The sequence below is a fragment of the Phocoena phocoena genome, chromosome 18 (genome assembly GCF_963924675.1).
Source record: "Phocoena phocoena chromosome 18, mPhoPho1.1, whole genome shotgun sequence".
NCBI classification, from domain to species: domain Eukaryota; kingdom Metazoa; phylum Chordata; class Mammalia; order Artiodactyla; family Phocoenidae; genus Phocoena; species Phocoena phocoena.
In genome coordinates, this window is record NC_089236.1 from 327,383 (window position 1) to 399,471 (window position 72,089).

The 72,089-nt window shown below is 41.3% G+C and overlaps 1 protein-coding gene and 1 pseudogene across 1 annotated transcript; both read right to left on the minus strand.

Moving 5' to 3' along the window:
- Positions 1 to 1,907: 1,907 nt before the first annotated feature.
- On the minus strand, positions 1,908 to 48,061 carry CENPJ (centromere protein J). Its single transcript, XM_065896317.1, has 17 exons — positions 47,618 to 48,061; positions 46,782 to 46,905; positions 40,112 to 40,411; positions 30,164 to 30,275; positions 29,301 to 29,403; positions 27,544 to 29,173; positions 25,435 to 25,567; positions 22,148 to 22,313; positions 16,087 to 16,291; positions 13,167 to 13,186; positions 12,688 to 12,772; positions 6,320 to 6,381; positions 5,939 to 6,058; positions 3,959 to 4,099; positions 3,795 to 3,879; positions 3,589 to 3,709; positions 1,908 to 2,103 (listed from the first exon to the last, which is right to left on the minus strand). The coding sequence occupies exons 1-17, from the start codon at positions 48,059 to 48,061 to the stop codon at positions 1,908 to 1,910; spliced, it is 4,047 nt and encodes a 1,348-aa protein (XP_065752389.1).
- Positions 48,062 to 63,853: 15,792 nt separating this feature from the next.
- Positions 63,854 to 65,518, minus strand: LOC136137863 (antizyme inhibitor 1-like; annotated as a pseudogene).
- Positions 65,519 to 72,089: the final 6,571 nt, after the last annotated feature.

Here is a 72,089-nt window from a genome sequence, read left to right on the forward strand (position 1 = left end):
ATATTTCAGGCACATTAGAAAAAACATATTCAGTTCATTTTATAACTAATGTACATTCAGCTGAAGAAATAAGACATCATCAGCATGGTTGTAGGCACCTGTTCTATCCTTCCCCAGTCATTCTGTTTCTTACGGAGGAGGTGAATACTGTGAATCTGGTGTTTATCATTCTTATACAGCGCTTTCTACTTTTATTGTATATGCACGCGTCCATAAACAAGAGCTCTGTATATTTTTAAGTGTGTGCAGTATCACACAATTACCTTTTTCCCCTATTTTATTTCCACTATATAATGCATATTGGTATGCAGAGCTCTATTTTATTCACTTTCACATCCATCTGTGCATATAATTTATCCTGTTGTTAAAGATATTTAGGTCGTTACCAGTTTTTTCTCAATTACAGATACTCTACTGTACAACCCCTTATGCACCTGTGAGGGGTTTTCTAGTAAATACACTTTAGTGGAATTTAGTACTAGGTCATGAGGCAATTGCTTTCCAAAAAAGTGATTTTACCAGCTAATTCTACCATCAGTAGTCCAAGTTCCTTGCCAACATGTGGTGTGGCCAGACCATTGTTCGCCAGTTTATGACACGAACGTAAAAAGGTACCTCATTGCTGAAATACGCATTTACTGGCTTTAGTTTATTGCTTATTAATACCCTTTGTTTGTAATTACCTATTTTAACTAATAGGGATTCTTCATATATTCTGGTTACTAATCCTTTGTCAGATACGTGTTTCTGTTCCTAGGCTGTGACTTTACTCTCTTTTGTGTTATCTTTGGACAAACAAACTTTTGACTCATCAACCTTTTAAGGTTTGTGCTGTGTCTCACTTAAAAATCTTTCTCTAGGGAGCTCCCTGATGGTCTAGGGGTTAGGATTTGGCACTTTCACTGCTGTGGCCTGGGTTCAGTCCCTGGTCTGGGAACTGAGATCCCCCAAGAGGTGCGGCACAGCCAAAAATAATAATAATTAAAAAAATAAAATTTAAAACTCTTTCTCTATTCCTGAGGTAATATATATAATTATTTTCTTTGAAAAGTTTTTTGTTATTCAGTTTTAAATCACCTGGAATTAATACATGTGGCTTTTTTTTAAAAAACTGAGTTACTGCCACCACTACTGTCAGACTGCACTAAGTGACTAGACCAAACTTACTATGTAAATGTACTTGTAGGTGACTTGCCGCCGCCGCGCCCCCCCCCCCCAACCCACTTCAAGGACATCTAGCTTCTGTCAGCCCCGCCTTACAGGTAATAAGGTCAAGGCACCTGTGGTCTATCAATCAGTTAACACTGGCTGGTTAGTTTTCACGCCCCGCCTTTCTCAGCTGTCACCCTCGTTACAACTGCTTTTTCCTCCTATGAGATTTATCTATGAGATTTATCTGCACTCATAGAATGAACTCTTCTGCCTGTTTTACTGTTTATTAGTACTCAGTCACTGTTTTAACTTCCAATTCTGTGACCTCTGTGGTAGATAATGCTTTAATTTTAGTACTAATTGAGCACAGTAATATTCTGACTGGAGAAATCCTCTTACTCCTTCAGTAAACTTTCTAAGCGAGCCCTTAATAGGCCTGGTAGGTGGTGGGAAAATCTGTGATACTGTGCTTCTTGTACTTCTTGGCTCTCATAACCATCTCCAACCAATGAAAGCATCCACTTGTTAAAAGTCTATACTGGTTAGAACCGTAGAAAGACAAGGTAGGTGAACTAAAAATGAAAGCTGTCCCTGTGCATTTCAAACAGTATGAAAAAATTCCAAACAATCTTTTCCATTTATATATACACACAGTATATATAAATTAAACCACAGAATCCACAAGAAAATGTACATTTTTTAAAGAAGAAAATGAAGTTAGTTAATGTTATTTCATGATTAGCCACACACAAGGATCATGACAACTTTGTGTCCATTAGAACATTACCATCCTTGTCTTTAACTCTTACGCGACCAGATGAATATTTGGTTTCTTGAAGACCGTTTGCATATACAGTTTTAACAGTGCCATCTGGATACTCCCGTCTCTTGAACTGGGCCGTGTGTAGTTCTCGTTGGCCATTATTAAACTCTATGATTTTGTTGCCATCTCTGTAAATTTAAAGTAGAATTTAATTTCTTTAAAAACATGGAGTATACAGCAGGAGAACCCCGGCAGTTATTCCTTCTCCTAGAACATCCCTGGTCCTTATATAGGTATAATTGGGACTCCTCAGCACAGAATGGTTTTTTCTGTTTTGGTTATTTCTCAAATTTTATATGAACACAGTGGCTCTGTGCCACATACAAGTGTCGGAGAGCCAGTGCCCTATCAAGTGTGGCCCTAGGGTGTCAGCATCACCCGAGGGCTCATTAGAAACGCAAATTATCTGGCTGGGGCCCAGCAACCTGCTCTTGAACAGTCCCCTCCAGCTGATTCGAGAACCACTGCTGTAAGTGAAAAACGGCAAAGTAATCCTGAATGAATTGCATATTTGAAAGCTGCTAAGAGAATAAAAGTTTTCATCACAAGAAAAATGTGTAATGATGCAAGTTAACTAGACTTCTGTGATCATCTTGCAATATATACAAATACCAAATCTTTGTTGTACACCTGAAACTAATGTTATGTCAGTAACACCTCAATTAAAACATGACAATCCTGAATGAATTGATACATGGGGTGTGCTTTAGTGTAGATGAAAAAAGACTTGCCATGAGTTAATACTTGAAGATGGGTAGACGGATATGGGGACCTTTTCATATTATTTTCTTTCTACTACAGAAAATTTCAATCGAGTCAATTTTTTTGAAAAGTTTCCAAAATCAAAGTATACTGTACACAGAATAAATAAAGTTGGAGGAAAATCTTTAGTTGAGCACCAGATAAAGTTTCAGACCACATTAAGGGAAAAACACAATCATGACCATGAGAAGTTCCTACATTATCGCCACGTTTATATCATAGAATTCAAGTTAATGGGTACTTAAACTGTTACACTCCAGGAGAGGAGGGTGAAACTAAAAACAGGACTCTCGATTTGACAAAACTCCACCAAGGTTTCAATTAAAATGGTGCTTATAAGATGCTCTTCACTGTGGATTGAAGAAGCTGACTCTAACTTCAAGACATTTAACACTCAGAAGGATAAAGAAAGATAATTGTTGATTTTAAGGAACTGGCTTAGGGTGGCCAGAGAGTAAAGTGCTTACGCTGGGACAGGGAGACCCAGATAATCAAAATACAATAGTCTGGTTATTGTTAAAAATTGACAGGGCAGCTTTCCTTCCTTCTGTCTCTCTCACTGTTTTCAAATTTCACCAGATTGATTTCTAAACAAATACTTGCCATTTGCCTTTCGTGAAGTGCTGTTCAGACACCCTTTAGAGGTCTGTAGGCTAAAGACTAACTAGACGTTACAATGCATTTATCTCAAACTCATCCTAAACTCCAGAATGCTGAAAACATGTCTCACCTGCTCTCAAATTCTGAACTCAGTGAAATGTTGACTTACACAAATGTTTTAAGATTTTTAAAATTCAACTGGTAATAAAAGTTGAAAACTAGAAAATCTAGAAACAAAACAGGTAACGTACCGTTGCCCTCTGACAATTGTACCATCTGGGAAAATGCTTTCTTCTTGTCCATCAGCAAACAAGTTTTTGATAGTCTGATCAGGAAACGTGATTTCTTTTCTTCCATCTGGGAAATGTTTTTCTGTAGAAAAAGGGGTTACCATAAATATTTTATTTTTAAAGGAAAGGAAGAATGTAATAACTGAGAGGGCATAGCAGGTTTTCACCTATCTGTCCGCTTGAGAAATGTAAGACTTCCAGTCCTTCTGGGTACGTGGTGTGGGTGGTGTGTGTGGCTGCGTAGTAGTAGATCTGCAAAGACACAGAGTCAGCACTGCCTCCTCTTCAGAGGTGTTTACGCTACGGACAAAACACGCCCGTGGAGACCTACCACTCTCCCATCCGGCATGACCTGCTTGACATCACCGTTGAAGAAAGTGACAGTGACCGTCTTTCCATCTGCACTCGCTTCTTTTCGGGTTCCATTTGGAAACAATATAACATGGCACCCATTCTTATAAACCTTTTCTATCTACAAAAAAAAGAAAAACCAGGACTATCAATATGTAAAACTTCCTGAGACCACGACAAAAATATCCCTAATACTTTTAATAGCCTACTTTGAAATTTTTCATAATAAAAATTAAAACATTTCTCAGAGGGAGGGAAAAGTTAGTAAGTTCATAATAATCAGCTTCACCTATCTACACATCACTGTTCTTAGGTCACCTGTTCCCGCAAAACAAACTTTTTTTTCAAGCAAACTGCAGACATCACTTCTGTAAACATTTCAACAGGTATCTGTAATGGAAGTATTTTTAACATAACCAAACCGTCTTCATCCCTAATAAGCTGTAATTAATTCCTTCATCATATAACCACGTTTTCCATAAATGCACACAAAGAAGGCCTTTTACAGTTTACTTGAATCAGGATCAAAACAAGATCCACACACACTTCATGTGTCTCTCCCTCAACTTCTAATGGTCCCTTCCTTTCCCCCTTTTTTAATGACAACTGTTGAAGGAACTGGGTCACTGAATATGTAACATTTCCCACACTCTGGATTCGGCTGATTGCTTTTCCATTATGGTGTCATTAAACATGTTCCCATATCACTTTTTCCTTAAAAAACCCAGTAGTTAGCTCTCGAGGCTTGATTAAATTCCAGCTGAATTACTCTGCCAAGAGTACTTTTTAGGTGCAGCGGTGGGCCTTGTACGGCAGCACGTCCAGAAATCCAGTAAGTACGCGCTGCCTCCTGACCTCAGCACTGAGTGGGTGGCATCACGAGATCCGTCAACCTTTCGTCTAAGGTTTTAGGAGCCACTGATGGCTACCTAGACCCTCGTGTCATCCGAAATTGTAAACGGGATTCTCTAATTTTCTCATTCCTCTTCCATTCATTAGCTGCGATTCTTCTCCTAAAACAGAAAACCTTCCCTCGTCAACAATTTGTTATCCTGAAGTAGAGTTTGTACAGGAAGAGCCTAACAACTTACTTCTGACTGTTGGTCTTGTCCTTCACTCATTCCTCAAGATTTGCAGTGAACTCTGGCCTTCTGATTTCTATTAAAGTGGATCAGATTAGAGTACTTGGAAAAGTACATGTTCTATAAACCCGAGGAAAAATTCCCTCATCACCACCTCAGTAACCCTGTTTATGTTCCTCCTCTTGTCATTTTCACTTTTTAGCTGGAACACCCAGCCAGGCCGTTTTCCCACTCAAAACCTTTCCTAAGCACAAGAATAAAATTGTCAGGCTGGGGGTGGAGAGCAGCTGATCCAGGAAATATTTAAGGAAGCCTGCAGGAAGAGTAGGACCGAGAACTGAGGTTTTGAAAAGTACCAAGGATTACCAAGGCTTCTTAGCTATGTCTGGAGAAAGAACAAGAAGTTTAAGCAACTGGATTGTATTCCTCCTTTTGTTGCATCATCTCTAAATTAGAAATGGCAACTAAATGCATGCTGTCCATTTAGTACTTTCATAGGGTCCCAAGGTTCAAACCGAGTCATGTGCCAAGGTCCTCAGCCCCATCAAGTCTTGAAGATCAATTATTTCAGAATCTAAGTGTTTCAACTTTTTTTTTTTTTTTTAACTTTTATTTTTTTTTTGCGGTACGCGGGCCTCACTGTTGTGTCCTCTCCCGTTGCAGAGCACAGGCTCTGGACGCGCAGCCTCAGCGGCCATGGCTCACGGGCCCAGCCGCTCCGCGGCATGTGGGATCCTCCCGTACCGGAGCACGAACTCGTGTCCCCTGCATCGGCAGGCGGACTCTCAACCACTGCGCCACCAGGGAAGCCCCTCAACTCTATTTTAACCCATGTTCATTTTTTATAGTATTCATTGGTTTAAAGAAAAAAGTTTAACCTTTCCATCAGGATGGCTGATTTCTCCCTGAATTTCTTCTTTTTCTTCTTTTTCATCGTCATCTTTACATTCAGGATCTGGAGAGTTCAGTGGTTCAGGTGGCTCCCTGGGTAAGGCTATCTGTAAGGACAAGAGGCTCTTGATCTGTCCTACATTACGTGTAATAAAAATCTCAAGCAGCTAAAACTTACACTTAGTCCAAAAGCCAGATTCCACTATTACAGGATTCTAGTATGACTAGTATTTGGTGTTGTATAGAAAACATTTACAATGGTAAGTAAAAAGCTTCCTTTATAAATGGTTTAGAAACTTAAGCCAGTTAACCAGTCAACTTTGAGCCTGAATAATATGTTTAATATATAAAAACATAAAGAGATTTACTTGTCCTTTATCCGAATTGCCTAAATCACGAGACACAGACTTGGATCTTCGAGATGGGTTGCCTGTTAGAATATAATTACCAGAGTTAGTTCTATTATTTAATTGAAAGTTTTAAGTTTACTCAATACTATGGTCAAACATCTCCTTAGTTCACTCTTCTTTTGTGAACTGCCGTCCTTTCCCCATTATTTAAGGAAGTCTTAGTACTTTTCTTTATTAATTCCTAGGAGTTCTTCACTGTATAAATTCAAATACTTACTCAAATACTTAAGTCTGATGACCAAGAAACGCAAGGTATCTGTTTTTTGAAAGTGTACAATCTGGAGAAAGGTGCTCAACTAACCTAATAGATGGACCCAAAGGTATTTTGGAGACAATCACCAGGACTTTAGTTAGAGGGTAGGAATGGGGTACAGATAATAGAAGCATCCAGGAATACACATAGAATTTGGCTTGGAAAAAAAAAAAAAAACTGGGTATTTAATTATAATCTAGACCTAATGGCTGTGGTCTAAACTTTTTCGATCATGACCAACACACAAATCATGTACTGTACACGTTCATACATTATAAAATAAGCATGTATGTGCATACACACAGACACCACCACCAACAAAGTGATATTAAAAATACACTGAAGTTCTAATATTTTCTTCTTATATGCCAATGGGTATTATAAACACTCCCAAATTTGAAGGGTTTCAAGCTCAAGTGCCAGGATCTGACTTAAGTGTTAAACACTAAAATGGATGCCGGATGCTCCAGGGAGAATAGACTAGAAGAAGAACAGAGGCAGAGTCCAGTCAGGAGGCTGGTGGGCGACTGTGGAGATGGCAGTGTTTGTACTGTGTCAAATCACTGACCCGTGGGTCCCAAACAGCCGAGTGCTAGCAATGTCATATGGTTCAACCTACTTAATTCAGAAAGTATCAACATCAGGATTAGTTTAGGGATCGATGGGAGTGGGGGGTTAGGACACAAGAAAAAAGGGATCAAGGAGTGCATACAGATTTGGCTAAATGAACACCTTCCTCCACCTCACAGGCACAAAGAACCACAGTGCAGTCTGAGCTCCGTGTTACATCATCTCTAAATCTTACAACCAGCCTCGCAGAAAAGACTAATAGCCTCATTTTATAGGTGAGGAAATCAAAGCTGAGAGGCTAAATAACTTGCCAAGGTTGTCAATAAAAGTCAAGTGAGAACCAGTATCCAAGCTCATCAAGCTTAATTCTCAGCCGTTTGTGAACGTCATGAACAAGCCTCTGAGCACATTCTCACTGGGAGGAACGGGGGATGGGTGTCCACCACCGTGAGCACCTTGACATGTCGAAATTAATAACTAATGCTGGAACAGCTAGATACTTTAGGAGTATATGTTTATGACCTCAGGATAGGTAAAGACTTAAGGCAAGAAGCACCACCCATAAAGGAAAAAGGTGAAATTCAACTACATTAAAGAAAGAAATCTGGGAACTTTTAAAGGTGAAGTCAGCATCATGGTGGCTAAATCATTCCTCTTTCCTCTCCCTTAGCCAGACTCATCAAGTCAAAAAGGGAGAGGATGCAAATCAATAAAATTAGAAATGAAAAAGGAGAAATCACAACTGACACTGCAGAAGTACAAAGGATTATAAGAGACTACCACAAACAGCTATATGCCAATAAAATGGACAACCACGAAGAAATGGACAAATTCTTGGAAAGATACAATTTTCCAAGACCGAACCAGGAAGAATTAGAAAATATATACAGACCTATCACAAGCAATGAAACTGAAACTGTAATTTAAAATCTTCCAACCAATAAAAGCCCAGGACCAGATGGCTTCACAGGCGAATTCCATCAAACATTTACAGAAGACCTAACACCCATCCTTCTCAAACTCTTCCAAAAAACTGCAGAGGGAAGAACACTCCCAAATTCGATCTGCAAAGCCACCATCACCCTGATACCAAAACCAGAAAAAGATGTCAAAAAAAAAAGGAAATTACAGACCAATATCACTGATGAATATAGACGCAAAACTCCTGAACAAAAACTGGCAAATAGAATGCAACAACACATTAGAAGGATCATACACCACGATCAAGTGGGATTTATCCCAGGGATGCAAGGATTCTTCAGCATATGCAAATCAATCAATGTGATACACCATATACACAAATTAAGGAATAAAAACCATATGATCATCTCAATAGATGCAGAAAAAGCGTCTGACAAAAATTCAACACCCATTTATGATAAAAACGCTCCAGAAAATGAGCATAGAGGGAACCTACCTCAACATAATAAAGGCCATATATGACAAACCCACAGCCAACATCATGCTCAAAGGTGAATCACTGAAAGCATTTCCACTAAGATCAGGAACAAGACAAGGATGTCCACTCTCACCACTATTATTCAACATAGTTCTGGAAGTCCTAGCCATGGCAATCAGAGAAGAAAAAGAAATAAAAGGAATATAAATTGGAAAAGAAGACGTAAAACTGTCACTGTTTGCGGAGGACATGATACTATACATAGAAAATCCTAAAGATGCCACCAAAAAACTACTACAACTAATCAATGAATTTGGTAAGGTTGCAGGATACAAAATTAATGCATAGAAATCTTTTGCATTCCTATACACTAACAACGAAAAATCAGAGAAATTAAGGAAACAATCCCATTTACCATCGCAACAAAAAGAATAAAATACCTAGGAATAAACCTACCTAAGGAGAAAAAGACCTGTACTCAGAAAACTATAAAATACTGATGAAAGAAATCAAAGATGACATAAACAGATGGAGAAATATACCATGTTCTTGGATTGGAAGAATCAATATTGTGAAAATGACCATACTACCCAAAGCAATCTACAGATTCTATGCAATCCTTATCAAACTACCAATGGCATTCTTCACAGAATTAGAACAAAAAATTTTACAATTTGTATGGACACAAAAGACCCCGAATAGCCAAAGTGATCTTGAGAAAGAAAAACAGAGATGGAGGAAATCAGGCTCCCAGACTTCAGACCATACCACAAAGCTACAGTAATCAAGACAGTTAGGGTATTGGCACAAAAACAGAAATACACATCAATGGAACAGGATAGAAAGCCCAGAGATAAACCCACACACATATGGTCACCTTATCGTTGATCAAGGAGGCAAGAATATACAATGGAGAAAAGACAGCCTCTTCAATAAGTGGAATGAAATTAGAACACTCCCTAACACCATACACAAAAATAAACTCAAAATGGATTGAAGACCTAAATGTAAGGCCAGACACTGTAAAACTCTTAGAGGAAAACATAGGCAGAACACTCTATGACATAAATCACAGCAAGATCCTTTTTGACCCACCTCCTAAAGAAACGGAAATAAAAATATACAAATGGGACCTAATGAAACTTAAAAGCTTTTGCACAGCAAAGGAAACCATAAACAAGACGAAAAGACAACCCTCAGAATGGGAGAAAATATTTGCAAATGAAGCAACTGAGAAAGGATTAATCTCCAAAATTTACAAGCAGCTCATGCAGCTCAATATTAAAAAAAACAACCCAATCCAAAAACGGGCAGAAGACCTAAATAGACATTTCTCCAAAGAACATATACAGATTGCCAACAAACACATGAAAGAATGCTCAACATCATTAATCATTAGAGAAATGCAAATCAAAACTACCATGAGGTATCACCTCACACCAGTCAGAATGGCCACCATGAAAAAAATCTACAAACAATAAATGCTGGAGAGGGTGTGGAGAAAAGGGAACCCTCTTGCACTGTTGGTGGGAATGTAAATTGATACAGCCACTATGGAGAACAATATGGAGGTTCCTTAAAAAACTAAAAATAGAACTACCATACAACCCAGCAATCCCACTACTGGGCATATACCCTGAGAAAACCGTAATTCCAAAAGAGTCATGTACCACAATGTTCATTGCAGCTCTATTTACAATAGCCAGGACATGGAAGCAACCTAAGTGTCCATCGACAGATGAATGGATAAAGAAGATGTGGCACATATATACAAAGGAATATTACTCAGCCATAAAAAGAAACATAATTGAGTTATTTGTAGTGAGGTGGATGGACCCAGAGACTGTCATACAGAGTGAATTAAATCAGAAGGAGAAAAACAAATACTGTATGCTAATGCATAGATAGGGAATCTTAAAAAAAAAAAAAAGGTACCGATGAACCTAGTTGTAGGGCAGGAATAAAGAGGTAGACATAGAGAATGGACTTGAGGACATGGGGTGGGAGGGTGAAGCTGGGGCGAAGTGAGAGTAGCATCGACATATATACACTACCAAATGTAAAATAGTTGGCTGTTGGGAAGCAGCAGCATAGCACAGGGAGATCAGCTCGGTGCTTTGCGATGACCTAGAGAGGTGGGATAGGGAGGGTGGGAGGGAGGCTCAAGAGGGAGGGGATATGGGGACATGTGTATACATATGGCTGAATCACTTTGTTGTACAACAGAAACTAACAGCATTGTGAAGCAATTATACTGCAATAAAGATGCATTAAAAAAAAAACTAGGTAGTGAAAGAAGACAATGCAATACATACAGTACAACTCTATTCAGAAAGCTGAAAAACAAGTAAAACATTTTTCTAGGGCTGTACCTATGAAAGGGAAAAGCAATGTAATATAATCATGGAGGGGTCAGTTCTGGGATGCTGCTAATCTATTTCTTTATCTAGGCAGTGGTTACCCAAGTATTTCCTTTATAACTGCCAAACTGCATATGTTATATCCACTTTTATAAATTTAATTCACAGAAATAATTTCTAAAAATGCCAGGTAGATCTTAAAGACCCAGTTGTGAAAACAAAAGTTCATGGGAGAAAATAGCATATTTGTGACCTGACGATTGAGAAGGATATCTCAGTCACAAAAAGCAAAAACCATATTTTAAAAAAATTGATTAACTTCAATATTAAAAGGAAAAACATGTATATAAAAAACACAAACCAGGGACTTCCCTGGTGGCACAGTGATTAAGAATCCACCTGCCAATGCACGGGATACAGGTTTGAGCCCTGGTCTGGGAAGATCCCACATGCCACGGAGCAACTAAGCCCGTGTGCCACAACTACTGAAGCCCATGCACCACAACTACTGAAGCCCGCACGCCTAGAGCCCGTGCTCCGCAACAAGAGAAGCCACCGCAATGAGAAGCCCACGCACCGCAACGAAGAGTAGCCTCCGCTCACCGCAACTAGAGAAAGCCCGCGCACAGCAACGAAGACCCAACAGAGCCAAAAATACATAATTTTATTTTTTTAAAAAACCCACAAACCAGGCTTCCCTGGTAGCGCAGTGGTTGAGAGTCCACCTGCTGATGCAGGGGACACGGGTTCGTGCCCCGGTCCGGGAAGATCCCACATGCTGCGGAGCAGCTGGGCCCATGAGCCATGGCCGCTGAGCCTGCGCGGCTGGAGCCTGTGCTCCGCAACGGGAGAGCCCAAAACAGTGAGAGGCCCGCGTACCACCAAAAAAAAAAAAAAACCCACAAACCAAAAAGCTACATACAGATCGGCAGAAGATACTGGCAGTGCTTACAAATGACAAAGGATTAGTTGCAGAATAACTAACTTCAATACACAAACACAAACACATACACAAACACACACACAGAGTTTTAAATGGACAAAAGAAATGAACAGGCAATTCACAAAAGAGGAGACCCAAATGTCCACTAAATATGAAAAGATGCTCACATCACCTCATCAGTAACCTGGGAAATGCATATTACACTGACCTACCATTTCACACCCACCTGACTAGCCAAAATTGTAAAGTCTGAGCAGATCAAGTGTCGGCAAGCACAAAGAGCATGTTCTGCTGACAGTAAAAACAGAAACTGGTAACCACTTTGCAAAGGGAAAGCCTCCTGAAGTGGCACAAACCTGATATGACCCAATATCCTACTCCTGACACGTGTCAGAGAGAAACTCACATGACCGAGACTTGTTCTGCGGCCCTTTTCATTCTGTGACAAACTGGGGGAAAACCTGAATGCCCAACAACAAGAAAATATACTGTGGCAAATACACATGGAATCTGTACAGCTAGAGTTTATATGTATTAATGAGGCTACGTCTTAAAATACTGAGAAAGCAGCAAACTGCAGAGGGATGAACTATGAAACAACACTATATTGATTTACGGACACAATGCAGTAAAAGAATGAAAAGTAAGAAAGGGAAGGCTGTCAGGGTGCACATTAACTGGGAGTAGGATACACAGGGGCTTCAATTATATTTAAAATGTTTTATTTCTTAAGTTGGGTGTAAATTCTCCACTCTTTAAATTCCTGAAATATTTTCTAAGAAAATCATGCAACTATCTTACCTTGTGTTGGCAAATAGGTTTTTTTGTACTTTTCTACCTGGGTTCCTGAAGAAACTTGACTCTTCTGAAATCGAACTGATGACTTCTATAGTATGAGAAAATTTTGAATATAAAATTAGTATTAGTTTACACATTAGTACAAGGAATGAAACTAACAGAACTCAGCTTGCAATGGGAATGTTGTAAGTGTGTTCATTTACGCTGTTTTCGTTTATTGCTACAGGCCAGAGTGAACAAGCTGCTACAAGGAATGAACTACACACACACGCACACGCCGCCTCTGGAAATACACGCAATCCTCAAGTGAAGGCATAACAGACCATGTAAAACAAAACAGGTTTTTGTGACTGTTACCAGAGCGGCCAGAGGAGAGGACATGAACTCATGGTCAGACAGCAGAAGACTGCTCACCACTGCCCCTTCCGCAGCCCCCAGATTTAGAGGTCAAGGTAGATATCCTCCTTGCTCCCCACCACCACCTCCAACCAGACCTCCTTCTCTCCTCCCTAGCCACCCCTGCCCCAGCAAGTCTCATGTCCGTGGACCCCGCGTGCCAGAAGAAGCCACCCCAATACCTTAGCTGCCATCTCTACACCTGTTCTCTCCCACCGTGGCCATGCGCTCCAATGGACAAAGTCTAGAACTAGTCATTATCAGTATCTGCGATTATTAAGAACTACAGAAGTATCAATTTCAAAGCATTCGAATGCAGAATGTGGGACATAATTAAAAATTATCCAAAAAGCCAGTGCCATTTAATAAAGTGCCGAAGTATTTAGGGGTGAGCTGCCACAATTTCTGCAATTACCTTCAAATGGTTCAGCAAAATACCTATACAGCAATATGGCAAAATGGGAACAATGGTTGGATCTAGGTGAGCATTCAGGTGTTCATCACACTATTCTTTCAACTTGCTCTATTTGGGGCAGCTTTCATAATAAAATGGGGGGCAGAATTCCATCTTCTAACTACCGTGTCCTGTCCTTCCAGCTCATCCCTCTTTGAGACCCTCACTCCAACGATGCTTACAGCCCACAGGGTCCCAAAATTCACTGATCCACGTTTTCTGTGTCCCCCAAAACCTATGCCCTCCTTGAGCAGCCTGAACTCATGGTGCACTGCAGGCACCCCTGTTGTATTTACATACTGTCAACTTCCAGCCCCTCTCACTCTGTAGGATTCACCTGGATGACCATACCTCTGCTAAAATATCAATATTACTCTCCACCACCCTACACCCGAAAAGCTGAATAAGGAAAAATAACACAAACAATTCCCACTTGAAACATATAATCTCTAACCTACGTGGGCCCCTAGCGCAGCCCAGGAGTCAGACCACACTTCGCCCTCTGCTCTCCACTCTTGTGGACCCCGATCCGCCCCTCCAGCCTCCCAGAGTGGCCTCCATCCTCAGTCTCAGCAGATGCCCGAGCCTCCATTCCCCAAGGGAAGCTAGAGGGTTAGAGGGGAACATCCCACCAACGGACCCCACACGTCCAGCCCCAGGTCCACGGCTGAGGCCCCGTCACCAGACATGGACGTCGAGCTCCCGGCCGGGCGGGCGCCTCCACTCCCCCCAAACCCGGTCTCCTCTCCTTTGTGCTCGCAGCTTCGGCAACCCGCCCACTCTCTCCTGCATCCGTATTTTCCTACTGAATCAATCCTACCAATACATAAGCACGTGTTGATTTTCCCATCTTAAAAAAAAAACAAAACAAAAACTACTTCCCCTACAGTTACTGCCCCATTTCCTTACTGTTACTGCAAAACTTCTCCACAACGCTTTATACTCTGCCTGAAACCTCTCGCTCTCTTAGCCGGTCAGGCTTTTACCCGGCATATGCGAGGACCCATCTTCAGTCCCCCGCTTACTCGGCAGCGGCCTCTGGGGCACGGGCCTCTCTGCTGCTTTACTTGGCCCTCAGGACACCACACTGGCCTCCTTTACTTAAGACTCGGGTTCATTCTCCTCCCTGCCATCTTCTCACAACCTGGCCAGGACCCGGGACCCTTCCCCGTCCACGCCTTCAGCCTGAGCGATCTCTCCCACACGTTCCAAGGGCCCCAAACTTCTCGCTCCAACCTGAGCTTCTCTGGACACGCACAGCCCTGCCTGATGTCCACCTGATGTCTAGTAGGCATTTCGAGCTCACCTGATCTAACCTGAGCTCCTAACCAACACCCACACCCGCAGGAAAAGCGTGCTCTCTTCTTGCGGGGACTCACGGTAAAGGGCCAAAAAAACCACACTCAACTTGGAAGCCGTTCCCGCCCCCTCTCCTGCTGTCACACCCCATCCCCAGTTCATCAATAAACCCCATCCACCTGCAGCAACCCCCCAATTGGTGGCCTGATGGCGCCCAAACGCCCACTTCAGGCCACTCGCATGTCTACAGCAGGGAGGGTGGGCTCACCAACACAGAGGGGGAGGCCACCCCTTCCATCCAAGCCCTGCCAGGGCTCCCCGTCTGACTCAGAGGGAAAAGGCGACACTCACAGGTAGTTACTAAGGCCTAACGAAAGCGGCACCACCACCCTCGAGCCCGTCTCTGGTCCCATCAGCTGCTCTGCCCCTCACGGACCCTGGTCCTCCCAGCCTCGGGGCTCCTGGCCCATGTCTCAGCCCAGCTCGCTGCGCCCTCTTCAGGCCACTATTCCAACGTCGCTTTCTCAGGAGGGCCTCCCCAGCCATCCTGTATAAACTGCAACACCCTCCGCCCAGCGGTGATCCCGCCTCCTTGCTTTCCCTCCTGAGTTCTCGCCACTATGTCCCACACCGTATGCTTCACTCATCTTTCTCCCACGGCTGGAATCCGAGCTCCAAGAGGACAAGGAAGTTTGTCTGTTTTATTCATTGCTTGGTCTCTAGTGCCTCAAAGCCATGACCGGCACATCACAGTTGTGAATACAGACGAATAAAAAAACAAATACTTGATTTAAAAGGATCATATGCAAAAAAAAAAAAAAAAAAAACTCTGCAAAAATTTTACTTACCCTGTTTTAACTGAGATTACCCACCTATTGTGTTATAATTCCTTTATAAGAATTATAAAAATGAATTTGAAAACTATCTGTATAGCGATGCACAAAAGAAGTATTTAATTGTGGTAAAATACACATAACACAAAATCACCATCTTAACCATGTCAAGATGTACACGGTACTGGCGTTAAGTACATTCACACCACTGCTCAGCCATCACCACCTCCAGAACTCTTCACCTTGCAAAACTGAAACTGCCCTCACTAAACAACAGCTTCTCATTCTCCCCTCCCCCAGCCCTGGCACCCACCCTGCTACTTCGTTTCTACGAATCTGACTGCTCAAATATTTAGCATCTCCCCAACGTGACAAAACCTACCCTGGACCCGTCTCTTCTCGAGGCCGTCGCGCACTGACCCATCCTGGAGCTGCTCTCGGTGGCTTCGGCTTTCTTCCAGGCATCTAGTCGGAATCTTTCCATCACTTTCATTTCCTCCCGGAGGTCTGTGTTCTCTTTGACCAACATTTCTATCTGGCTTCTAAGACGGCCATGTGTACTGGACCATTTTCCTTCCTTTCTTTTCAAATCTTCCTGTAAATCTGCTATCTGCTGCTTCAAAGCCTCTCGGGGGGGGAGGGAGGGGGGAAAAGCATTACTAGAACTGAAACAATGCAAGAGAAGAGACAAGACACATCAACAAAACAGAATTGCCAGCCTATCACAGACAGCAGAAAAAGGAATGTCAATGACACTGGGTTTCGCAGGAAAAGGAGTGGGGTTCAGGCTAGAGTCTCACCTCATGCCATCCAGAACTGAGGAGACAGAGGAGGCAGACACCACTTGGCAGCCAGCGCGTTACACTGGGCACGGCGATAAAGGTCTAAGCTAAGACAGCAAGTGAAACAGAGAGAGATGGATGGGGTTATCTGGTGAAGAAAACAGAAACAGGAATCCATGACTAACTGAAGGAAGAAGAGCTAACACCCATCCTTCTCAAACTCTTCCAAAAACTTGCAGAGGAAGGAACACTCCCAGACTCATTCTATGAGGCCACCATCACGCTGATACCGAAACCAGACAAAGATACCACAAAAAAAGAAAATTACAGACCTGTATCACTAATGAATATAGATGCAAAAATCCTCAACAAAATACTAGAAAACAGAATCCAACAACACATTAAAAGGATCATACACCATGATCAAGTGGGATTTATCCCAGGGATGCAAGGATTCTTCAATATACGCAAATCAATCAATGTGATACACCACATTAACAAATTGAAGAATAAAAACCATATGATCATCTCAATAGATGCAGAAAAAGCTTTTGACAAAATTCAACACCCATTTATGATAAAAACTCTCCAGAAAGTTGGCACAGAGGGAACCTACCTCAACATAATAAAGGCAATATAGGACAAACCGACACCAAACATCATTCTCAATGGTGAAAAACTGAAAGCATTTCCTCTAAGATCAGGAACAAGACAAGGATGTCCACTCTCACGGCTATTATTCAACATAGTTTTGGAAGTCCTAGCCTCAGCAATCAGAGAAGAAAAAGAAATAAAAGGAACACAAATTGAAAAAGAAGAAGTATAACTGTCACTGTTTGCAGATAACATAGAGAACCCTGAAGATGCCACCAGAAAACTACTAGAGCTAATCAATGAATTTGGCAAAGTTGCAGGATACAAAATTAATGCACAGAAATGTCTTCCATTCCTATACACTAATGATGAAAAATCTGAAAGAGAAATTAAGGAAACACTCCCATTTACCACTGCAACAAAAAGAATAAAATACCTACGAATAAACCTACCTAGGGAGACAAAAGACCTGTATGCAGAAAACTCTAAGACACTGATGAAAGAAATTAAAGATGATACCAACAGATGGAGAGATATACCATGTTCTTGGATTGGAAGAATCAATACTGTGAAAATGACTATACTACCCAAAGCAATCTACAGATTCAACGCAATCCCTATCAAATTACCAATGGCATTTCTTACGGAACTAGAACAAAAAATTTTTAAATTTGTATGGAGACACAAAAGACCCCGAATAGCCAAAGCTGTCTTGAGGGGAAGAAACAGAGCTGGAGGAATCAGACTCCCTGACTTCAGACTATACTACAAAGCTACAGTAATCAAGACAATATGGTACTGGCACAAAAACAGAAACATAGATCAATGCAACAAGATAGAAAGCCCAGAGATAAACCCACGCACCTATGGTCAACTAATCTATGACAAAGAAGGCAAGGATATACAATGGAGAAAAGACAGTCTCTTCAATAAGTGGTGCTGGGAAAACTGGACAGCTACGTGTAAAAGAATGAAATTAGAACACTCCCTAACACCATACACAAAAGTAAACTCAAAATGGATTCATGACCTAAATGTAAGACTGGACACTATAAAACTCTTAGAGGAAAACATAGGAAGAACACTCTTTGACATAAATCACAGCAAGATCTTTTTTGATCCACCTCCTAGAGTAATGGAAATAAAAACAAAAGTAAACAAATGGGACCTAATGAAACTTCAAAGCTTTTACACAGCAAAGGAAACCATAGACAAGACGAAAAGACAACCCTTAGAATGGGAGAAAATATTTGCAGACGAATCAACGGACAAAGGATTAATCTCCAAAATACATAAACAGCTCATGAAGCTCAATATTAAAGAAACAAACAACCCAATCCAAAAATGGGCAGAAGACCTAAATAGACATTTCTCCAAAAAAGACATACAGATGGCCAAGAGGCACATGAAAAGCTGCTCAACATCACTAATTATTAGAGAAATGCAAATCAAAACTTCAATGAGGTATCACCTCTCACCAGTTAGAATGGGCATCATCAGAAAATCTACAAACAAATGCTGGAGAGGGTGTGGAGAAAAGGGAACCCTCTTGCACTGCTGGTGGGAATGTAAACTGATACAGCCACTATGGAGAACAGTATGGAGGTTCCTTAAAAAACTAAAAATAGAATTACCATATGATCCAGCAATCCCACTACCGGGCATATACCCAGAGAAAACCACAATTCAAAAAGACACATGCGGGCTTCCCTGGTGGCGCAGTGGTTGAGAGTCCGCCTGCCGATGCAGGGGACATGGGTTCGTGCCCCGGTCTGGGAGGATCCCGCATGCCGCGGAGCGGCTAGGCCTGTGAGCCATGGCCGCTGAGCCTGCCCGTCTGGAGCCTGTGCTCCGCAATGGGAGAGGCCACAACAGTGAGAAGCCTGCGTACCGCAAAAAAAAAAAAAAAAAAAAAAAAAAAAGACACATGCACCCCAATGTTCACTGCAGCACTATTTACAATAGCCAGGTCATGGAAGCAACCTAAATGCCCATCAACAGACGAATGGATAAAGAATTTGTGGTACATATATACAATGGAATATTACTCAGCCATAAAAAGGAACGAAATTGAGTCATTTGTTGAGACGTGGATGGATCTAGAGACTGTCATACAGAGTAAAATAAGTCAGAAAGAGAAAAACAAATATTGTATGTTAACACATGTATGTGGCACCTGGAAAAATGGTACAGATCAACCGGTTTGCAGGGCAGAAGTTGAGACACAGATGTAGAGAACAAATGTATGGACACCAAGAGGGGAAAGCCATGGGGTGGGGTGGGGATGGTGGTGTGCTGAATTGGGCGATTGGGATTGACATGTATACACTGATGTGTATAACACTGATGACTAATAAGAACCTGTTGTATAAAAAAATAAATAAAATTCAAAAATTAAAATTCAAAAAAAAAAATCTGCCTTCCAGGGCTTCCCTGGTGTTACAGTGGTTAAGAATCTGCCTGCCAATGCAGGGGACACAGGTTCAAGCCTTGGTCCAGGGAGATCCCACATGCCGCGGAGCAACTAAACCTGTGCACCACAACTACTGAGCCCACATGTCATAACTACTGAAACCCGCATGCCTAGAGCCCATGCTCTGCAACAAGAGAAGCCACCGCAATAAGAAGCCTGCACACCGCAATGAAGAGTAGCCCCCGCTCGCCACAACTAGAGAAAGCCCACATGCAGCAAAGAAGACCCAATGCAGCCAAAAATAAATAAATAAAATAAATAATTTTTTTTTAATTTTTAAAATTAAAAAAAAAAAAGAATATGCCTTCCAATGCAGGGGATGTGGGTTCTATCCCTGGTCGGGGAACTAAGATCCCACATGTTGTGGGGCAACTAAGACCACACACTCTAGAGCCCACACGCCACAACTAGAGAGAAGCCAGCGCACCACAATGTAGATGCTGTGAGCCGCAACAAAAGATGCTGCATGTCACAACTAAGACCCAACGGAGAGGGTTAGGGAGTGTGGGAGAGAGGGAAAGAGAAAAGAAATTCAATTAAATTTAACACGAATTTTAATCTTTTACCTTTCAGGCAAAGAGCAAAAAACACTCTTAAAATTGCTAGTAGAATTTTAAATTGGCATGACAGGGACTTCCCAGGTGGCGCAGTGGTTAAGAATCCGTCTACCAATGCAGGGGACACAGGTCGAGCCCCGGTCCGGGAAGATCCCACATGCCATGGAGCAACTAAGCCCGTGAGCCACAACTACTGAGCCCACGTGCTGCAACTACTGAAGCTCACGCGCCTAGAGCCCGTGCTCTGCAGCAAGAGAAGCCACCACAATGAGAAGCCCGCGCACCGCAACGAAGAGTAGCCCCCACTCGCCACAACTAGAGAAAGCCCGCGTGCAGCAACGAAGACCCAATGCAGCCAAAAAGAAAAAAAAAATTTGTCGTGATATTTATGGAGGGATAATCTGGCAATATCTACTATGTACATACCCTTTAGCCTAGAAATTTCATTTGCAGGACTTTATCCCACAGATATGCTTGTGTACATAAGCTCCAAACAGGTAAGGATGAATTTATTTTGTTCACTACTTCATTCCTAGTACATGCCTGCTATACAGGCTGTACTCAATAACCACATGTTAAATGACTATGCAGAATGATTGCAAGAGGGGAGGTATGTACAGGGTTATTCAGGAGAGCACTTCTTACATACAGAAAAAGAGCAGAAATAACATAAATGCTTGGTTAGGTAAATTATGGCACTTCCATATAATGCAGCTTTTACAATGCATTTATTTTCAATGGTGAAATAAAGGAGAATGCTCTTTACGTTAAGACGTGAAATGATTTTAGTATACTACCATTAATTTGCTTTCTGGTTTTTTTTAATTGGGAATATACACATGTATTTGCTTAGAATTTCTCTGAAAAGATACAAAAGATTGGTAACACCGGATACCTCAAAAGAGATGTAAATCAGGTGCCAGGGCAAGGGTGAGACGGAGAGGTTTCACAGCACATCTTTTTGTACCTTTTGAATAGGAATATATTACCTTTTGAAATAAAAACTTTAATAGATTGTTAGTCTAACATATTAGATATAATAAACCAAGCATGAACAAAAACATAATGGCACGTTTCCGCCTACAGAAATAAATAGAATTAAAGACCCTAATAGACACTGCATGTGGTAACTGAAGCTACAGGTGTGTACTAAGACTAATCAAGGATGGTGCACTATATATGAAAGGAAGGAAGCAAAGGCCGGGACTCAAAAAAACTAGTATGTAAAATATGAAAGTGGAAGATGAGTTTGTATTTTATGCTATAAATAATAGAAAGCCATTTAAAATTTTTATTTTGGTAAATTGAAGTTTTACTTTTCATGAAATTCAATATATCCACTTTTTCTTTTATACTTAGTTCTTTGTGTCTTCTCTTGGCAACCTCTGCAGATGCCACTGTTGCAAATATATTCACCTACATTTTTTCCTAGAAGGTTTATAGTTTTAGCTAGAAATGCATTAGTTCTTTTTAACTACTACTTTCCTCTGATCATGTCCATTTCTAACTTTGAAATGAATAGGACTGATGATTTGGCTTATCAGTTTACAAGTTTTAGAGTTAAACACCTAGTTAGTATACAAGCCTTAAATTATTATAAATGAACAGAACCATGTGTGGTGGGTCAAACAAATTAACACATTCCACTGGTGAATCTCCAGCTCCTGGCTTGTTAATACATCCATGTCATTATCGGAGCATCTTCTGGGGAAGCCTTCAGTAAGAAAAGAACTGATGTATTTTACTCTTTAAAAGTCGAGACTACAGGACTTCCCTGGCGGTCCAGTGGTTAAGACTCCGTGCTTCCAATGCAGGGGGCACGGGTCCAATCCCTGGTCGGGGAACTAAGATCCTACATGCCACATGGCATGGCCAAAAAAAATTGAGAAAAAAAAAAAAAAAAGAAAGTCAAGACTACAGAAGATGTTCCTGATGTCTCAGATTATTTGCTGAGTCAATGGATGATTAATAAACTGATACCCAATTTCTCTTTGACACATCAAATAATTCTAAGATTCTTACCAGACTTTCATCTTTACTAACTGATATGAGTATAATGTAAGGAACTGACATACTTGTATTTCTTCACGTTCTTTTTTATCCGGAAAAGTTCTCGCAACTGTAGAATACTTTTCAAAAACTTTGCGTTCCTTTTGTAATTTCCTCATTTCCTCCTTTTTAAACTCCTCTATTCGAGCCAATTCTTTTGCTTTCTGTTGTTCAAAGTCAGCAATTTCTTTCCTAAAACAACCAAACCACGTTATAATCTAAGGAGACCACCTCAGTACAGTAATCCACATGTGGTACCAAAATGGAACACCAGTGACAACCTGGAATTGAGGAGCTGCTAGTTTTGGTGAATCCATCTTCAGCCCACAGTAGTGAAATAACAGTCAACTCAGTAAAGCACTACTCAACAAGCATTCACTGCATACCTACTATGATTCAAGTACTACACTACGTACTGGAGAAACCACAGTGAGAAAAATGAACATCCTTACTCCTATAAAGCTTCTTACATTCTAGTGGGAGCGACAGATGACAATAAGTAAGATTAACAAGTAAAACAGATGGAACACTGGAAATGTTAAGAAGAATAAACCAAGGCATGAGCTTAGGAAATATGGAGGTTAGGAGCCTGAAATTATGGACGGAGTCATCTTGCTGAGGCAGTATTTGAGGTAAAACCTGAGGGACATGAGAGAACAGCCATGGAGGTATCTGGACCAAACAGTTCAGGCAGAGGGAACACCACATGCAAAAGCCCTGAGATAGGAACATGCCTAATGTGTTCAAAGAACAGGCAGGAGGCCAGTGTGGCTAAAGAGACAGAACAGTAGGAGAAAACGTCAGGAAAAAAGGGTGGGGGGCGCGGGAGGCGGGGTGACTAATTAGGGTCCGTGGACCACGGTGAAGACCCTGGTATTTAGCTTAGGAGCACGCGGGTCAGAGGGACTGTCAGGACCCGGACTCCTTCTGTACGCTGTGTGAAGAGCACAGGGAGAGCGACGACAGCAAGACTGTGGAACGAGAGGCCCCTGGCTCACATCCTTCCACACAAACGCCATCCACAGACAGAAGTGCGTTTGTGGGAGCTCTAGGATTCAGGCAGGAAATGAGAAACGCTGGTGAAGCCTAAGATCAAGGACAGCCACTTAGAGAAGGCAGGCCCATGCCCCAGTGCCAGGCTTACCAAATGTGGTCCTGATGCACTGAAAACAGCCCCATTGCCAAAGGACCCAGGAGGAGCCATGCCCATTCATGCCCCTGGAAAGAGACCCACAGACCTTGGTCCTGCCTACAGATCCTGACACAGCCCTGTGACCTAGCTCCAGCCCTGTTCTATGTGGTACGGAGGCAGTCCTGCCCACCCAGGGACCTGGTAGGAAGCTGCTCAGAAACCTGGCAGGAGCCCCACCCATCCTCATGCCTGGAAACACACCTCCTGTCTACAGACTCAACAGTGGACCAGGAGGCAGCCCCATGACCTAGCTCCAGCCCTGCCTGACTGTGGTCCAAGAAGTAGTCCTGTCCTACTGGGGATCCAGCAGGAACCACAGCTGACTGCAACCCTGGTAACAGGCCTACCAACTGTGGACCCAGCTACAACCCCACTTGACTGTGATCCTGGAAGTAGACCCACCAGTCCAGGGATCCAGCAGAAGAAGGTCTTTACCTGCCAAAAACAGTCTGTAAAGACAGAAACAGGTGTTTGTTCTTTCAAATGCAAAGACATCAACAGAAGTCCACATAGATCACCAAGAATCAGGCAAACGTGACACCACCAAAGGAAACTAATAAAGCTCCAGTAACCAATCCCAAAGAAACTGAGATCTACAAATGACCTGACACAGAGTACAAAATAATTGTTTTAAGGAAGCTCAGCAAGCTACAAGAAAACACAGATAAACAACTCAATTAAACCAGGGAAACAAGAAGTTCAACAAAGAGCTAGAAATCATAAAAAAAGAACCAAAAAGAAATTCTAGAGCTGAAGAATACAAGGAATGAAGTGATAAATGCAACAGAAAACTTCAACAGCAGACTCAAGCAGAAGAGAGAATCTGTGACTGTGAAGACTGGTGATTCAAAGTTATTCAGTCAGAGGGGGAAAAAAGGGAAAAGAATGAAAAGGAGTGAAGAAAGCCTGCAGGATTTATGGGACACTACTGTATGAACGAACTATATACGCATTATGGGAGTCTCAGGAGGAAAAAAATCAACAAATCTTTAGCTAGACTAAGAAAAAAAGAGAGAAGACTCAAATAAATAAAGTCACAAATGAAAGGCAAGGCATTATAACAGATGCCTCAGAAATAAAAAGGACCATATATGAATAATTATATTCGAAACTACTGGATAACTTAGAATGGTTAAATTCCTAGAAACATACAACTTACCAAAATTGAATCCAGAAGAAACAGAAAGTCTGAACTGACCAATAACAAATAAGGAGACTGAATCAGTAATCAAAAACCTCCCAAAAAACACAAGTCCAGGACCAGATGGCTTCACAGGTAAATTCCACGAAACAGTCAAAGAAAAAATTAATACCATTCTTTTTTAAACTCTTCCAAGAAAAGAAGGAATACTTCCAAACTCATTCTGTGAGGTTAGTTATCACTCTGATACCAATGGCAGACAAAGATACAAGAAAGGAAAACTATAGGCTAATGTCCCTGATGAATAGTGTATAAATCCTCAAAAAAATACTAGCAAACCAAATTCAACAGCACAGTAAAAGCATTAAATACCATGACCAAGTGGGATTCATCCCCAGGATGCAAAGTTGGTTCAACACACACAAATCAACTAACATGATGTAAACTGGTGTAGCCACTGTGCAGAACAGTATGGTGGTTCCTCAGCATTATTCACAATAACCCAAACATAGAAACAACCCACATGTCCAGCTGTGAGCCAAGGAAGGCTAAGGATCACCAGAAACCGAAAGAAGATACAAGAGAAAGCATGGCTCTGCTGACACCTTGACTGCAGGCTTCTAGCCCCCAGAACCATGAGAAAATAAATTTCTGTTGTTTCAAGCCATCCAGTTTGTGTATATTTTGTTAGAGCAGCCCTAGGAAACTAATACACTGGCCAAGGTGGCCCTTGAATTCAGAGCTCCACACTGCTTTTCAAATTTCAATTTATGACCTCATCATGACGACAATTCTCCTTTAAGACATCTTTGACCACAGTGGGTCATTTTATTTAAAAATTCTTATGTGGTATTTATTTCACTTCCTTCTCTCACTTTTATTGTTGGATTAATAAGAATTGTTTCAAATAGTTCAGATATAATCTTAGAAATAAAGCTGAATCACTATACATTTTCCCCCACTTACAGATGCAAACTTACCTGAGTTTTTCCAAGGCACTTTCTCGTTCAATGCGAAGTTTAGCTAAAGATGTGTTCTCAGCTTTAAATTTTTCTATTTCTGTTTCCAATTCAATAACTTTCTCTCTCAAAACTTGAGATCGAGCATTGTCACCTATAAGATAAGCCACAAATACTGAACTTCACAAAAAGCTTTCAACAGCAAAACACTAGCTAGCTATTACACTAGGAGCCAAAAATACGGTAAACACCTGTACTATTAAAATGCATTAGAAACAATGCTTCTAAAAACAAAGAAAAAAAATATTATAGTCTAACTTTCCAGATGGAACAGCCTAAATTTAAGAATCAAATCATTCTACCTCAAGAGTATCAATCTGATGACAAATGACCGTTATGTATTAAAAAAAAATCAAATAAATTTTTAAACCAATATACACAAATAGCTTAAGAACATGAATAAGTATTTGCAAGAGACTTAGAGCTCTAATGAACACCAAAATCAAAGTTTACCCCCCACCGATCAAATACAAATTAAGATCTTTTTCAGTATCAAATTTGCTGCTTAAGAAAATAGCCAATGCTTTCGTCCTTCAACTACCCTTCTGGAAAATAACCCTGATTCGTAACACAAGGCTAAAATACACATTATCTACCCTTAGACCCACTTCTAAAAATCTAGTTAAAGAACGAACTTATGGGCTTCCCTGGTGGCGCAGTGGTTGAGAGTCCGCCTGCCGATGCAGGGAACACGGGTTCGTGCCCCGGTCCGGGAAGATCCCACATGCCGCAGAGCGGCTGGGCCCGTGAGCCATGGCCGCTGAGCCTGCGCGTCCGGAGCCTGTGCTCCGCAACGGGAGAGGCCACAGCAGCAAGAGGCCCACATACCGCAAAAAAAAAGAACGAACTTATAAAATCATACAAATCACTCTGCACAAAAATATGCATTGAAGTGTTATTTCTAATAGTGAAAAATAATTTGTATCCAACATTAAAGAAATTACTAAATAAAATTATGTTACATTCATATAATGCTCTGCAACCATTTTTAAAGTATACAAAGAGTTTTAATGATATGGCCAAAGCATATTATACACCTGGTCAAAAAGGATGAGACGAGTTATAATATATGTCTCTACCATATGAAAAATACACAGGAAAAATGAATGGAAAGAAATATCCCAAAATGATATCACAATTACTTTAGGATAGGTTAGTTATAAACATTTTTGCTTCTACACTTTTTAACTTCCAAAACTCCTGCAAAAAATATTATTTTTAAAATCAGAGTATTTTTAAAAATTACCTTAAGTTATAATTTCTATTTTAAAGCACCTATGCTTTGCTAGACATTCAGAGTTTATAATATAACATGACATAATGGAAAACTGTTTTCAATGTAAGTTAATAAAATCCATCACATAAACTAAATACTACATAGCCACTAAATGGAATGAGACAGATGTGTGTATTAGAACAATCTTCAAAACTTATTATAAGCAGGTGCAGAACAGCATATAAGAAATACGCTGTCATATGTGCAGAAAAGAGGACTATATACACGTTCACACGTATGCTTTCATATGCATGGAATCTTTGTAGAATACACAAATGAAATGGGAAAGTTGATGTCTCTAAGAGCCCAGGTCTGGGGAAGAAAAGAAACTTGAATTTTACTGTGTTTCTTCCTCATCATATTTGGCAAGTAAATGCATGAGGTAGTTAAAAAAAAAAAAAAAAAACTAATTAAAAAAATACACACACACAGAGGTTAGCACAGTAGCACAAACCACAAATCGGGTATTCCCTGGTTATAAAAGAAACTTAAATGTTATCTCACTTTATAATAATTAATTTTAAAGCCTTAGCAATAAGATACAGGCTAAAATTTGAAAAATCTGAAATCACAATTCTTCCAAAACTCTTATACTAGTGACTATTACATTAGACTCACAAAACAAATCAAATTTTAACAAATTACCTACTAAACTTACCTACTAAAACACCTACTAGATTTCCACCGAGCATCTAGAAAGGTTGGGATTTCAATAAGCATTCTGACAACATACTGATAAAATAAATGTTAGACTTGTAACATTCCATTACATAGTTTACAATGCTCTGACTTACCAGGTGGCTGGTCTTGATTTATGTTTAACTTGGGTTCATTTCCCAAGCGTGAATCTGATTTTGATTTTGGTTTCAAAGAAGGGAAGAATTTCATCATCAGATCCGAGGTAGGAGGAGGACTTGTGCTCCTACTGGATTTATTCAAGTCTTCTCCCTTCTTAACTGCTGCAACCTTCCTTTTTATTGTTTTGTCCAGTACACATTTTTCACTCTTATTAGGGTAGGTTGTCTGGGGAGTCCCATAAACGGCTTCATTCCCAAGAATAACATCATGTTTAAATGAATCATCTTCAAGGTCAGTCCAAGTTCTTTCATCATCAAAGTCAATTTTACTCATAGATGGGTATCTTCTTGAGGAATCAGAAGCTTTATTTTTCAAGCCTGCTATTATGATAGACTCATCACTACTGTAATCTTTATCAGACAAATCTAAATCAACATCTCTCCTCTTATCTTCTTCTTGAGTCCTGGTGTCCCTTAAAGGTCCCCTCCCATCACAGACTTGGGGACTATCTTCTCTGCTGCTGAAACCCCTTTCTTTATCCTCAGTTGATGGTTTTATGGTGACATCAAGGTGTTCCTCAGAATCCGTGCTATCATCACTGTCTGTACCACCTTCGTCATCGCTTGCATTCCACCTAGTTGGACTTTCACAAGTGCTCATCTGGAACACTTTCCTACTGACTTTACAGGACTGTTCCTGCGACCCATCAGGTGAGGATACTGAATCCGGTTGTTTGGGTGCAACCTCACACTCACCCTTACTTTCACACTTGGTACGGTCTGGATCCTCACTTTGGTTACGCTCACTGATGGGATCCGGTGTTGCTGTCTTCTCTTGCTGCACAGCTTTGACAGGAGTAGAAGACAGCCGGTGACCTCTGCAGATCTGCTGGTCCCTCTCTAAGATCTTCAGTACAAATGAGGAATTACTAGAAAATGATATTTCATCAGCAGCTTGTTCTAAAAACAAAAATTCATCTAATTCCAAATTTTCCTTTTCCTTTTCTCGTTCCCAATTCTCTAACTTTTTCTGAAGAGAAATGTCAAGAGAAGATTCTGACTCTTTCGAAGTCTCACTTATTGGGCTCTTAGAAGCCACGCAGCTGGCCAGCCCTGTCAAAAGGGAAAGTCTGTCTTTACCTTGTGTATTATTCCAGATTTTGCAACCAACGTCACAGGGTTTTGTACACTCGGGTACATTTTCTTTATCATTAGATTCTACCGTTTTTTCTAAATGGATCTGACCTCTAAAGTGCCCGTCACCTTTCTTCCCTGCCAGTATCTTCAATCCTGCTGGAGAGAGACTTTTCCTATTGTTACCCTTAAGCACTTTCGGCTTCTGACCGAGTGTGACACAACCACTCTTTGTTCTGGCTTTACTGTTCTTTTTGACAGGAAGGTTCTCTGTACACAGTTCTTTATTTATATGAGCAGTTTTCCGCTGGAATTGTTGTTTATCTAATTTAAGCACAGGTTTGTCCTCTGAAATGCTCTGAGTAGTGACTAGTTTATTTTCTCTCCCCTTCTGAAACTTAGACTTAGCATTAGTAAATCTAGCTAAACCTGCTCCTCGTTTTAAGAATGGTTGTTTTGGTTTTGCTTTGATTAGCAAGGATCCTTCTGCTTCCTAAAATAAAAGAATATTTGAATTAATTCTGGTATATCCAAGTAATGTCAAAGTTATTTTTAAAGCAAATTATAAACAAATCTCTAAAGCCTTAAGATAATTTAATCAAAATAGTGGAAATGCTAACCCTTAGCTGTTTTTGTTTCAGTTCTTGTTCTTCCAACCGAATTTGTTCTTCTAAGTAGTCTTCAAAGGTTTGTTTCCTTTCTCTAATAGCAGCTTTAATAGGCCTAATCGTAAGAGTAAAGTTATTTAACATTCAAATCATGCAGTGAATACTTTACACTTAGTGTGCCTGACTGAGAACTAACCTTTTTCAAAGTCACAGATCGCCTCTGAGAATCTATTAAAAGCTACAATCCCACTCCATCCTCCAAAATATAGAAATACACGTCACTCTACACATGATTTGAAAAACCCCTCTGAAGTCCACCTACTGACCTTAGATTAACTTTTGAAGTAACATATTCATTACATAAATAAAATATATTTCAAAAATAGTTCATTAAATACATTCTTTAAGATCCTTAATAATATAAACAAATCAAAAGTCATCTGTCATTCCATAATGTATATTAAAATATATAAGAAAATAGTAAACAACCTCACAGTTGATATTTTATCTCTGACATAAAATTTTTAAATTCTGTAACCACACTCACTCAATTATTATTTGTAAGTGATACCATGTGTAAGACTCCAATATATGACTTTTTTCTCTTCTCCAAAACAGGATTTACTTATTTGAGAGAAGCTTAGTTTTATCCAGATATTTCCCTTAGGTGAAAAAACTTTGCTCCATTTTTCCAGTACATGTCAACCTGATGTATCTCCCTAACCTGCTTCTGTTGCTGACAACATGGAATAAGTTGGATCTTCAACCCGTTACTTAAAAGCACACCCAGGCAAAAACAAGAAAACTATGGATCTTTCAAAGAAAGTACCAACAATAATGACTTTATACTAAATTCCTTCCAACATGGATGATACCTTTCTTCAATATTAACCACTTCTGAGGAATCACCAATTTTTTTTAAGTTCGTATTGTTCCCTTCCTGAATCTGTTCCGTCATTTTCTCCGAACATGGTAAAATACCTTCTCCTAGGATAAAAATGAGCAACAATTTAGTTCAAAAAAAGCAGATTAAAGTCTTAAAACTTGAGAATTTTACAAGTTACTGCACTAAAAAAATATTTAGTTAAACTTAATGTATACCAAAGATTTTAGAACTCTCAAGGAATTCTTTAATATGATAAAGGAAAACAACAAAATGCTAATGAGAACACAACATTCTGCTCTCCTTTCCAGCTGACCTCTCAAAAACCCGTGCCATAGTACTGGCTTCTGTGACCTGACAGTGAGCCCTCTGTTCGGTCACACTGTTACCTGACTGATTAAATTTTGAAGCAAGTCCTTTGCTAGGACTGGACTTTATTCAAAGTATCTGGTGTTGAGTTCTCAATTCAGATCAACTTCGCTGGCAAGCTACTGAGGACTGAGACCCCCAAAATAATCCGGAAGCCATTCTGTGAAGTTGACAAGTGAAAGTCTGCAGATAGGAAAACCTCTCCTTTTACACACTGAGAATTCCCACTGCAGTGAATGGAAGATCTGTGTGTGTAAAGAGCACGTGAGCAGCGGGGATTCAGCCCCAGAGAAAGAAGGTGTCGAGTTGCCTTGGTAAAGAATTTATACACCACGTGGTCACAGTTTCTTGACAGGGCAGCGACAGGAAACTAACAGAGCTGTAATGACGAAGTACTCTGAAGCACAGGGCACTGTTTTAGAGGTAATTCTACAAAACAAAACTTTACTTGGGGACCTTCAAGATGACGGAGAAGACGTGGAGATCACCTTCCTCCCCACAAATACATCAGAAATACATCTACATGTGGAACACCTCCTACAGAACACCTACTGAAATCTGGCAGAAGACCTCAGACTTCCCAAAAGGCAAGAAACTCCCCACATACCTGGGTAAGGCAAAAGAAAAAAGGAAAAACAGAGACAAAAGAATAGGGATGGGACCTGCACCTATGGGAGGGAGCTGTGAAGGAGGAAAAGTTTCCACACACTAGGAAGCCCCTTCACTGGCGGAGACAGGGGGTGGCAGGGGGGATTGCTTCGGAGCCACGGAGGACAGCGCAGCAACAGGGGTGCGGAGGGCAAAGCGGAGAGATTCCTGCACAGAGGATCGGTGCCGACCAGCACTCACCAGCCTGAGAGGTTTGTCTGCTCACCCGCCGGGGCGGGCGGGGGCTGGGAGCTGAGGCTCGGGCTTCAGAGGACTGGGGTTGGCTGCGTGAACACAGCCTGAAGGGGCTAGTATGCCACAGCTAGCCGAGAGGGAGCCCGGGAAAGTCAGGACCTGCCTAAGATGCAAGAAACCAGTTTCGGGATGCGCGAGGAGGTGGGGTTCAGAGCACCACCTAAACGAGCTCCAGAGATGGGCGTGAGCCGCAGCTATCAGCGCAGACCCCAGAGACGGGCATGAGACGCTAAGGCTGCTGCTGCAGCCACCAAGAGGCCTGTGTGCGAGCACAGGTCACTATCCACACACACACACACACATGCATGCACTCCAGGGACCTGTGCAGCCCGCCAAGCCAGGTCCTGTGATCCAGGGAAAAGTTCCCTGGGAAAACACACAGCACGCGTCAGGCGGTTGCAACATAACGCAAGCCTCTGCCTCCGCAGGCTCACCCTGCATTCCGTACCCCGCCCTCCCCCAGCCTGAGTGAGCCAGAGCCCCCGAATCAGCTCCTCATTTAACCCTGTCTTGTCTGAGTGAAGAACAAAGAAGAGAAAGGGAAATCTCTCCCAGCAGCCCCAGGAGCAGCGGATTAAATCTCCACAATCAACTTGATGTACCTGCAACTCTGGAACACCTGAATAGACAACGAATCATCCCAAATTGAGGCAGTGGACTTTGGGAGCAACTTGGGATTTGCTTTCTGCATCCATTTGTTTCTAGTTTTAGGCTCATTTTAGGTTAGTATTTAGAGCTTATTATCATTGGTAGATTTGTTTATTGATTTGGTTGCTCTCTTCCATGTTTTTTTTCCTTTTCTCTTTTTGTGAGCGTGCATGTGTATGCTTCTTTGTGTGATTTTGTCTGTATAGCTTTGCTTTTACCATTTGTCCTACAGTTCTGTTTGTTGTTGTTTTTTTTACCATAGTTTTTAGCACTCGTTATCATTGCTGGATTTACTTTTTGGTTTGGTTGCTCTCGTCTTTCTTTCTCTTTCTATTATTTTTTTTTTAATTTTTTTAATAATATTTTTTATTTTCATAACCTTATATTTTTCTTTCTTTTTTTTTCCCTCCCTTTTCTTCTCAGCCAAGTGGCTGACAGGGTCTTGGTGCTCTGGCCGGGTGTCAGGCCTGAGCCTCTGAGGTGGGAGACACAAGTTCAGGACATTGATCCACCAGAGACCTCCTGGCCCCACATAATATCAAACAGCGAAAGCTCTCCCAGAGATCTCCATCTCAATGCTAAGACCCAGCTCCACTCAACAACCAGCAATCTACAGTGCTGGACACCCTATGCCAAACAACTAGCAAGACAGGAACACAACCCCAACCATTAGCAGAGAGGCTGCCTAAAATTATAAAAAGTTCACAGACACCCCAAAACACACCACCAGACGCGGTCCTGCCCACCAGAAGGACAAGATCCAGCCTCATCCACCAGAACACAGGCACCAGTCCCCTCCACCAGGAAGCCTACACAACCCACTGAACCAACCTTACCCACTGGGGGGAGACACCAAAAGTAACAGGAACTACGAACCTGCAGACTGCAAAAAGGATACGGCAAACACAGTAAGTTAAGCAAAATGAGAAGACAGAGACATACACAGCAGATAAAGGAACAAAGTAAAAACCCACCAGACCAAAAAAATGGAAGAGGAAATAGGCAGTCTACCTGAAAACGAATTCACAGTAATGATAGTAAAGATGGTCCAAAATCTTGGAAATAGAATGGAGACAATACAAGAAACATTTTAACAAGGACCTAGAAGAACTAAAGAGCAAACAAACAATGATGAACAACACAATAAATGAAATTATAAATTCTGTAGAAGGAATCAATAGCAGAATAACTGAGGCAGAAGAACGGATAAGTGACTGGGAAGATAAAATAATGGAAATAACTACCACAGAGCAGAACAAAGAAAAGAGTGAAAAGAATTGAGGACAGTCTCAGAGACCTCTGGGACAACACTAAATGCATCAACATTCAAAAGAGAGGCCTCCCAGAAGAAGAAGAGAAAAAAAAAGGGACTGAGAAAATATCTGAAGAGATTATAGCTGAAAACTGCCCTAATATGGGAAGGAAATAGTCAATCAAGTCCAGGAAGCACAGAGACTCCCATACAGGAGAAACACACGAAGACACATATTAATCAACCTATCAAAAATTAAATACAAAGAACAAATATTAAAAGCAGCAAGGGAAAAGCAACAAATAACATACAAGGGAATCCCCATAAGGTTAACAGCTGATCTTTCAGTAGAAACTCTGCAAGCCAGAAGAGAGTGGCAGGACATATTTAAAGTGATGAAAGGGAAAAACCTACAACCAACATTACTCTACCCAGCAAGGATCTCATTCAGATTCAATGGAGAAATTAAAACCTTTACAGACAAAAGCTACGAGAACTCAGCACCACCAAACCAGCTTTACAACAAATGCTAAAGGAACTTCTCTAGGCAGGAAACACAAGAGAAGGAAAAGACCTACAATAACAAACCCAAAACAATTAAGAAAATGGTAATAGGAACATACATATCGATAAACACCTTAAATGTAAATGGTTTAATGCTCCAATCAAAAGACATAGACTGGCTGAATGGATACAAAAACAAGACCCATATATATGCTGTCTACAAGAGACCCACTTCAGACCTAGGGACACATACAGACAGAAAGTGAGGGGATGGAAACAAATATTCCATGCAAATGGAAATCAAAAGAAAGCTGGAGTAGCAATTCTCGTATCAGACAAAACAGACTTTAAAGACTATTAAAAGAAACAAAGAAGGACACTACATAATGATCAAGGGATCAATTCAAGAAGAAGATATAAAAATTGTAAATATTTATGCACCCAACATAGGAGCACCTCAATACATAAGGCAAATGCTAACAGTCATAAAAGGGGAAATCGACAGTAACACAACCATAGTAGGGGACTTTAACGCCCCACTTTCACCAATGGACAGATCATCCAAAATGAAAATAAATAAACACAAGCTTTAAATGATACAGTAAACAAGATGGGCTTAATTGATACTTCTAGGACATTCCATCCAAAAACAACAGAATACACTTTCTTCTCAAGTGCTCATGGGACATTCTCCAGGATAGATCATATCTTGGGTCACAAATCAAGCCTTGGTAAATTTAAGAAAACTGAAATCGTGCCAAGTATCTTTTCCGACCACAACACTCTGAGACTAGATATCAATTACAGAAAAAATCTGCAAAAAACACAAACACATGGAGGTGAAGCAATACACTACTAAATAACCAAGAGATCACTGAGGAAATCAAAAAATACCTAAAAACAAATGACATGAAAACATAACGACCCAAAAACCTATGGGATGCAGCAAAAGCAGTTCTAAGAGGGAAGTTTATAGCAATACAATCCTACCTCAAGAAACAAGGAACACCTCAAAAACACAACCTAAACGTACACCTAAAGCAATTAGAGAAGGAAAAAAAAAAAAACCCAAAATTAGCAGAAGAAAAGAAATAAAGATCAGATCAGAAATCAATGAAAAAGAAATGAAGGAAACAAGAGCAAAAATCAATAAAACTAAAAGCTGGTTCTTTGAGAAGATAAACAAAATTGATAAACCACTAGCCAGACTCATCAAGAAAAAAAAGGGAGAAGACTCAAATCAATAGAATTAGAAATGAAAAAGAAGAAGTTACAACTTACAGTGCAGAAATACAAAGGATCATGAGAGATTACTACAAGAACTCTATGCCAATAAAATGGACAACCTGGAAGAAATGGACAAATTCTTAGAAAAGCACATCCAGGAAGAAATCGAAAATATAAACAGACGAATCACAAGCACTGAAATTGAAACTGTGATTAAAAATATTCCATCAAACACAAGTGCAGGACCAGATGGCTTCACAGGTGAATTCTATCAAACATTTAGAGAAGAACTACCATCTATCCTTCTCAAACTCTTCCAAAATACAGCAGAGAGGAACACTCTCAAACTCATTCTACGAGGCCACCATAACCCTGATACCAAAACGAGACAAAGATGTCACAAAAAAACAAAACTACAGGCCCATATCATGGATGAACACAGATGCAAAACTCCTCAATAAAATACTAGCCAAGAGAATCCAACAGCACATTAAAGGGATCATACACCATGATCAAGTGGGGTTTATCCCAGAAATGCAAGGATTTGTCAATATACGCAAATCAATCAATGTGATACAACATATTAACAAACTGAAGGATAAAAACCATATGATATTCTCAATAGATGAAGAAAAAGCTTTCAACAAAATTCAACACCGATTTTTGATAAAAAACCCTCCAGAAAGGAGGCATAGAGGGAACTTTCCTCAACATAATAAAGGCCATATATGACAAACCCACAGCCAGCATCGTTCTCAACGGTGAAAAACTGAAATCATTTCCACTAAGATCAGGAACAAGACAAGGTTGCCCACACTCACCACTATTATTCAGCATAGTTTTGGAAATTTTAGCCACAGCAATCAGAGAAGAAAAAGAAATAAAAGGAATCCAAATAGGAAAAAAAAGAAATAACACTGTCACTGTTTTATTTACTGTCACTGTTTGCAGATGACATGATACTATACATAGAGAATCCTAAAGATGCTACCAGAAAACTACTAGAGCTAATCAAAGAATTTGGTAAAGTGGAAGGATACAAAATTAAAGTACAGAAATCTCTTGCATTCCTATACACTAATGATGAAAAATCTGCAAGAGAAATTAAGGAAACACTCCCATTTACCACTGCAACAAAAAGAATAAAATACCTACGAATAAACCTACCTGAGGAGACAAAAGACCTGTACTCAAAAAACTATAAGACACTGATGAAAGAAAATAAAGATGATACCAACAGATGGAGAGATATACCATGTTCTTGGGTTGGAAGAATCAACATTGTGAAAATGACTATACTACCCAAAGCAGTCTACAGATTCAAGGCAATCCCCATCAAACTACCAATGACATTTTTCACCGAACTAGAACAAAAACTTTCACAATTGGTATGGAAACACAGAAGACCCCAAATAACCAAAGCAATCTTGAGAAAGAAAAATGGAGTTGTAGGAATCAGGCTCCCAGACTTCAGACTATACTACAAGGCTACAGTAATCAAGACAGTATGGTACTGGCACAAAAACAAAAATACAGATCAATGCAACAGGATAGAAAGCCCAGAGATAAACCCATGCACATATGGTCACCTTATCTTTGATAAAGGAGGCAAAAACATACGATGGAGAAAAAACCACCTCTTCAATAAGTGGTGCTGAGAAAACTGGACAGCTACATGTAAAAGAATGAAATTAGAACACTCCCTAGCACCATACACAAAAATGAACTCAAAATGGATTAAAGACCTAGATGTAAGGCCAGACACTAAAAAACTCTTAGAGGAAAACACAGGCAGAACACTCTATGACATAAATCACAGCAAGATCCTTTCTGACCCACCTCCTAGAGAAATGGAAATAAAAACAAAAATAAACAAATGGGACCTAGTGAAACTTAAAAGCTTTGCACAGCAGAGGAAACCATAAACAAGACGAAAAGACAACCCTCAGAATGGGAGAAAATATTTGCAAACGAAGCAACTGACAAAGAATTCAATGTACAAAATTTACAAGCAGCTCATGCAGCTCAATATCAAAAAAACAAACAACCCAATCCAAAAATGGGCAGAAGACCTAAATAGACATTTCTCCAAAGAAGATATACAGACTGCCAACAACACATGAAAGGAAGCTTAACATCATTAATCATTAGAGAAATGCAAATCAAAACTACAATGAGGTATAGTACAATGACCTCACACCAGTCAGAATGGCCATCATCAAAAAATCTACAAACAATAAATGCTGGAGAGGGTGTGGAGAAAAGGGAACCCTCTTGCACTGTTGGTGGGAATGTAAATTGATACAGCCACTATGGAGAACAGTATGGAGGCTCCTTAAAAAACTAAAAATAGAACTGGCATACAACCCAGCAATCCCACTACTGGGCATATACCCTGAGAAAAGCACAATTCAAAGAGCCATGTACCACAATGTTTATTGCAGCTCTATTTACAATAGCCAGGACATGGAAGCAACCTAAGTGCCCACTGACAGATGAATGGATAAGAAGATGTGGCATACATATACAATGGAATATTACTCAGCCATAAAAAGAAACGAAATTGAGTTATTTGCAGTGAGGTGGATGGACCTAGAGACTGTCATACAGAGTGAAACAAGTCAGAAAGAGAAAAACAAATACCATACGCTAACACATATATATAGAATCTAAAAAAAAAAAAAAAGTGGTTCTGAAGAACCTAGGGCCAGGACAGGAATAAAGGCACAGATGTAGAGAATGGACTTGAGGACACAGGGAGGGGGAAGGGTAAGCTGGGATGAAGTGAGAGAGTGGCATGGACATATACACACTACCAAATGTAAAATAGATAGCTAGTGGGAAGCAGCTGCATAGCACAGGGAGATCAGCTCAGTGCTTTGTGACCACCTAGAGGGGTGGGATAGGGAGGGTGGGAGGGAGGCTCAGGAGGGAGGGGATATGGGGATATATGTATATGTATAGCTGATTCACTTTGTTATACAGCAGAAACTAACCCAACACTGTAAAGTAATTATACTTCAATAAAGATGTTTAAAAAAAAAGAAAAAAACACAAGTCTTCAAAAGGTTAATGTTATGGAGAAAAAGGTGTGGGCTTTCCTAAGTTAAAAAAGACTAAAGGACTTCCCTGGTGGTCCAGTGGTTAAGACTCCATGCTCCCAATGCAGGGGGCATGGGTTCTACCTCTGGTCGGGAAACTGAGATCCCGCATGCCTCGTTGTGCGGCCAGAAAAACAAAACAAAACAAAACAAAAAGACTAAAGAGTTGTAACAACTGAATGTAATACATAAACCTTGACTGGATCCTATTTTTAAAAAAACACCTTTAAAAGGCAATTTTGGGATTATAGGGAGAATTCTAAATTGCATTTGCATAGATAAGGTCCCTAGGTATAATAACAGTATTGTGGTTATATAGAAGAATGTCCTAATTTTTACTTGATATTTGAAATGATATAATGTCTGCATATTATTTGCGATGAAATGACTCAGCAAACTATATACCGATGTAAATACAGATATAAATTTAAGTATAGATACAGGTATATACACACACATACAAATATAGATAGACAAAGTAAATATGGAAAAATATCAACTGTTGCATGTAGGTTACTGGTAATTACAGCAGTGGTCTTTCAACTTTTCTGGATGTTTGAAATTTTCCAAAATAAAAGGTTAAGGGGACTTCCCTGGTGGTCCAATAGTTAAGACTTTGCACTTCCACTGCAAGGGGCGCGGGTTTGATCCCTGGTAAGGGAAGTTCCGCATGCTGCACAGTGCGGCCAAAAAAAAAAAAAATTGAAAAGGTTAAGGGAGAGTACTGTTTAAAAAATAAGGAAGAGACACGACCTCTTTACACCAAGGAATTACTCAAAATTAGGAATAAGTTTTTATCCCAAAACTGCCCAATCCAAAACTGTAAGTATAGACACCTTTTGCCATATCATTTGTGTTTTTCTGTAACTTACTCTAAGGAACATATACATAAAAACACCATTAAAATTGAAAACTAAATTAAAAAGAATGCAAATGACTCAGTCCTACCACAAAGAACATTAAATACTGATATATATTTGATGATCTGCATAAAGATGACAACCATTAAGATTACGGTTATGAAGGCTACAGAACGTACCATAAGCATTTTCCATGTTGAGTGGGAAAAGAACACAATCGATTATACAATATTTTATGATTACAAAATGTGGAGGGGGAAAAAAAGGCCAGGGAGTGAGCACAGCAACAGGACTTAAAAAAATTTTTAAAAAAAGGACAAGAAGAAAATATACCAGAAATGCCTCGAGAGCTCCATGAGTTTGGACCATCAGACACTGAGTGCCAGTTCTCCGGCAGGCACATGCCGGGTGCTGGGAACACAGAGGGCCAGCGACGAGTGTCTGGGTTAGGGGGATTCCTTTTGTGAGTAATAACTCCCATCACCAACCTACTGCTCACACTTCACATCTTCTATCCTGTGCCCCACCACCAGCACACACATTTTAACTCAATTTTAAACTTTTCTAAGGGCTCAAGAAAAACGGTGCATGCAGAACTCGCTGCCTCCCTTTTTGAAGACCCACGCTGCCACGCGAGGTTTGAAATTGGCATGAGTTGTCCTGCAATTTGTTCCTGGAAAGTCACAAATTCTATGTCTGGTTCTGTGTCCTATCCAGGCTCAGTGGCTGTGTAGCAGGTAGGATCTCACAATTAAAGATGCAGGGGAGGGCTTCCCTGGTGGCACAGTGGTTGCGAGTCCGCCTGCCGATGCAGGGGACGCGGGTTCATGCTCCCCTGGTCCGGGAAGATCCCACATGCCACGGAGCGGCTGGGCCCGTGAACCATGGCCGCTGAACCTGCGCGTCCGGAGCCTGTGCTCCGCAACGGGAGAGGCCACAACAGTAAGAGGCCCGCATACCACAAAAAAAAAAAGATGCAGGGGACAAGGAAAAATGCAGAAAGGACTTTTCTTGTCTTAGAACAACCAGGTGACACTGTCAGTTAACTACAGAAGAGAGAAAAATAAGTAACTCACCTTTAGGATGGTTATGGTTTTCTTCCTTCAAATCATTTTTTTTCACAAGTGCTTCTTGATATTGAGCCTCATAAAACAAATTGGGAGAAGCACCACTTTTTGAAGTTAAGACAAAATCTTGATGAGTATTTCTACGGAAGTTGTTTTGTTCATCGGATAAAATGTTGGAAGTGTGTTTTTTTTCTTGGGTTTGATTCTGGTAGATATATGATGGTAAGAAGGGCGTGGGTTTCTCTACAGTGGCTGAATTTCCTGGAGATCTGTACTTCTGGCTCTGGTCATCATGCACTAGAGTTAAACCTTACGATTAAGAAAATCAAAAAAACTGATGACTTTCTATAACATTTTCTGTACTACCTGTTACCCCTACTATTGAATACAAAGTTTTCTCCCAAGTGATAAAAGTATCTTTTCCTCATTAATAGGAAACTATGTTTAACGAAATCATGAAATTGTAAGACTCCAAAGTGACCTTTGATTTTTGAATATATTTATACCACGATTCATGTGCAGTTTGAACGTGGCAGAGCTGCAGCACCGCCTAACTCTGGAAGGCACCAATCACGCTCCATCCATGAGCACTGCTGGAAGCTGTCAACTCTACAGCCCTGTGACGAATACAGTTAAATGGAGAGCACCAATGCAGATAGTTACAAATAATCTGAATTGCTCCTTGATGATCAGTAACTGCTGTGTCACAACACATAAACGCATTTTCCCTTTATATTACCATTAACATGTTGGTAACCTCAGGTGGTGGAATTATGGGTGACTTCTGTTTTGTACTTTTCTGTAGTTCCTAAATTTCCTGTATTACTTTTCACCTGTTTTGTTTCTTAAGTCTCTACTTTTGAAATCACCCAATAAACAGAGAGAGGATTCCCTTTCTATATACCTCTAAGGTATAATTCTTAGAGGACAGATGGCAATACTAGCCATCCTGCCTGCTGTACCAGTCCCTTGAAATCCTGCTACTTTCCTCTGTTCTCCCAGATTGTTTCAATTAAACAGAATTAAAAGACATAATGGCAAGTGTTTCACAAAAAAGGCATGCCATTTATGTCCTATACCATCTGCCTCATCCCCAGCCCACAAATAAAACTGGAAATCAGGTAGGCCCTCATTGAGTATCAGATTCAACCTCCCTTCTTTAATAACAATACTCTCCCACTAAATATTTTTAATGAAGGGTCAACCCACTTCAGCCTAACGACATCTTTGACAGAAGAGCAACAACCCAAAGCAGCAGTTCTCATAGCACGATCTGTAAACCCCTGGAGGTCTCCAAGACTCTTTCAGGGCATCCACCAAGCTCTAAGCTATTTTCAGAAATATTAAGACAGTACTTGCCTTTTTCACTGTGTTGACATATGTACTGATGCTGCAAAGGCAAAATGGAAACTTCCTGGAGACTCCATTCAAAAGCAGTAGAGCAGCACCCACTGCGCTAGCAGTCACTGTGTTCGTCACCGCCATGTACTCTCAGTTTAAAACCAAAAAACAACAGTTTTGCACTTCCCTGGTGGTGCAGTGGTTAAGAATCCACCTGCCAATGCAGGGGACATGGGTTCGAGCCCTGGTCCGAGAAGATTCCACACGCTGCGGAGCAACTAAGCCTGTGCGCCACAACTACTGAGTCTGCACTCCAGAGCCCATGAGCCACAACTACCGAAGCCCACACGCCTGGAGCCCATGCTCTGCAACAAGAGAAGCCACCGCAATGAGAAGCCCGTGCACTGCAAAGAAGAGTAGCCACAACTAGAGAAAGCCCACGCACAGCAACAAAGACCCAACGCAGCCAAAAATAAATAATTTTTTTAAAAACACCTTAAAAAAAGTTTTAATTAAGAATGTCCTAGATAAAGCAGCAAAAATTATTAAATTTTTAAATTAAATTTTAAGCCTGAGTACATGAACATTCTATAGGACAAAATGAGAAGTACACATAAATCACTTCTGCCGTAAACCAAGACATGGGCTGTGAAATTTTTGAGCTATAAGCTCAACTAGAGGAACTTCCTTGGCAGTCCAGTGGTTAAGACTCCAAGATTCCAATGCAGGGGGGTAGAGTGCCCTGGTCAGGGAACTAACATCCCACATGCCGCGTGGCGCAGACAAAAAAAAATCTGCTAAGCTCAACTAGACACTTCTTTCAGGGAACATCATTTTCTTTTTTTTTTTCGGTACGCGGGCCTCTCACTGCCGTGGCCTCTCCCGTTGCAGAGCACAGGCTCCGGACGCACAGGCTCCGGACGCACAGGCTCAGCAGCCATGGCTCACGGGCCCAGCCGCTCCACAGCACGTGGGATCCTCCCGGAGCGGGGCACAAACCCGCATCCCCTGCATCGGCAGGCGGACTCTCAACCACTGCGCTACCAGGGAAGCCCGGGAACATAATTTTTACTTGAAAGAATGAATGACAAGCGATGAATGATTTAAACCTCAGTACATGGCAGGCATTTTCTCAAAGATGAAACAAGTGAGCCAGTTACTTCAAAGAAGCTGACAATATTCGTTGCCAATGATAAAATTTGAACTTCCAAGTAAAAATGAGAATGTTGGAAAACATGTCCATCGCCATGAGCTTGACAACTTTATAATACAGTTATGATGAGATCTGTGGTAGTATTAATGGATATAAATTTTTATAATGAAATATGTCAATATTTTAAAAACCTACATAACTCAGGAAACTATTATTTTCCAAATAACCAATGCATGGTTTGGTTTTACCAAACCAAAGGTGATGAAAAATCCATTCAAAATGCCAAGATAATTAATGAAAGAATAAATAATCATAATAATTTACTACCAGGTTTATATAAAACTTTTTTTTTTTTTAAGGCACAGTAAATTTTCAAAATGTATGTGTTAAGTTCAGGTATTTTTTATATTAAAAAAAATTATTGATCACTGGCAGTTAACTTAAATGTTGTTCCCAGAAAACATCACTTAAAAGTTTTACTTGTACAGAGAATGGGCTTGAGGACACGGGGAGTGGGAAAGAGAAGCTGGGACGAAGTGAGAGAGTGGCATGGACATATACACACTACCAAATGTAAAACAGATAGCTAGTGGGAAGCAGCCACATAGCACAGGGAGATCAGCTCGGTGCTTTGTGACCACCTAGAGGGGTGGGATAGGGAGGGTGGGAGGGAGACACAAGAGGGAGGAGATGTGGGGATGTATGTGTATGTATAGCTGATGCACTCTGTTATACAGCAGCAACTGACACACCATTGTAAAGCAATTATACTCCAATAAAGATGTTTAAAAAAAAAAGAAACACAACACTGTAAAGCAATTATACTCCAGTAAAGATGTTAAAAAAAAAGTTTTACTTGTTTCTTTTTGTCTTATGGAAGGATAAATGCACAGTGCTTTGCCAAGTACAGTTTGATGATTAACTCCTGAGTTTCTGTGCCTTCCTTCTGGAATCCCTGCTCTTGGTGTTATCTGAGAAATTAGATGATCTGCCTATGACTTTATCTTTTAATGTGACCTTTCTCTTATGCCATGTGCACCTGAGAGAGTAAGATATCAGTAGAAACCCAGACTCTGGAGCTCAACAAACCTCACTCCAGGTGTGGAAATTAAATACAGGTTGGGTACAGCAAATAAAAGAGAGATTATTGTCATTCTACTTAGAACTGTATGATCCCAGAGTCTGAAGGAAATGTACACTCAGTTTATTCCAATCACTCATAGAATGCATAAAGGTATAATATAACATCCCACTGAGTGGTATGGTTTGTAATTACTGTTATTTATTTATTCATTTCACTTAATTTGATGTTTTAAATTGTGGAAGTAATTCTTGCTTATTTTGGCAACTCAAATAATTCGAAGTATAAAGTTAATCTGCATAAGTCCACATCTTCTTATAAAATCAATCCCTGGACTTCCCTGGTGGCGCAGTGGTTAAGAGTCCGCCTGCCGATGCAGGGAACACGGGTTCATGCCCCGGTCCGGGAAGATCCCACAAGCCGCGGAGCGGCTGGGCCCATGAGCCATGGCCGCTGAGCCTGCGCGTTCGGAGCCTGTGCTCCGCAACGGCAGAGGCCACAACAGTGAGAGGCCTGCGTACAGCAAAAAAAACCAATATATCAATCCCTTGGAGTAACTATTATTAATATTCATGTACGATTTCACACCCTTTTTTATGCTTATACAAACGTCTACAGGCATACTCAAAATTACTTTCAAGAATAAATCATTCTGACCTTGAATGATTCTGACTTTCAGAAACTTCCTAAAATTTTATACTTTAGAAACTGAGGTCTAGGGACTTCCCTGGTGGTCCAGTGGTAAAGAATCCACCTACCAATACAGGGGACGCGGGTTCGATCCCTAGTCGGGAAACTAACATCCTGCATGCCACAGGGCAACTAAGCCCACATACCACAACTACTGAGCTCGCACACCTCAATGAGAGCCCTCACGCCCAGGAGCCCACACGCCACAACTAGAGAGAGAAAAAAACCTGCACACCACAACTAGAGAGAAGCCCGAGTGCTGCAACGAAGAGAAAAAGATCTCACATGCCTCAACGAAGATCCTGTGTGCCGCAAGTAAGACCCGACACAGCTAAATAAAAAAAGAAACTGAGATCTATTTTAATTAATGCAATAATTATTTTTAATAATCTTTATTTTTAAAGAAAAAATGGCAAGACATTCTAATATATTTTAATGTAACAGAGCATGAAAATTCACTAATATGATTTCAGATTCCAAATTGTGAATAACCGCTAAGAAACGACCACTTGTTGAGTTTGGTGCAGTATCAAAGAAATAACCAAAATTATTTGAAAAGCCTGTTAAAATACTCCTCTCTCCTTTTTCCAACTACATGTCCGTGTGAGGCTGGGGTTTTTTTCACATACATCAACCAAATCAACATAACTGAAGAGATGGGAGGCAAAAGTAGATACGAGAATCAGCTGAGTTCTTTAAGCCAGAAGTTAAAGAGATTTTCAAAAACATTAAACAATGCAATCCTTCTCACTAATATTTTAGAAAAATTTTTTTCATTAAAAAATGTTATTCTCTGGTTGTGCAGTGGTTAAGAATCCGCCTGCCAATGCAGGGGACACAGGTTCCAGCCCTGGTCCGGGAAGATCCCCACGTGCCGTGGAGCAACTAAGTCTGTGCACCACAACTAGTGACGCCCGCTCAGCCTAGAGCCCATGCTCTGCGACAAGAGAAGCCACCGCAATGAGAAGCCTGCACACCACAACAAAGAGTAGCCCCTGCTCGCCACAACTAGAGAAAGCCCGCACACAGCAACAAAGACCCAACGCAGCCAAAAAAAAAAAAAGTTATTTATAGCATGTAACTGATTATTTTAAATGAATTAGTTTTTAAATTTCTAAGTTTTAATTTCTAACACAGTAAATATCAATAGCTATAGCCCATATAACACAAGCTTTTTGGGGTCCTCAATAATTCAAGAGTGTTACAGGGTCCTGAAACCAAAAAATGTGAAAATGGCCCTAAAGCAATTGTTCCATAACTCCATGGAGGTAGTTCTTATATTAATAAGTTTGACATCTGCTTCCCTATTGCTCTACCATAGTGCTATTTCTACCTTAAGAACTATCACAGGCTATTGTAAGTGATTTTGATTATTATTTTTATGTATTCCATAAAGGCACTCAATTATTTCAAGATACATACCACGTTCCCTATGTTCTCTAACATAAACATCCAAATTCCCTAAACCACTCTTCATTTGCTACAGTTCTCATCACCAGCACTACCACCACTCCCCGAGTACCATCCAGCCACACTCTGCACATTCATTTGCCAATATCTGTTCTTCTTTGTATTCTCAATGTCCAGCGCAACCTCTGAAGAGAACAAGCATTTTACTGAATCAGTAAAGCGTGTCTCTTAAAAGGTAGCACCAAGAAGCAAACTGCTCCAGACCGCTGTTTTTCAAACTGTGGGACATAATCCATTTTATCAGCAGACACAACAGATCATGAATGGCATTTTTTTTTAATGACATACAATAGAATAAACAAAATATCCTTGTTACCTGCCAGGCACACCAGTAAGAACTGATTCATGAAATTTCTTTGAAATTATGAGTCATCATTTAAGATGGTTTTGTTACTAAGCGGCACGGTCAAAAAACTTTCAAAACTACTGCTCCGGATCACATTTCCACTGCTTTCCCCCCACTGATAAGCACATCATGCTTTCTATTAATTGACCTGGCATACAACAGAGAAACTGTCCTCTACTACCACAGAAAATGTTTCTGGTGCGGCTCTTTAGCTGAGCAGAATGGCTTCTACACATCCGCATCTTCACGACCCTGAGCAGTTTTTCATTCATCAGGCAGGGGTTGTAAACCAGTAGCGCTAGGCCAAATTCAGCTCTGGATCTTTTATTCTGCTGGGTCTTTTTAAAATTTTATTTTATAAATAAATATGAATGCCTATAAGCAGGGCACACATGCTCCAGAATGGCACAGATCCCTCATCCCAATTATATTACACCACCACCATTCCATAGTTGTCTGCTTGGCTTCTTAAGAAATTGGAGTTTGCAACACATGATAGAGAAATGGTAGAAATGACCTGTCAAACAATGAAAGACAGGAAGTGTAGGCAACTGTCCATCGCTGTACTAAGCAAAGGTCTTACATAAGCACATACTACCTGGGAGTGTGTGCTGCCCAGACACCATGGTGAGCAGCTTCTCCTGTTCCGCCATGAGTCTTTGCAGTTGCTCTAACTGTTGCCTCTTCAGTTGTTCCTGCTTCTTCTGTTGTACTTCTTTCAGCTTTTTAAACATAAAATTAACTTGATTAAACTAACTTAATATTTCTTTATGGACCTTTGCCCCTCACATTTATCTTAATCCCTCCCATCTCCCTTCTTATATCTTCTCTAATAAAGAGTTTCAAAGAGGGCTCTCTAGGGACATCCCTGGTGGTCCAGTGGTTAAGACCCCGCGCTCCCAATGCAGGGGGCCCGGGTTCAATCCCTGGTCAGGGAACTAGATCCCACATGCTGCAACTAAAGACCCTGCATGCCGCAACTAAGACCTGGCAGAGCCAAATAAATAAAAAAAAATTTTTAAGTTCTAAAAATTAAAAAAAAAGAGGGATCTCTAAGTAACTAAACCTGCCACCAAAACTAAACTCTCAACTAAGAAACAGAACAAGTCACATGAATCCTTTGACTCTTAAAACAGGATAGGTATCAGTACATTTATAATCAACTTTTCTTCCCTAATATTTGGTCAACCATTTCCAACTTAGTTTTTACAAAATGAGGGAGAAACCTAAAGATGTTACTGTAAGTGCTATATTTATATCTTACATATTAAATATGCTTTAATGTTTCATATCAAACAAAAGGCAAAATATGGTATTATGAGGCTTTCAGAGTAAAGGGGAAGAAACAAAAAGACCTGGAACAGGTGACCTTTCGTCGTACCTGCAATAACTGTGCAATAACACAGATACATATTAAGTCAAATCCCGTTTTACCTGTTCAAGCTTTTTAAAAAGTGGGTCTTTATAAGCCACTTCTTTGGATTCACTCACAGGATCTGAAACAAAGTCATTTTTGTTATCTTCCCAGTGCCCAGGAGCATGCTGACATGCCACTATTTGTGTTCCCTCTTTAGTTGAAGGAAAGACTCTCTGTGTTTCAGATTTATCTGATTGTAACTTATAAGGGCTGTTGGGCTCCAACTTCTGTTCTTCATGAAGTGAATCTTCTTCACTTATAAAGCTGAAGCTATTTGAAAAATCTGTGGGTTTAACAGGAAAGCTGCTAGAAATGTTCACATTTACTCGCTTCTCTTCCTCTGCTTCCAAAATAGGAAATCCACGATTTAATATGACCCCAGCCCGAGAAGGACTGGTCATCCACTGGGTTAAGAAGTTCTGCCCACTGTTTAACTCTGAAGAGGTTGACATCAGGAACATTTTAGTCCAATGACACTACTGTATTTAAATAATGTAAAAGCTAGAAGAGCTGTTAATTTCCAACACCTGTAGAAACAAGACAGCCAACAAAAATTATTAGTTAAAGCTATTCAACCCAAACCTCAACCCAGCACAAAAACCTACTGAATATTTCTTACAGGAAACACTTTAACTAGCAAAGCAATCGGGCAATAAGTTACATATTTTTAAAACGTCTTTAAAATACCCAAATTGAGGGGATCAAAACTCAAAGTTCCCTTCTGATTTAATCAGTTACTGATGAATTTACACAAGTGCTCAATCAGTTGACCAAAAACTAAGGGAGCTAAAGCATCTTCTAAGTTATTTGATTACGAAAGGAAAAATAGGCCACTATCAATATCCACTTTAACCACGTGCATGCATCTGGCCCTAGTCCAGTACTGCTTCTTTGCCCAATACGGGGAACCCTGTTCTCCCTAGTCCCAGAACAGAAGTCACCACCACCCCATGGCTTCACCTGGCACTGTCTGCTGCTGTCCGTTCCTCCTCTTCTCCCTTATAACCCCTTGCCCAGCAGGCAGTCTCTCATCTGCATCCCTAGAGGTCTCTGACATCACTGCTTTGGCGTCACCTCATTATTAGTGGTATTTCGCTTCTGTGTTCATAATCTACCAAGCTGTGAGTTCCTTGAAGGTATCTGTATATTCACCACTGTCTAGCACCATCCATCCCTGGGAGATAGAAGAAACTTGATAAATGTTTGCTAAAAGTAAGTTAAAATTAAATCAGAACTAAGGTTATATTGTTGAAAATAATTCAGTTTTATAAAGTATTGTTTGTGTTCATTCAATGTTCAACAATAAAAATTTCATTGGTTCATAGCACGGGACAGCTATGCTGTATGAATCATACTCTAAAACAACCAAATTCCTAGTGTAACTCTGTGACTAGCGCAACAGATAAGCAACTAACATTTATTGTGTCCTTACTCTGTGCCCAGTACTGCTGTAGGCACTGGGTAGACAGCAGTTAATAACTCAGAGTCTAGTGGGGAAAACACACACAAAAGCCATGTGGGGGTAGGAGACTGCAAGTTTAGACGGAGCGCACAGAAAGGCCTCACTTAGAGGAAAAGCTAAGGACCCGGTGGAAGAAGTGCATGTGGTGCAGCTATGAGGGGCAGAATAAGACCCAGTCACCCAGACTTCATAACTCCCATCTGCAGGAAGCCCCCACCAATGCCCCATTCCTCCCGAAAACCACCAGTTCCTACAGCCCATCACCACTATCCACCTTGACTCCTCCAGGATTCACGTCTTTATGTTTGGGAATCTATTTATGTCAGCACCCTTCATCCGTGCCACGCTAATCTCCACGCATGTGCTTATCCTGTCTCCGTGTCCCAAGCATCCCAATGCCAAACACTCACAGTGCGTCACAAGCAAAATCTATTATTCTTAACCTCTTCTCTCACCTTCCTGAGAAAACTTCCTCCTATGGAGCCCATACCCTTGGAATACGTACCTTATTTATTGTTCTTTTTTAGACCTGGATTATTCTCCCTTCCTCTACCATCAAAATCCCCAATTTTGAACCTCGTATTATCAGACTATATAACCTACTATTCCTTTATTGTCTACCACAACCTACAGAGTGTCCTGGGATCCTCTCCTTCATTACTGAAAATTCTCTGGCTAAACAACTCGAAGAACAGAGTTGCCATTAACTGAAATGGAGAAAACTGGGGATAAAATAAAACAAAACAAAACAAAACAAAACTGGCAGCGTGATTTGTTTTCTCACTGATATCACACATTGAGAACCACAGCTACTACGGCATTTAAAAAAAAAAAAAAACCTACTGCTATAGGCAACGACATGGATGAGAAAAGTTGAATCAAAGTCTGACACGAGGGCTTCCCTGGTGGCGCAGTGGTTGAGAGTCCGCCTGCCGATGCAGGGGACGCGGGTTCATGCCCCGGTCCGGGAGGAGCCCACATGCCACGGAAAGGCTGGGCCCATGAGCCATGGCCGCTGAGCCTGCGCATCCAGAGTCTGTGCTCTGCAATGGGAGAGGCCACAACAGTGAGAGGCCCGCGTATCGAAAAAAAAAAAAAAAAAAGTCTGACACGAATACTGTGTGATTCCACTTAGTATGAAGTTTGAGAAGAGGCAGAATAAACTCCCAGGTCCATAAGTCAGAAGCATGGCCATCTAGGAAGCTGGTATCGCCTGGGAAGGGGTTTCTGCCTTCAGGATGCTAGGGATGTTCTGTATCTGGGAGGTGACTACACTGGTATATATGTTTGGGCTGTACACTTAAGATTAAGGCACTCTGAGAATTCCCTGGCAGTCCAGTGGTTAGGACTCTGCACTCTCGCTGCCAAGGGCCCAGGGTTCGATCCCTGGTTGGGGAACTAAGATCTGGCAAGCCACATGGTGTGGCCAAAAAAAAAAAAAAAAAGATTAAGGCACTTTACTGGATATCTCTTACTCCTGAATAATTTTTTTAAACTGTGGTAAGCAAACTAATTCTAACTATTTTTGAGTTGGAAACCTATGTAAAAAGGCAAAACTCTTCATCAGAACCAACCAAGTAACCCTGACTGAATTTAAATGACCTCGTCAGGAAACTTATGAAATCCAAATTTAGAACAAAGACAAGCTACAAGGTCATTCTGTAACATCAAAAACCAGAAAAGGTTTTTAAAAACAACAGAAAAGATCAATGAAACTAAAAGCTGGTTCCCTGAAAGGATAAACAAAATTGATAAACCACTGGCCAGACTCATCAAGAAAAAGAGGGAGAGGGCCCAAATCGATAAAATCAGAAATGAGGGACTTCCCTGGTGGCGCAGTGGGTAAGAGTCTGACTGCCAGTGCAGAGGACACGGGTTCAATCCCCGGTCCGGGAGGATCCCACATGCCACGGAGCAACTAGGCCCGTGCGCCACAACTACTGGGCCTGCGAGCCACAACTACTGAGCCCATGTGCCACAACTACCAAAACCTGTGCACCTAGAGCCCGTGCTCCGCAACAAGAGAAGCCAGTGCAATGAGAAGCCCATGCACAAATAAGAGTAGCTCCCACTTGCCACAACTAGAGAAAGCCCATGTACGACAGTGGAGACGCAATGCAGCCAAAAATAAATAAATAAATACATTTATTTTTAAAAAATTTAAAAAGATTGCATTACGTTCCTTAAAAAGAAAAAAAAAATGAAAGAGAAGTTACAACCAACACTACAGAAATACAAAAGATCATATGAGACTATTATGAGCAACTACATGCCAATAAAATGGACAACCTAGAAGAAATGGACAGATTCTTAGAAAGGTACAATAATCTCCCAAGACTGAGCCGGGAAGAAGTAGAAAATATAAACACATATATATGGAATTTAAGGAAAAAAAAATGTCATGAACAACTTAGGGGTAAGACAGGAATAAAGACACAGACCTACTAGAGAATGGACTTGAGGATATGGGGAGGGGGAAGGGTAAGCTGTGACATAGCGAGAGAGTGGCATGGACATATGTACACTACGAAACATAAAATAGCTAGTGGAAAGCAGCCGCATAGCACAGGGAGATCAGCTCGATGCTTTGTGACCACCTAGAGGGGTGGGATAGAGAGGGTGGGAGGGAGGGAGACACAAGAGGGAAGAGATATGGGAACATATGTATATGTATAACTGATTCACTTTGTTATAAAGCAGAAACTAGCACACCATTGTAAAGCAATTATACTCCAATAAAGATGTAAAAAAAAGAAAGAAAGAAAAAGAAAATATGAACAGACCAATTACCAATACTGAAACTGAATGAGTAACTAAAAAACTCCCAACAAGCTAGAGTCCAGAACCAGATGGCTTTACGGGTTAATTCTACCAAACACTGAGAGAAGAGTTAACGCCTATTGTTCTCAAACTATTCCAGAAAATTGCAGAGGGAGGAACACGTCTGAACTCATTCTATTTAAATGTGCCACCATCACCCGGATACCAAAACCAGACAAAGACATCACAAAAAAAAGAAAATCACAGGTCAGTATCACTGATGAACACAGATGCAAAAATCCTCAACAAAATTCTAGCAAACCAACTCCAACAATACATTAAAAGGATCATACACCATGATCAAGTGGGATTCATCCCAGAGATGCAAGGATTTTTCAATATCTGCAAATCAATTAATGTGATACAACACATTAACAAATTGAAGAATAAAAACATTATGATCATCTCAGTAGATGCGGAAAAAAACTTTTGATAAAATTCAACATTCATTTATGATAAAAACTCTTAGGAAATGGGCATAAAGGGAACATCCCTCAACATAACAAAGGCCATATATAACAAACCCATAGCTAACATCATACTCAATGGTGAAAAGCATTTTTTCTAAGATCAGGAACAAGAAAAGGATGCCCACTCTCACCACTTTTATTCAACATGGTTTTGGAAGTCATAACCACAGCAATCAGAGAAGAAAAAGAAAAGGAATCCAAATAGGAAAAGAAGTAAAACTGTCACTGTTTGCAAATGACATGATGCTATACACAGAAAATCATAAAGATGCTACCAGAAAACTACTAGAGCTCATCAATGAATTCAGTAAATGTGTTGAACACAAAATTAATACACAGAAATCTGTTGCATTTCTATACACTTACAATGAAATGTCGGAAGGAGAAATTAAGGAAACAACCCCACTTGCCATCACATAAAAAAATGAAATACTTATGAATAAACCTACCTAAGGAGACAAAAGACCTGTACTCCAAAAACTATAAAACACTGATGAAAGAAAATGAAGACAACACAAAAAGATGCAAAGATATACTGTGTTCTTGGATTGAAAGAATCAATATTGTTAAAATGACCATACTACCCAAGGCAATCTACAGATTCGACGCAATCCCTATCAAATTACCAATGGCATTTTTCACAGAACTAGAGCAAAAAATTCTAATTTGTATGGAAGCACAAAAAACCCCGAATAGCCAAAAGAATATTGAGAAAAAACAACAGAACTGGAGAAATCACACTCCCTGATTTCAGACTAGATTACAAAGCTACAGTAATCAAGACAGTATGGCACTGGCACAAAAACAGACATACAGATCAATGGAACAGGATAGAAAGCCCAGAAATAAACCCACACACTTATGGTCAATTAATCTATGACAAAGGAGGCAAGAATACACAATAGAGAAAAGACAGTCTCTTCAATAAGTGGCGCTGGGAAAACTGGACGGCTATGGGTAAAAGAATGAGATTAGAACATTCTGTAAGGCCATATACAAAAATAAATTCAAAATGGATTAAAGACCTAAATGTAAGACTGGATACTACAAAACTCCTAGAGTAAAACACAGGCAGAACACTCTTTGACATAAATTGTAGCAATATTTTTTCAATCTGTCTCCTGAGTAATGAAAATAAAATCAAAACAAAAAAACAAAATGGGACCTAATAAAACTTAAAAGCTTTTGCACAGCAAAGGAAACCATAAGCAAAACAAAAAGACAACCTGCAGAATGGAAGAAAATATCTACAGACGAAGCGACCAACAAGATATTAATTTCCAAAATATAAAAACAGATCATACAGCTCAACATCAAGAAAACAAACAACCCAATCAACACATGAGCAGAAGACCTACATAGACGTTTCTCCAAAGAAGACATACAGATGGCCAACAGGCACATGAAAAGATGCTTGACATCAGTAATCATCAGGGAAATGCAAATCAAAACCACAATGAGGTATCACCTCACACCGGTCAGAATGGCATCACTAAAAAGTCTACAAATAATGAATGCTGAAGAAGGTGTGAAAAGGGAACACTCCTACACTGTTGGTGGGAATGTAAGTTAGTGCAGCCACTATGTAGAACAGTAAGGAAGCTCCTTAAAAAACTAACAGAGCTACCATATGATCCAGCAATCCCACTCCTGGGCATATATCCACAGAAAACCCTAATTCTAGAAGATACATGCACCCCAATGTTCATAGCAGCACTATTTACAGTAGCCAAGACATGGACGCAACCTAAATGTCCACTAACAGATGAATAAAGAAGATGTGGTACATATATACAATGGAGTAGTAGCCATAAAAAATAATGGAAAATTGCCATTTGCGGCAACATGGATGGACCTAGAGATGACCACATTCAGTGAAGTCAGACAGAGAAAGACACATATCATATGATATAACTTATATGTGGAATCTAAAAAAAAAAAAAAGATACAAATGAACTCATTTACAAAACAGACACAGAAAACACGGTTACCAAAGTAGATTGGCAGGGGGTGGGGGTGGGAGGCATAAATCAGAAGTTTAGGATTAACAGACACACACTACTAAACATAAACAGGCAAACAACAAGGATCTGCTGTACAGCACAGGGAACTCTACTCAATATCTTGTAATAACCTATAAAGGAAAACCACCTGAAAAAGAATATGTATGTATGTATAATTGAATCACTTTGCTGTACACTTGAAACACAACACTGTAAATTAACTACACTCTAATTGAAACAAAACAAAAAAAACTAGCAAAGTTCCCTACTAGACTGGCAAGCGCAAGCACGTTGTGATGCAGCACTCAGACGTCTGCATGTAAAACAGAGCAGGACCCTATGGTCCCTGCCCCCCATGTCCTCAGCCTGCCTTTTTGTCTGTGGAGAAACCAAAGAATAAGTTTAACCAGAGAAGTGAGAAAATGCAGAAGCAAAGAAAAGCAGTCAAGCAGGACAAAACAATAATAGTTTAGTCATTAAGCAAAGGCAAGGCACTTTAGCTCCTTCTCAAGGGCTGTAGCTAATATCGGGAGCCCTCTCCGGTGGGCTGTCTTGTAGATAATGAAACCCCCATCAGGTGGGAGAAGTGAACTACATTAACCGTAGCCATGACACAAGCTGCCGCGATTCTAAAAACTGGCCTCAAGAAAATGGGAACAAACCGACTTTGGAACCTAAGATTAACTACTTAAAACAATCAAGATGACGCTGGCCAGAGCACCGCATGACCAGCTTCAAGATGCCTGTCCGAGCTGCCTGCGTTGCTTCCACGTGGGCCCCTCCCGCCGCCTGTAACAGCTCTTGACCCACGACTGTCGACTGTGGCCGCGGAGGGCAGGGGAGGGGAGTCGGCCTTTGGACAGGAGTCGCCCTCCCCGCTCCCGGCACCCAAAAGAAAGCAAACTTTCCTTTCCACCAGCCTTGCCTCTCACTGGCTTTTGCGCAGGAGCATCCGGAACTCACTTTCGGTAACACATATCTCGCCCACGTAAAAAAGAAACCTCCCCTGCTTCATTTCAGCTTCATCACTATGATTCTAGAGGTATATTTACTGTCGGCATGACGCACAGAAATACAATTCCACCTTAACCTGTTACTTAGTATTGATGCTAAGGCCTTGGTAAAGGGAGCATATACAGCAAAATGCCCAGAGTGGATTATTAGTAGGTGGACTCAGATCTTCCTGATATCAAAATCTGTTTGAAACGAATGGACAGCCTTGAAACCTCCAAAGACTACCACGTAAACATTATTTAAAGCAGCGGGCCGGGGGGGATAAATTCTCTACCTCGCGAGGAGGAAAACGTAGACGCAAACAATTCAAAGCCTCCCTCAGGCCTTGAGAAGTAACTGGTCGCTTAGAAAGGTGACTTACCGGTCTCCCAAAGTACACGTCCTTGAAAGCTACCAACCCACAGCAAAGCTTTCAAACCCGAAGCTTTGCAAGACCGCACCTGCCGGCAGGGAGACCGGCCCAGACCAGCAGGAAGGTGACGCACCGACGCGCTCCTCGCGCAGCTGCGGCCCCGCGCCTCCGCGCAGCAGCTCAGAGTGCAGCCGAGACCACAAGCGGCGGGAGCCCACGAGAAGCCGCCGCGGAACAGCGCTAGCAGGCCCGACACTGACCCAGAGCTCCCCTCGCCGCCCGGCGCCGCTCCCCGCGCGCCCCGCCGTCCCTCGTGGACGCACGGCGACGAACACACCAGCTCCTCCGGTCCTCCCCACCCCCACCCCACCCCACCCCACCCCCGACACGAAGTCCCGCTCCTCGGCCCCGGCCTCTCAGTCCACTCACGCCAGCGCCCGAGCCGTCGTCGCCGCCGCCGCTACCCTTACAAACCACCCGCCACAGCCTCCGCGGCCAGCCCGGCTCCGCCCGGGCCCGAGGGCTCCTGGGAAATGTAGTTCCCACCTGCCCCTCTGCGCTTGCGAGAGCACGTAGCCGGACTCACGCAAACTACCACTCCCGGCGACCCGGCGTCCCACGTTACTAGGCGCTCACAGCCCGGCGTCTTCCGCCCGGGAGCCGGGGGCAAGGGGTGGCGGTGGCGGGCGGAGAGGCGGGGGGAAACAGCTCCCGGAGAGAACTTCCGGGACAGACCGAGCCCCTCCCCTGCCTTTCAAAACTTCGGCTGGCGCCCTCGCGGTTGGGGCGGGGGTGTCTGTCTAGTTCCGCGTGTCTTTTGTTTTTTGTTTTTGTCTTCTTTGCCACGAGTGACCAAGTAAACGAAAAAGGACAGTCGGCCACACTCTCTGATGAGTCAAAAGTAACCTTGTGATGAAGTCACTCCTAAAGTAGCTATCGCTCGTCTTTTCTGCCTAATGCGTAGTTGGCTCTTTGCCCATTAGGTAATAAAGCCTAATTTTATTTTGTTTATTTTTTATTAAAATAAACCTAGTTCTGTTTTGAACACTAAAGTGCAAAACTCGAAAACCGTTTTCTTAATTGCCACTGCAGATGCAGACACTGCAAGTTACCATTGTGTGCACACCCAGGCTTTGTGTCTGTTTAAATAAATATTTAAAGAAATGAAATGAAGTGCTATTTCCAACAACCGGTACAGTGTAAGAAACGAACTGCTGTTACCAAGTCCAAGCTTGTATTGCTTGCGCCGCAGGAGAGGCCAATAATCCGAGAGAGCAGTACTTGGGACAAGGACTAATGACTGTATTCGGAAAGCCAGCAGACAGAGAAGATGGTGAGCTTGTGCCCCTAGAGAACCATCTTGCCTGAGTTAGAATTCAGGCTCCTTTTATACTCAAAGGGCAGTAAAGTCAAACATCTCCTGGTTCCCATGAGCCTCTGGAGGGGATGGGTTAGTTTCTTCCTCCCTGCAGTCAGTCATTCACAGGTGAGCCTGGTCAGGAGGTTTGTGAGCTAAACAAAGGTATTTTAGCTTAATGCTCATCACCTGGCAGGCAGGGTTCCCAGAGATGGGCTGTTGTGTATAACTTAAGCTTACAGGCAACATCCCTTTAGTGATTCACTTGTAACAGAATACAGAAGGTTCTTTCCTATTACAGTCCCCCACTGTCAATGTCCATTCCACAAGCTTGTGGAAAAGAAGCTAATACCATTCTGCTGAATGGAGGTGATGAATATTCCTTAGAATCTTTAGTCAGTCCTTTTTACCCACAGCTGTTTGAACCCGATGAAACTTAGCACTTGTTGTCTAATTTGTAACTGAACGTGGGGTTTTGGTTCCACTTCCCAGTACATATGCTAGATTCCTGTATTTCTCTGGACAAAATTAAACAAATTGATTGCCCCTTCTCCAATGGAATTCCCATCTACTTCGGTTGGATGGGCAGACCTGTTGGAGGTAAACTCATGAATAGTATAAGCGCCCAAAGTTTTAATGTGATTGGCCACTGCTAGCTCTTTAGCATTATAGATGCTCCTGCCTGGGCACACACCTGCAATGGCCTGCCATACAGTATTCTAAAGGGGCTTAATTTAAGCCTGCTTCTGGGAGCCACTGAACAGGAGCAAGACAAGGTTGTCCACTCTCACCACTATTATTCAACATAGTTTTGGAAGTTTTAGCCACAGCGATCAGAGAAGAAAAAGAAATAAAAAGAATCGAAATCAGAAAAGAAGTAAAGCTGTCACTGTTTGCAGATGACATGATACTATACATAGAGAATCCTAAACATGCTACCAAAAAACTACTAGAGCTTATCAACGAATTTGGTAAAGTAGCAGGATACAAAATTAATGCACAGAAATCTCTTCCATTCCTATACACTAATAATGAAAAATCTGAAAGAGAAATTAAGGAAACACTCCCATTTACCACTGCAACAAAAAGAATAAAATACCTAAGAATAAACCTACCTAAGGAGACAAAATTTCTATATGCAGAAAACTGTAAGACACTGATGAAAGAAATTAAAGATGACACAAACAGATGGAGAGATATACCATGTTCTTGGGTTGGAAGAATCAACATTGTGAAAATGACTGTACTCCCCAAAGCAATCTACAGATTCAATGCAATCCCTATCAAACTACCAATGGCATTTTTCACAGAACTAGAACAAAATAATTGCACAATTTGTATGGAAACACAAAAGTCCCCAAGTAACCAAAGCAATCTTGAGAAAGAAAAACGGAGCTGGAGGAATCGGGCTCCCAGACTTCAGACTATAATACAAAGCTACAGTAATCAAGGCAGTATGGTACTGGCACAAAAACAGGAATATAGATCAATGGAACAGGATAGAAAAACCAGAGAGAAACCCACACACATATGGTCACCTTGTCTTTGATAAAGGAGGCAAGAATATACAATGGAGAAAAGACAGCCACTTCAATAAGTGCTGCTGGGAAAACTGGACAGCTACATGTAAAAGAATGAAATTAGAACACTCCCTAACACCATACACAAGAATAAACTCAAAATGGATTAAAGGGCTTCCCTGGTGGCGCAGTGGTTCAGAGTCTGCCTGCCGATGCAGGGGACACGGGTTCGTGCCCCGGTCCGGGAGGATCCCACATGCCGTGGAGCGGCTGGGCCTGTGAGCCATGGCCGCTGGGCCTGTGCGCCCGAAGCCTGTGCTCCGCAACGGGAGAGGCCACAACAGTGAGAGGCCCAGTTACTGCAAAAAAAAAAAAATGGATTAAAGACCTAGATGTAAGGCCAGATACTATAAAACTCTTAGAGGAAAACATAGGCAGAACACTCTATGACATAAATCACAGCAAGATCCTTTTTGACCCACCTCCTAGAGAAATGGAAATAAAACCAAAAATAAACAAATGGAACCTAGTGAAACTTAAAAGCTTTGCACAGCAGAGGAAACCATAAACAAGATGAAAAGACAACCCTCAGAATGGGAGAAAATATTTGCAAATGAAGCAAATGGCAAAGGATTAATCTCCAAAATTTACAAGCAGCTCATGCAGCTCAATATAAAAAAACCAAACAACCCAATCCAAAAATGGGCAGAAGACCTAATTATACATTTCTCCAAAGAAGATATACAGATTGCCAACAAACACATAAAAGGATGCTCAACATCACTAATCATTAAAGAAATGCAAATCAAAACTACAATGAGGTATGACCTCACACCAGTCAGAATGGCCATCATCAAAAAATCTACAAACAATAAATGCTGGAGAGGGTGTGGAGAAAAGGGAACCCTCTTGCACTGTTGGTGGGAATGTAAATTGATACAGCCACTATGGAGAACAGTATGGAGGTTCCTTAAAAAACTAAAAATAGAACTACCATATGACCCAGCACTCCCACTACTGGGCATATACCCTGAGAAAAGCACAATTCAAAGAGTCATGTACCACAATGTTCATTGCAGCTCTACAATAGCCAGGACATGGAAGCAACTTAAGTGTCCATCAACAGGTGAATGGATAAAGAAGATGTGGCATATATATACAATGGAATATTACTCATCCATAAAAAGAAACGAAATTGAGTTATTTGCAGTGAGGTGGATGGACCTAGAGACTGTCATACAGAGTGAAGTAAGTCAGAAAGACAAAAACAAATACCATATGCTAACACATATATATGGAATCTAAAAAAAAAAAAGATGCAGACGTAGAGAATGGACTTGAGGACATGGGGAGGGGGAAGGGTAAGCTGGGACGAAGTGAGAGAGTGGCATGGACATATATACACTACCAAATGTAAAATAGATAGCTAGTGGGAAGCAGCCTCATAGCACAGGGAGATCAGCTCGGTGCTTTGTGACCACCTAGAGGGGTGGGATAGGGAGGGTGGGAGGGAGACGCAAGAGGGAGGAGATATGGGGACATATGTATATGTATAGCTGATTCGCTTTGTTATGAAGCAGAAGCTAACACACCATGGTAAAGCAATTATACTCCAATAAAGATGTAAAAAAAAAAAAAAAAAACCAGTTCAGGGGACTTAAGAACTCACCCAGGACAAATCTGGATCCAGAGGTGGGTCTGAGCAGCCATGCTGGCTTCAGCCTGCCTTGTCCAGCACAGGCCGGGCACATGACACAGACTGTTCTGAAAACGGTGAAAGATTCATTACAGAGTTTTGTTTGTTTATTTTTTGTTTTTTAACTGTTGGGCATTGAGAGCAAGATAGATTAACCTACATAGCATAGTCTAATATCTTTCACAGTATCTATGATCATTCCCATCTACACACTGATAAATTTTGAATCAATTTCAGTGTAAAAGACAATCAATACGGGCTTCCCTGGTGGCGCAGTGGTTGGGAGTCCGCCTGCCGATGCAGGGGACGCGGGTTCGTGCCCCGGTCCGGGAGGATCCCACGTGCCGTGGAGCGGCTGGGCCCGTGAGCCATGGCTGCTGAGCTTGCGCGCCCGGAGCCTGTGTTCCGCAACGGTGAGAGGCCCGCGTACCACAAAAAAAAAAAGACAATCAATACCTATGAAGTTAATAAATATTAATGTGAAAGAAAGGCAGAGTTAAATCAAGGGACTTCCATTTAACCAGACCTCATAAGAAAAAAGAAATATGGAGCCCTCATTCGTTAATTTGTTGGGCAGATACTGCAACCTGGGTGGGATACACAAGTGTGGGTGGGGTAGGTGGAAGGGTCCCGGGCAGAAGGAACAACTGTGCGGAGGCCCTGAGGGTTTTGCCAACCTGAAGAAAAAGCCACCTCGGCCAGAATGAGGCTGGGGAGAGGCCAGCCCTTGAACCATAACAGGAAATTTGAATATCATTTGAAACATAATTTTCAAAATAAGAAAAAGTTTGTTCATGCTTCAGGGTGGCGAAGAGATGAGGGGCAGAGAGGGGAGACAGGGCTCTGCTGCTGGGCGGAGGGCCGGGGCCAAAGGGATGGGGACAGGGCCTGGCTCCTGGGGGTGGAGGGGCAGTCGAGGGCTGAAGCCCAGGACGGAGCCCCGGCGGTGGCTGTCCAGGAGGGGGCTCTGCATGTTGGGGACATGCTGGGACACAGTGGACCTTCTGCCCTACACCGGGGGTTGTCTGCACACAGATGGCATTTAGGGCCTCACATGGGCACTACTGCCCAGCAAGGGCCTAGAGTGGGACTACAGCCAGGGGAACCCAGCGGTCAAGGGTTAAGAGGCCGTGTGGAGAGGGACACCTGCTTCCTGACCCTCGTTAAACCAGTGGGACCCACTGCCCTTCAGAAAACACCAGCTTACTGTGGACAAGCTGCTAGAACAGACTCCAGGTTCAAAGACCGACAAAGAGCTACTGTGAATTAAACCCGATATCTCACCATTCGTTAGTTTATTCTTTCTTTATACACACACACACACACACACACACACACACACACACACACACACACACACTTACTTATTTATTTATTTAATTTTGGCCACGTTGGGTCTTCATTGCTCTGCGTGGTCTTTCTCTAGTTGAGACGAGCAGGGGCTACGCTTCGTTGTGGTGCGCAGGCTTCTCATTGCGGTGGCTTCTCTTGTTGTGGAGCACAGGTTTTAGGCGCGTGGGCTTCAGTAGTTGTGGCTCACGGGCTCAGTAGTTGTGCCTCACGGGCTCTAGAACGCAGGCTCAGTAGTCGTGGTGCACGGGCTTAGTTGCTTCACGGCACGTGGGATCTGCCCGGACCAGGATCTGCCTGGACCAGTTCTGGAGCTACTTCTCTGCGCAAACAACACACATAAGCACACAGCTCTGTTTCAGCCACAGGTGCTGCACAGCAGACAAACGGTCTGCACTTGCTTTTCCACTTCACGATTTATCTGAGAGGTCATTCCTCACCGTCACGTATCGAACTGCTTCCTTTGTTATAGTAGCTGGTGTGCACATTTCAGATGTTTATGTACATTGGAAAATAATGTCCAAAAAGATTGCACTCACAGTATGTGAGACTTTCTAAAAATGAGAGACCATGTTGTCATTCTCTACCCAGAAAATGAACTGAGAACAGGCATGAATTATTCATCCATCCACAGAAATGGTGAGTCAGGTAAGTGAGCAAAGCTGTGTAAGGGAAGAATGTACAATTCTGCCTAAAATGTGGGTCAACTGGGACATTCTGTTTCTGATATTCATAGGCAAACTATTAAATATCGGAGAAGCACCCAGCACCCAGCTGGAGTTGAATGTGCTTCACAGAGCAAATCAGGCTCCCTGTAGGCAAACCCCAGGGCTATGGTCCAGGATGGGGCAGGCTGGGCCAGCCCCGCCAATGACTCACAGAGGGGAGAGCACCCTACATGGGCAGGCCCTGCCTTTGCAGGCCTGGGTCTAACGACTTTGGACTTCAATTTTTACTTCTTACGGCGAGGTGGTTAGATGGTAAATCAATTATGGTGTATCCATATCCATACTCTGTTGATCTTTTAAAACTTTTACGTAACTAGAAATTGTCATTCATAAGAGTTTTAGAAATCTGAAAAAAAATTATTACAAATGGGGTGAGAAACAGGTACAAATTATTTAAATTTTGTTTTTAACTAATGCATAATGAATTGATTTTTTCTTAGTGTACACATGTAATCTTAGACAATGCTAATGTTCTCAGCCAGTATCAACTGAAGTCTATCCAAAAGAACCATATTTATATTGCAAACCCAGATTTTATATGGGAATCTATCAAAGAAAGGAGACTGGTGGACGTAAAGAATTATGATCCCTGTAAGTCACTGGACATCACACCAACCCCTGATCAAAAGGCAGGCAGCTTTGGTATTTCATATCAAGTGCTTAATGTATTAGAGGTTCTATAGTAAATATTTTGGTTTGTCAACGATATTATAGACAAAGGATTGTCCAGAAATGCTATGAAAATAAGTAGTCTTATTATTATTTCAGAAAATGGGCAGCAAACTAGTGAGGGACAAAAGACTACTTTGGCAATAGAAATAGATTTATCAATATTCACTGTGGTGTGGTCAGATTCAAAATGACTACAAAAACATTCATAATCTCAGAAAACCTGAAGTGTATTTTTTTTTTACTCTATACAAAGTTTTATTGCAGTCATACAAAGGTTACATTAGGTCAAATACAAAAATACTATGATGTAGTTTTACATTTATTAAACTACAGTTCAAAGCTTAAATTTACACATTCTATATACACTAAACATATCTACTGAAGTCACACTGTTCTTCCACTGACATTTGATATATGTGAGTGAAAGACATTAACTTTACAGACTTTTTAACATGAACCCTTAATATAAAACTGTGTACTACTTGTATGTAAATGGTTTAATGGGGAACCTAGTTAATGGGCTTCCGTTGCCACTCAGTCATCCATTTTGTTGCATATTTTATTTTAAATGCTTAAGGGGTAGGGCAAACTGGTAAGTTTAAATCTGGATACATTATCTAAATCTCCCAATTACCCCCAGTGAATTATAGTTGAAAGCTGATTCCATCTGGTTCCAAATACCTATTACTAATAGTTTTTGTTTCCAAGAGAATTAACAGAATAAGATTGTTCACATTTTTTCCACACTGGAACGTAGACCAGACAAGCTTCCCCTGCAACTTCAGATCTAAAGGAGTGTTAACACCTGTTCAAGCTTCAGTGGAGAAGCTGTCTTGTAGCCTCGGCCGAGTGAATGAAGGCCCAAAAAGAAGCTTTCATCCTTGTGTCTGGTGTGATTCCAGCATCCTGCATCTCATGCCAATCACTGAATAACATCATGTAACAAATGGCTGGCCTGTGAAAAATCATTAAAAGCAGAAGGTTCATGGAAAGAATTTTCTCCCATGTTATCAGAGAAAAGCCAATCTCCCACATACAAGAAGAAGAGTTTTCCCCAATTTGATCAACCTCATCACAGGATGGACGGCAAGGGCTGCTTGTAAACATCTTCCTTGTATTTCTTGTGAATGGGATGGTATTTAAGTCCTTCGACAGTTTACTTGCAACATAACCATAAACAACATCATCCATATAATACATGAAGGCTGGTTCATCACTTCTGGTTTTTCTATTCCAGAGAAAAATGTATCATTTTCAACAACTTTCCTTGCAATGATGTTAACAGCAAATGTAAATGCAGAAGACACACAGTATCTTGCAGGTCCTGAAGTTATCTTAACGCCAGATCCTTCAGGAAAGTGGACATCAAGCAAAGAGCTGGCAACATGATTAACCTCTTCCAGCTGAAGTTTGTTCCTGTGACGTCCCCACCAACGTCTAACATGTTCATTGTGGAGCCAAGTTCTCCAGCCATGTCACACACACTGGGCATCTGATAGAGCGTGGGCATATACTTGAGATTCTTTGCAGACCCTTGAAACATGAAATTTAACCTCATTTTTTAAATAATATATTATCTCATTTTTATTTATTTATTTGGCTGTGCGGGGTCTTAGTTGCGGCTTGTGGGATCTTCAGTTGCAGCATGCAAACTCTTAGTTGTGGCATGTGGGATCTAGTTCCCTGACCAGGGATTGAACCTAGGCCCCCTGCATTGGGAGCACAGAGTCTTAGCCACTGGACCACCAGGGAAGTCCCCTTAACCCCAGTGATTTAGACATCAAGTTCCTTAGCACATTCCAGAAACATGCCTACTGCTCTTCAGGGTAAGTGCCACACTTCATGTTACAGTGTTCACCTCCAGTATTACCTCCTGCTGCCATAGGTAGTAAGGCCCTAAGGGAAGGGGAGGACGATGGCCCGACTGCTCTACATCAGCAGCAGCACACATGGAGCCTGCAGAGTGCAGAGGTGTGTGGATGTTGCCAGCACCCCCAGATCCAGGACAGGTGAACCTAATGAAATACAGTCTTGGCATTTGGGTGACGGTGCGCAGTTTTCTTCAGCTGGACTCCATCGTCACATGGCATGATATTCACTCCAACTTTTGCTGCATACTTTATCTGAGATGCTTGCTTGCAAGTACTTGTAGAAATTATGTTTTCTGGAGATACACCCAATTCTTGCACTGCAGCCATGTCAGTTTTACTGGAACAAAGCAAGTCCAGATCCAAGAGCTGCCAAGATCTCGAGTACAGCTGGAGTGGCACTTTACCACGTAGGATGGCTTTATCTGAGCCACTTTGTTCTGCCACTGACTGCGTTTCTTCACAGTCTTTCCAAGATCACCCACAAAAAAATGCATTTTCTCCCGTCAGGGTATGTTCACAAACATAGTCATCAATAACATTTGCAAGGTGTGTTCCTTCATCCGACAGGCCAGCTGAGCATTTCGCATTGCACCTCTCAGCCATGTTGCAGAAAGCTGAGAGTCATAACCCAGGCAAAACAAGAGACAGGCCACTAAGCCTTCTGTCTGGGTCCTTAGAATATGCAACCCAACAGACAACCTGGGAGATGACCGCACTCTCAGCTGGGTTCCCAAAGTGGCTTGCCGTTGATGTCAGACTGCTCTCTGCACAGCACTTCTCCTTGGCCTCCAGGTGGTTGTGTGCTTGGTCAGAAAGCTCACCTTGAGATAACAGCCCAAAGCATCTTCTCTTTGTTTGGTGGAATTTTTAAAGAGGGATGTGGTTGCCTTGAGCAGAAACACCCAAGGTGGCTGGGGGGCGCCCAGGCCTGTGGAGAGAGACAGCGTGGGTCACGCATGCACCACATCAGCTGTGCTCTCCAGTAGAAACCTGTCTCCTTTATAAACCCAAATTTTAGTTTGGAATCTGGCCCAAACGAAAGCCTCTTGACATAGAGAAATGCACTCCTCATCAAAAGTAAAGCAGTTTTTGCAAATCAAAACCACAACAATGTATCACCTCACACCAGTCAGAATGGCTATCATCAAAAAGTCTATAGATAACAAATGCTGGAGAGGGTGTGGAGAAAAGCGAACCCTCCTACGCTGCTGGTGGGAATGTGAATTGGTGCAGCCACTGTGGAGAACAGTATGGAGGTTCCTTAAAACACTAAAAATAGAGTTGACATATGATCCAGCAATGGATTTCACTGCTTGATCTTTATCAGAAGAAAATATAAACGTTAACTGGAAAACGTACCTACACCCCGGTGTTCATAGCAGCACTATTTACAATAGTCAAGACATGGAAGCAACCAAAGTGTCCATCAACAGACAAATGGGTAAAGAAGATGTGGTGTATGTATACAATGGAATACTACTGGGCCATAAAAAATAATAAAATTCTGCCAATTGCAACAACGTGGATGGGCCTGGATTGTATTATACTCAGTGAAATAATTCAGACAGAGAAAGGCAAATGCTGTATGTTTCCACTTATATGTGGAATGTAAAAAATAAAACAAACGAATGAAGATAACAAAACAGAAACAGACTCACAGATATAGAGAATCAACTAGTGGTTACCAATGTGGAAAGGGAAGGGGGGAGGGGCAGGATAAGGGTAGGGGATTAAGAGGAGCAAACTACTGTGTGTAAAATAAATAAGGGGCTTCCCTGGTGGCACAGTGGTTGAGAGTCCCCCTGCCAATGCAGGGGACACGGTTTTGTGCCCCCGTCCGGGACGATCCCACATGCCGCGGAGCGGCTGGGCCCGTGAGCCATGGCCACTGAGCCTGCGCGTCCGGAGCCTGTGCTCCGTAACGGGAGAGGCCACAGCAGTGAGAGGCCCGCGTACCACAAAAAAAAAAATAATTAAAAAAAATAAATAAATAAGCAACAAAGATATATCATACAGCACAGGGAATATAACCATTATTTTGTAATAACTTTAAATGGAGTGTAATGTATAATAATGAATCACTATGTCATACACCTGAAGTGAATATAATATTGTAGATCAACTATGCTTCAATTTAAAAAATCAGGCAGGGGACTTCCCTGGCGGCCCAGTGGTTAAGACTCCGCAGTCTCAATGCAGGGGGATGGGGTTCAATCCCTGGTCAGGGAACGAGATCCCACGTGCATGCCGCAACTAAGAGGCCACATGCCACAACTAAAAGATTCCACATGCCATAACTAAAGACCCCGCAGACAGCAATGAAGATCCCGCGTGCCGTAACTAAGACCCATCGCAGCTAAATAAATTAATTAATTAAAAGGCAGGCAGTTCTATTTTTTTTAATTAAGGTATTGTTGATTTATAATGTGTTAGTTTCTGGTGTACAGCAAAGTGATTCTGTTATACATATATGGTTTTTTTCAGATTCTTTTCCATTATAGGTTATTACAAGATATTGAATATAGTTCCCTGTGCTGTACAGTAGGTCCTTGCAGGCAGTTCTGATAAATATTAATTTATAAGAACATGATGTATGTTAGATATCATATTGTATGATATCAAGTGAATTATTTATAACAGCTTTAGAAATCTAAATGTTGTGGTGTGATGCAGCCTCTCTAGACAAACGATTACCCAGAACTGCTGTTATATCAGTCTTTCTTGCTGTCTCAGACATTGGCAGCTAAAACAAAATAGAAGGATAGTAAAGTCCTTTTATATTGAAAATCTTTTTCAACATCCCGTAATACAGTCAGATTCAGAACTGCTACAAATACACTGATGACTTTTGAAATCTCTATAGAACTGGAAAGACATTCTTGCATCAGAAGTTATTCCTATATCATAATAGATAGTGTTACGATTCCTCTATAAGAAAAATATGAAGCCAAAGTTGTCTGGCCTCACATAGAAGCCTTGGTTCCCTCTAAACTAGAGCCTCCGCAGTTCCTTCGCTGGTGACACGATGGTGCTCAGAGCTCATTCTGACCCACAGGAACACTTTTCATGACTATGCTTACCGTAATCTCCAGAAGAGAAAAATGCCATTTGAAACTGTGTACCTATCAGTCAGCTCTCCTCACAGGCCTAATAAATAGAATTACAATGATTTGTTTTCACTATCTTTTAATCTACCTTCCTCTTTTCCCACTTCTCCTTGGATTACTAATAACCAGAGCTAATTTAAGGACACCTGAAAGACTAGCATGGCAGATACGTCCATGTTCAAGAAGCTTAATAATTCCAACATTTATGGTTAACTAATTTTAATAAATCTCCGAGTAGTAAACGTGTTTTGTTTGTTTTAATTCTAGAAGTGAAAACTGATGATCCATCCCTGAACAATTCCACAGAGAAGGAAAATACTGTTGAACTCACTAAGTAATCTACTTCTGATCCTTAAGACGACATAGTTGGCAAAATGTTTTGTAAACCTCAAGCACAGTATTAAAAGGTATTAGTAATTCAGTATTTTTTGTACTATTTTAATTTATCTTGCTTATCTCTCTTTTTTTTAAACAGAGTCACAGATTTACTTATTTATTTTTGGCTGTGTTGGGTCTTCGCTGCTACACGCGGGCTCTCCTCTAGTTGCGGTGAGCAGGGGCTACTCTTCATTGCGGTGCGCAGGCTTCTCATTGCAGTGACTTCTCTTGTTGTGGAGCACGGGCTCTAGGCATGCGGGCTTCAGTATTTGTGGCACGTGGGCTCAGTAGTTGTGGCTCGCGGGCTGTAGAGTGCAGGCTCAGTAGTTGTGGTGAACGGGCTTAATTGCTCCCCGGTGTGTGGGATCTTCCCGGACCAGGGCTCAAGCCCGTGTCCCCTGCATTGGCAGGCGGATTCTCAACCACTGTGCCACCAGGGAAGGTCCTCTAACTCTTTATTAAGTTTTTATTTATTTAAGACTTACTCCAACTGCTATAATGGTAACTATTTTTATCTTGTCAGCGTTATATGAGATTAGATGTTAATTGTTAGATTGATTTTAAGAAAGAAAAACCACTGGAGGTGAGATTTGAGCAGTCTGCTCACTCTTACCTTCCTGAACAGCCTTCAGAGTAAAGACAGTTCTTTACTCTCTACCTGATATTTTAAAAAAATGGAAGTAACACAACCTTCCCCAAATGCAGTATATGAGTCTAAAGTTCTACATGGCTTCTTAAAGCATACGTACCCCAAACTGCAATATCAATTAGACATCACATTTGATCTTACTTTGTTAATCTTCGTGTTAAAGGAGAGAACAAATATCAAAATTAAAAGTACAAATTATAAGTCTGACACCTTTAATTAAATAATTAATTAGTTAGTTAATTCGTTTATTTATTTATTTATTTGCGGTACGCGGGCCTCTCACTGCTGTGGCCTCTCCCGTTGTGGAGCACAGGCTCCGGATGCGCAGGCTCAGCAGCCATGGCTCACGGGCCCAGCCGCTCCGTGGCATGTGGGATCTTCCCGGACCGGGGCACGAACCCCTGTCCCCTGCATTGGCAAGCGGACTCTCAACCACTGCGCCACCAGGGAAGCCCCGTTTGTTTATTTTAAAGCGGAGCTGACTGTAGTCCAGAGAGGTGTGGGTCTGTCTGGAGTGACCGGCTTCTAAGGGTCAGAGCCCAGAGTGAACACCGGCCTCCTGCCTCTGTGAGGGGCCTCTGCTTCTGCTTCACATCACCGCCGCCATCCACTGCAGCCTCGCTATAGAATTAGAGCTCTAGAATTATGTGAAGGAAAAATCCAGTTCATTCCACAAGACCTTTTAACCATCTTTAGAATATCTAAGGAGGCATTAGGGACTTATAATGTATTTTGTATAGAATTAGGAGATCTACAAGAAGAATTTTATGGAAATTCTGTTTAAAAGTTCATTTTAATGTTAAAATTTTATTATACAAATTTCAGGTTTTATACAGAGAATGTTGGAATTCTTCAACATTCCTCAAGATTTTGAAGTTGCAAAATATAACACCTTGGTAAAAGTAAGAGTCTGATTTCTATTTGGGGGAACAGAACTGTTTGAAAGTTCTGTTCTAATTATTTTTCCTGTTTGATAACTTTTTTGTTGTTTGAAAAATTGTGCATATCCTGAATAAATATTCCTTAGTATATGAGTTGATTTTTAATAGTCAAGAAAATTTTTACATTTAAAATTTAATGTTTAATTTTTAGCTTATTGTAAAAGAAATGCATGCTTATAATAAAAATGTAAACAGTATAAAATCTTAATATGACATTAAAAAATAAAGGTACTCCTCCCTGTTATTAACAGTTTCTTGTATTTTAAGAGTAGACACCAAGTCTACTTTGACACCAAGTATTTATACTATGTTGAATTTCCATTATTTTTCATTAGAAAGAAAAACAAAAAACTTTTCCTGCGACGTCATACAAATGCAAAATAACACCAGCATTCAAAATGATGTTCCATTTGTATCTTTTAGATATTATAATAAAATGTTACTTGAAAATAACATTTCTTCTGTGATTAAGAAAATATGAAAAGTGGTACAGTTTAAACATATACAGGTGTATCTATAGCAAAAATACTGGAAGGAAATATAACAAAATATTAATAGTGATTATATATCTGTAGTAGGACTTCAGATGATTTTTATTTTTTCTATTTACTTTCTCTATTTTCTAAATTATATCTGCAAATGAACATGTATCAGTTTTATAATCAACATTTTAAAATGGCGTGTATGGCTTGTTATTTAATGAATGCAGCTTATGAAAGAACAACCTGTTTTCCAGGTAGGGACAGAGGGAGGTAAGGAGACGGCCATGGTGGAGCTGAGGTGCCCCCAGAGCCCCAAGGACCCCGGGGACCACAGCTTTCTGATATCCGCACACTTCCTCCTGGCCGACGGCATCGAGGTACAGTCTTCATGTTGACTCCTATGTGTTTATCCACCTTGCTCATAGCTAATTTCTCAGCAAAGGAAAACACTCCCAGGGGTGCAGGTTCCTGCTCCTGTTCTGAGTCACTTATGGAAACTTTCCTAATGTCCACACCTCACAGAGATCCCTTCACACACTTCACTAAGCACCTGCTGTGTACCAAGCAGCCACTAGAGGCCAGGCCCAAAGATGAAAAGACTTCAACCCCGCCCCTCGGAAACTGCCGCCTGGGAGGGACAACACATCGTGATCTCGCCGCCCGTGACCCAGCTGATCCTGAAATGTACGTGAAGTGCCCTGGGCTCAGGGACAGCAGGGAGGGCTGCATGGAGGCCACGACCTTCGCTAGGTCTGTGTCAGGCCAAGGGCATGGTTCCAACCTAAAACAATAATGGAGCAAAAACAAACCCAGAGCCGATACCTGAAGTTCCAGTAAAATCTGCAGCCCATGTCAGAGTGTCTTCTGTCCAGACACTCAGACTTCCGGAGGGCACAGGGCTCCTCAGCAACGTCCACAGAGCAGTTCCCTCAGGCTCTGGGAGCTCCTCACTTTGCCCCACTCGAGGTGTCAGCTCTGGTTTGAGGAAGGAGATTCACATCTCTCCAGGGGCCCAGACCTCCTGTGATGCAGCCCAGGGAAGGGCAGTTATGCAGGGCCCTGGGCCCAGGGCTCAGGCTTGCCGCCCGCTGTCTGCGTTCACTCACTGACCTCCAGTCTCGGGACAGGTTATTAAGGAGATGTCTCTGATACCCAAGCAGTTTTGCCTGATGTTATATCTGGCATCCACTCTTATCCAGATTCCATGGAAACATATAAAAAGTTAACCCAAGTTCAAATGTGTCCAAGAAGGAGAAAGGCTTTTGTTAACCTTTTACCTAAAAATGTATACCATATTTTGTGGAGAATTTAGTTGTGTGGGTAAAAAGTAAGTAAAAATCAAGTTGGAAACCATGATAGGATGTGTTAGAGATTTTTCTTCATTGGAAAGGAAGCCGTCCCTTCTGGCCTCCCTCACTCACCTCGTGCACGACCGTGAGTCTGTTCCCTCGAAGGGAGTAACCCTCCCTGACCAGATGGACAGAGCTTTCCTGTACAAGAGGCTTTTTGAGCTGGCCCTTCTCCTTTGTTAAACCATTTTGGTGGAAATCTCCCAAAATTATGTTAAATTTTACCTTCCTGAATGAAGTGACTTGAACGTGGTGTGTGCCCTGCAGC

Coding starts and splice junctions, on each gene's coding strand:
- CENPJ (XM_065896317.1), bottom strand. CDS start 48,061: ATGTTCCTGATGTCAACCTCTTCAGAGTTAAACAGTGGGCAGAACTTC. Junction 25,568..27,543: donor AAATCAAGACCAGCCACCTG/GTAAGTCAGAGC, acceptor CTTATCTTATAG/GTGACAATGCTCGATCTCAA. Junction 6,382..12,687: donor AACCTATTTGCCAACACAAG/GTAAGATAGTTG, acceptor ATATTCTAACAG/GCAACCCATCTCGAAGATCC.